Source organism: Ascaphus truei, chromosome 4 (genome assembly GCF_040206685.1).
Source record: "Ascaphus truei isolate aAscTru1 chromosome 4, aAscTru1.hap1, whole genome shotgun sequence".
NCBI classification, from domain to species: Eukaryota; Metazoa; Chordata; class Amphibia; order Anura; family Ascaphidae; genus Ascaphus; species Ascaphus truei.
The window spans coordinates 114,788,647-114,849,594 of record NC_134486.1 but is presented as its reverse complement, the minus strand read 5'-3'; the positions used below and the strand labels follow the sequence as shown (position 1 = coordinate 114,849,594).

General features: G+C 43.8%; 1 protein-coding gene across 1 annotated transcript; it reads left to right on the top strand.

The window, feature by feature from the left end:
* Positions 1-7,554: 7,554 nt before the first annotated feature.
* Positions 7,555-49,709, top strand: FBXO30 (F-box protein 30). Its single transcript, XM_075596484.1, has 3 exons — positions 7,555-7,927; positions 40,495-42,535; positions 46,709-49,709. Exons 2-3 carry the CDS (start codon positions 40,508-40,510, stop codon positions 46,910-46,912), a joined length of 2,232 nt encoding a protein of 743 aa, XP_075452599.1. The 5' UTR covers positions 7,555-7,927; positions 40,495-40,507; the 3' UTR covers positions 46,913-49,709.
* Positions 49,710-60,948: the final 11,239 nt, after the last annotated feature.

The following is a 60,948-nucleotide window of genomic DNA, read 5'->3' as shown; positions in this document are numbered from 1 at the left end:
AGCCACGAAATCTAGTGACAGAAGCAGGGCGAGAGTAAAGCGTGATGAATTCTGAGATCAGGTGCATTTCCCATAATGTCAAAGGCTTTAATAGCCCAGCAAAACGTAAGTTGGCCTTTAAAGATTACAAACGTCACAAAATTGATATAATCTTTCTCCAAGAGACCCACTTTTCCAAGGTTAGTTTCCCAAATTTCCTAGATAAGGACTTTAAAACAATTTATCTAGCATCAGCGTCAGAAAAGAAAAAGGGGTAGCCATAGCAATTCACAATAGAATATCGTTTAAGGTTGATAAGAAAGTAGCAGACGGGGAAGGTAGATTCCTTATTCTTGTAGGATCCATTCAAGATCAGCCCCTTACGCTAGTGTCAATTTACGCACCAAGCGAACAGGATGTAGAATTTTTCTCCCAGTTTTTCCGGAAATTGCATAAAGAAGCGAAGGGTACAGTGATCATGGCAGGGGACTTAAACAGGACGCTAAACCCCAACTTGGATCGATGCACAGCAGCTAATCTCCCCCTTAGACAGGACGTACTAACGATTACCCAAGGACTGAGAGACTGCCAATTAGTGGACATATGGAGAGAGCAACACCCAGAGACTAAGGACTACACTTTCTTCTCCCACCCCCATAACCGTTACAGCCGAATAGACTACTTCCTTGTGTCTAATAGACTGGTTCCAGTGGTCTCCCATACAGGGATACACGATATTTCGTGGTCAGACCACGCACCAATAGAGCTTAGGTGCTCTCTAAATTTGCTAGACAGGCCTGGAGCAGGCTGGAGACTAAATGAGCTGCTATTGAAAATACCGACAATTGAGAGAGAGATCGGAGAAAAGATAAAGGAGTATTTTAATGAGAACGAGGGTAGTGTGACATCACAAGCCACGTTGTGGGAGGCCCATAAGGCTACCCTCAGGGGATCTCTTATGTGGCTAGCAGCTAGACGCAAAAGAGAACAGGAGCGCCAGACAAAAGAGCTGCGGGAGAAATTGACATCTCTCAGAGCAACGCATAAAAATTCCAAACGCGACTCTACCCTGAATGAATTGTTAGATATCAAACATCAGTTAAACATACGACTAGCCTCCCAGGCTGAGAAGGAGTTGAGTTGGACCAAATGAAGGTTTTTCGAGAAGGCGAACAAGCCGGACACACTCTTAGCTACTAGACTTAGAAATAAAGTTCCAAATTACCACATTCAATCAATTCGCACGCAAGGGGGGGAGCTTACTTCTAATCCTAAGCGGATCGTAGAGGAATTTAAAACCTACTATGAGGCACTCTATGATGGAGGTCAGGTTATACACAATCAGAAAACGAGGGACAATCTTTGGGAATTCTTAAAAGGGGCGAAATTACCAACATTGAGCAGAGCGGAGGGAGAGGCGTTACAGAACGACTTCTCTTTAGAAGAGTTAACGGAAGTTGTAAAGTCCTTAAAGCCAGCCAAGGCGTCCGGCCCAGATGGCTTCTCAAACTTATATTATAAAAAATATTTGAAAATACTAGCCCCGCATATGCTAAAACTCTTTAATTCGGTCTTAGAAGGGGCCTCGTTCCCAGCTCAGATGCTTCGGGTGTCTATCTCCCTAATCCATAAACCTGGGAAGGACCCGGCGGACTGTAGGAGCTACCGGACCATCTCCTTAATTAATACGGACATCAAAATTTTCTCCAAGCTTATAGCGAATAGAGTGGGTACTGTCCTCCCCAGGTTGATTCATCCAGATCAGGTAGGGTTTATCGGAGGAAGGCAAGCAGCAGACAATACCAGACGAATAATCGACTTGATTGATCTGGCACAAAAACAAAACATTCCGTCAATGGTATTGAGTCTGGATGCGGAAAAAGCCTTTGATAGGATCGATTAGCACTATTTGAGGGGGACGCTAGAGGCATTTGGCTTTGAGGGACGTCTCTTGGGAGACATTATGGCACTGTACGAGGGGCCGGCGGCGAGGGTGTGACATCAGGGCTTCCCATCGGAGCAATTTCAAATCCGTAGTGGCACAAGACAGGGTTGCCCGCTGTCCCCTTTGCTGTTCGCCCTGTGGCGGCACACGTGAGAAGAAGCCCAGACATATCGGGAATTTCACTAGAAGATCAGACACACAAGGTGGCGCTGTACGCGGATGATGTGATCCTGACATTATCCAATCCCCTTACCTCCCTGCCCAATGTTTTCTCAATTCTAGGGAGATTTAACCAAATTTCCAGGTTCAAAATTAACCAGGCCAAGTCGGAAGCCCTCAACATAAATTTACCTAAACCAGTAGAAAAATGAATTGGACTAAACTTTAACTTTAAGTGGCAACCCTCTATGATCAAATACCTAGGGGTATATCTTACAAAAGAATACAAAGCATTGCATAAGGTAAATTATCCCAAGTTGTTCAAGACTCTAAGAGAGGATATCAGGAGATGGGTGGAGTGTGGCATCTCTTGGATTGGAAGAATTCACAGCGTGAAAATGAATCTCCTGCCAAGGGTGCTATACCTTTTCCAAGCCCTCCCGATTCCCCTGCTGAAAGAAGATATCCTCTCGCTACAGTCTACGATAACGAGGTTTATCTGGAACAAAAAGGGCCCGAGAATTAAAAAAGACATCTTGAGGAGGCCGACCTCGAGAGGAGGGTTTGGGGTGCCTTGCTTGCTTGCCTATTATGAAGCAGTTCAATTAAGCCAAATTGTACAGTGGCACGCAGACCCAAAATTTCGGAGGTGGGTGGCACTGGAAAAAGCATGTTGCGCACCTTTAGAGCTGCACAACCTAATTTGGATCTCCAAAAAAAAACGGTCCGGACTGCGGATACCGCTGCAGGCCACTTTAAATTCCTTGAAGACTTGGGAGGCTACCAAATTTAGATGTTCTCTCACAACCCCAAACTCCTTGATGACGCCCATTTGGGGCAACCCAGAATTTGCTCCAGGCATGGATAGATCTAACTTTGCAATGTGGATTCAGTCAGGGTATCTACGACTAAACGATCTGGAGGGCAGAAAATTCATCAAAACTTTTGACCATATCAAAGAGGAAAAAAATATCCCTAACGCTGAATTCTTCAGATACCTCCAGATCAGGGCATTCTATAATAAAGCCCCTATTAGGCCCCGCAGAACAAATTTCGAGCAGATGTGTTCAAGAGGTACGGACACGAGGGGACTAACCTCTAGAATGTACAAGGAAGTGGTCTGTCCAGGGACAGAGGACGAACCCAGACTTAGCTACATGAGACAGTGGGAAGAGGATTTAGGGGAAACATTGGAGGACGAGGACTGGGACAGGATCCTGCAGACAGCAGCCAAAAGCTCTATCTGCACCACGTTAAAGGAGAACGCATACAAAGTCCTGATGCGTTGGTACTACACCCCGACTAAACTATCGAAATTTGTCAAAGGCTATTCACCGCTCTGCCCAAAGCGGTGCGGTGAAAGAGCGGACCTGCACCACATGCTGTGGTCTTGCACGAAGGTGGCTACGATTTGGGCGGAGATTAGAGATTGGCTGCAAAGACTGTTAGGCGTGGAGGTCCCCCTGGACCCATGGCTGTTCTTATTGGGCTGGCGGACTCGGGGGTTCTCAAACGCAACACATAAATTGATCACACACTTGGCGACCGCCACCAGATGCGAGATCGCAGCATTGTGGAAGCAACCAGATATACCAATTATGCCCAAAATCAGGAATAGAATTTGGTTCGTCTGCCGGATGTAACAGTTGACAAGTTTAGTTAACGACACCGGCTCAAAGTTTCTAAAAGTTTGGTTGCCCTGGTTGGCCCAGACAGACATCCCGGGGGTTGATAGTGCCACAATCTTGCAATGATAGTCAGAAATGCGCTCTCCGGTAACCAAACGGATCCACGACCACATAGCGACAGTAACAGAGAGAGGCAGGCAAGGACTCAGGGATCCCGGGAAACCCTGAATAGATAAGTTAGATATTCCCCAGCGTAGTCAGAACCAAACATCCGTCAGGAAGACGGGACAGCTAGGCGACTGCCCCCCAACAGTCGATTAGATCGCCCCTCACTCATTCCCCCCTCTTCCCCCCCTCCTTCCCCCTCCCCGGTTACCCTGTGGTCTCGTCTCCCGGTATGTCTTGTATGTCCTGTATGTTAAACCCCGGAAGTTGTTAGAGGAAAGGGGTGGTTATATTGAAGCCAATGGGATGTGATACCATGAATGTACTGAATCACCTAATAAAATTTAAGTTATAAAAAAAAAAAAAATGAAGAACATTTAGAAATTTGGATCAGTATATACTATTGATTTCCTGCTTCAAGTGAATGGAAGTTATGACATTGTTACTTATGTGTAACCCTGCTTCTCACCATATGGGCTGAAAAGTGTAGGAATGATCTATTGACTTTTGTATTAGGCTTCTATCTACTGTTATAGCAATGCTTGTAATAAAATGTCAGTGATGTAATTTCAAACAAGTGTTAAAATCATAACATCCTTATAAATAATTCACGTGTCCATCTACTGCATTCTATATCTCCTACACACTTTTTGCTACCTTGTCATATTATACATTACATAGTTACATAGTAGATGAGGTTCAAAAAAGACATGCGTCCATCAAGTTCAACCTGTGCTAAATTTTGTCGACAGATACTTTAGCCTATATCTATACTTACAGTATATTGATCCAGGGGAAGGTAAACAAAAAACCCCATTGTCATATCATCCAATGATATCTCACAAGGGGAAAAATAAATTCCTTCTTGACTCCAAGAATTGGCAATCAGATTACTCCCTGGATCAACATCTTTCCCATGTTTACTTATTTGGTATATCCCTGTATACCTTTCCTTTCTAAAAAGATGTCCAACCTTTTTTTGAACAAATCTATTGTATCTGCTATCACAGTCTCTATGGGTAATGAATTCCACATGTTAACTGCCCTTACTATAAAGAACCCTTTCCTTTGTTGCTGGTGAAATCTTCTTTCCTCCAACCTTAAGGGATGGCCCAGAGTCCTTTGTACTGCCCTTTGGATGAATTGTTCTTTTGAAAGCTCCTTGTAAAGAAATCTAATTTAGCTAGTGTCATGGGAGACCAGGACATTACACCTTTATAACCAGGATCATTTCATTGAGCAAAACCAAAGAGTAAAACAAATTGTGATTTATTTTGTGGAAACAGACATACTCACAATGGCTTAGAAATAGCAGGAAGAAAAACACACTTTCTTGGACCTGGGGTACAAAACTAGACTCTCCTAATCGCAGGGAATCCTCACCCTGATCACAGTTGCAAAACAGGACAGAAAATATCCAATGTGAAGAAGAGAATCACCGCTCAACCCTACCATGTTAGAAGCGCTGTATCGCCATAGAAGGGGTGCAATTGGGAAAAAACAACACAGAAATACAAGGTCTGATCGAAGAAGTTCAGAATGGATCCCAAATTGTTGCACTCAACTTGTTTAAGATATTGAAACACCTATAGCCGGTGTAATAGAATATAGTATACTGGCTATAGTGGGACTAGTAGAAGACTGGTCATGGAAGCTATCTCTATAGGGAATACAACAAAAAATAATACAATTTTATTAAACATGTATCAATCTCTTAGTGTGTACATTAGTTACATTGTGAATTAAAACCCCGGTGGTGAGGGACCGGACACGCTCATCCATAAATAGCTATGAACAGCTACAGTATGCTGTTATATCACACAGTTTAGTTGTCTAGAATCACAAGATGCAGGATTGCTATTTTACTTGTTATGATATACTCCTTTGTTGTTTCAGCGACCACCCCCTTACCTCCGCTATGGTTGCGGGATGTGGTAGGTGCGGCTAGGGAGGCGAGCCGGCCGCCGGTAGCTTGCGGCGCACCCGGATTGGGGGCCGCCATTTTGGAATGGGCACGTATTTGCAGTGGTCGCGCATGCGCAGGGTGTCATCGGGAGTGGCGGCAGCCATTACAGAGTCGCGCATGCGCAGTTACTATCATGCACGCGGCCGGCAATACACATAGACTCTGCGGGGACTACAACTTCCATGAGGCCTAGGGAGACATTGACCAGGTGCCCCAGAGCAGCCAATGGGGTTCAAGGATTGCCTGCAGAGGATATAGAGACTTTTGGTGCGCTATGAGGAGTCAGAGCTGGGTGAGTGAGGGTGTAGGTGTAGGGAGCAGTAGCCCCTACACTAGGCTAGTCACCCCCATAGGCCCCAGATAACTTCTATCATTGCCCCAGCTTGTGGTTACTTCAGGGACAGGCCTTAAGTAAGGAATCTGCCCCTTTAGCTGTTTGATTAGATCAAGGAACAGCTCATTTGCTGTGCAGCCTGATCACTGGGTCTGGGATCAGACCCCCTCTGGGTAGAGACTATCTTCACGGAGGCTCACGCTACGCAGTGACTGCGGCCTGTGGACTGAGGACGGACCAGCCCTAAGGTACAGACGATACGGTGATATTATCCACGCCGGAATTCACCCTACGCATAGGCGGACCGCACGTCGGATCAGGCGGATCCCATTCTGTTATCCTGCTGTACCCGGGTGCAGGAGCCCCGGGCAGGTACCTATAGTAGTGCACTAACACTCCATGGGATAGCGCTATCTCCAACACATTTGGGGTGGGCCAGGACAAAAGGGACATCAGGAAATTGGTGCCCAGCACCCAGGTACTTTGGGGACACCTATGTTGATATGTGGGGAGGTGAACTTCTATACGTATAGTTATATGCATATTACTTTGTGTTACAGAGTACCAAGGTTATTATTTATAGTAAAATGGTTGCTAGCATATATTGTGTGCGTGCATTATTATTATTATTGTTCCTGTAAGAGGACAATCCCACCCTATTGGGAACCCTTACAGGTGGAGGTGCTGTATCCGAAGAAACAGGTAACCCCAGGCTCCCAGCGGCAGAGGTTCAGGCTTCCTGTGAGCCTATCAAGTAACGCACCACACAGAAACACAGGTGTAATTTCACACTGGGTCCCTATCTGTGATTGGGGGGGCAAAGTGGGTTACACATATATATATATATACACACACACACACACACACACACACACACACACACACACACACACACACACACACTACTGTGCTATTAGATTTGTTAACTTTTGCATTATGTACACTGTCTCATCAATGTACAATACACATTTGTATTACAAATAAATACTTATGTTTTGAATGGGCAATTACATGAAACACTGTAAGCAAAATTAAATTAAAATGTAAATTTGGTGGTTTATACCTATCACTGTCATCACTGCACTGCACTGCACTGCACTGCACTGCACTGCACTGCACTGCACTGCACTGCACTGCACTGCACTGCACTGCACTGCACTGCACTGCACTGCACTGCACTGCACTGCACTGCACTCTGTATGAGATCGTCCCAACTTGGAAGGGCTAAAATCAGATCATTCTACACGGAAAACCACGCCTTCTGTATGCCCCGCCCACTACATTTAGTACCCAGTGTTCTTCAACACAGGCCCCGCCCACAACCTGCTTTCCGAGGCGGGGCTCAAACGTTGTCTGTGACATCACATGGGCAGCGTCCTCTGCGGTAGCATAGGCCAGTCAGTTCGTCCGCCCGGCAAAGGTTGTGGTTGGTGGGGGTTGGAGGGATGGAATGCTAGTGAGGGTGGGCGCCGTTTGACGACCGTGATGACATCAGCGACGAGAACTGCTACGCCGAAGAAGAAGAAGAGTCTCACAGACAGAAGCGCGAGCTGGGACTCAGCTGGTGATAGAAAGCCAAGGAGGCTGAGTGTGGCGCGTGAGAGAGAGCTGCGCGAGCTGTAGAACACGGCGAAAGCTATAAAAGGGACAGAGAGTTCGGTGGCAGTTGGTAGTTGGAATAAGCTGCCGAGCGAGGAGGAAGAAAGCAGCGGCGGCGGCTGTGCACGGAGCAGCAGCGGCTGGAGGAGTAGGTGAGGAGTTAGGGCCGCCGCAAAGCTTCCTAATGCCTATGATGACATGCAAGGCCCTCTGTGCCTGCGGCCTGTCCAGGGAGTCCGGCGGTTGGCGTTGTGCGCTCTCATTGCCTTCTCATTGTTTATCCCTTTACTGCCAGGGTGATCTCTGTGCAACGCACTACAGCCAATAACAAGAAAAAAAGTTTCTGCAAAGTTAATTCAACCTTAAGACTGGTTGTTGTCAACATTTGGTGCTCTAAATTTGGTGTGGTTTATACCTCCTAGAGGGAGAAGTGGAACAGCAGTGACAGTTCTTAATTTTTTGGTGAGCCCAGTGCATTTTCAGAATAAAAAGCCTTTTACAGCAGCAATGAGACCCATCACGGGGTGGGGAGTGGGGGTACGGGGGAGGTGTTATACTTTTTTACATGGTGGTAATTTATGTGCAGCATCACCACCCCAAAAAATAGTTACTACAACGATAAATCCTTTAGGGAATAGTAACGCGTTTTGTGCCCCCTTGTTTTATTGATGGATCAGAAAGTTTGTTTTTATCGCCCCCACCTTCTCTGTAACCTGTTAGATATATCATCTTATGGCCATGATCCCATACAGCGCCACAATATTACTCCATGCAAACGTGTTTCTAATTAGGACTGTAGTTTTTAAAGGTCAACTGGTGAAGTAATGTTAAAAAAAAACAAACAAACAAAAAAAAAACCCCACAGCAGTTGTAATGAGCTTTGTTACAAGAAAGTGACCTTTTTGCCGCTTTAATTTCATTATTGGTACAGGTCTGGGTATCATAAACATCAAAATGTCAGTTCACACAACGCATCAGTGTAGAGATTGCGGCAGTAAAATCATGTCACTAGATTATCCAACAGGACAGATGCGCCTAACAGCCCTGTTACAGAAACTCCATCTTAGATGTGTTAAACCTTCTATTAAAATCAAACTCCTTTCATACACACCCTCCTGCTGTTACCAAATGGTTCTTGTTAGCCAAATAAAAACAGTCAACATTTTTTTTAATTGGGGTGTTTCCTAGTTTTAAATGAGTATTGTATATTCCAACATAAACTGAGAAAATGATAGACCTTACAATGTTCCTTTGCGTGAACCTCCCAAATGCTACAAAGAACTGATATAAATAAGCTTCATTCCAGCTGCATTATTCACCCCTTAGTTGGAGAGCCTACTTATTATGAGAGAGAGAGAGATCAGGGTTGTTATTTTCTGTGATATTAAGCAGCAGCACACAAGCTTGTAACCTGACTGATCCAGTAACTTGTCAAAGCCCTTGTGACTATAAAAGCTTGTGAAAGTCAATGGTTGTCATCACAGATCACATGTACGTTGTGTCCTAATAGTCTCTAATGTGTAGGGTGACGTGACCAAAAAATTTGAGAAGCTGTTTGTGTTCACAGCGATGTTTGTTTATAAAAATTTATATATTGCCTAACTATGGCGAAACGGGTACTATATAACTAATACTCTTAAACCTGCTTCAGCCTGTTGAATCCCAAATATAAATTTTAATAGACAAAAACTATCCTTTGCCTGCAAGAACCATACAGCGACACATCGCACATAATACAACTACATGTGGATATATTAATTGGTGTGATAAGTGCAGGTTTGTTGCCAAAGAAATACTTGAAACGTGGGTCTTTGTAAATGATCTAATCATCAAGTTAAAAATGTATTCAAATATGAAGACTACAAGTGGTCCAGTAAGAAAAGTGAATTGGTCTTTTAAAAATTAAGATATTTATATTTTCTATTACAAATTGAAATACAAACGCTTACAGCATCTAATAACTATCCCAATTCATTGGTACTCTAATATTCTCCACATGTTTGAATATATTATAAGACACGTTGCTGTTGCTGCTTCTGCTGCCCCAATCGGAAGCTTTTAAACCATTGAGCTGCTACTTTGCTCATCTTTAAAAGGTGTTATAAAGTTAATCAACTTCCTGTACATATAGAAGTAATACATCTTTTTAAACATTTTTAAATTCAGCCAAGTAGTACATTTGAACAACAATTACATACAGAATGGGTTTCTATGTTGGGAAATTTCTCAATAATATCTACTCATATTATATAGGCCTTTAACCCCCTTTTATTTGTATAATCTAAGATTTCGGCTGCAAAACCAGGCCAGAATGGAGCAAACAAGTGCCCCACTGACTATTTCTTTTGAAAGCAATTTTATCTTTTTGCTTTTTTTTTGTTTTTGTTCTACTTTTGCAGCCTGGAGGCATTGATGCATACGGTTGATATCGTTGCTGTATATAAACTTGGTCCACATTGTCTCTCTGCAAATCCAGAGATCTCATTAGAATTTGTGTTTTTGTTTTCCTACCTAAAGTATTTTTTAATGCGTTTGCTTCTAGTCCTTTACTAAAACCCTCGCCACCCTTTCTGTGATAATTTGTCTAGTTTACCAAATTTAAGCTAATGTTCTGCTCTTGTTCTAAACCTGCTGCTTCATAGGTAATGAAGGCAGGTAGAATTGGCAGATTAGGTGGGCCAAGTGGTTATCTGCTGTGACGGCAGACCATATTGAATACTTGGATTCCTTTCACATTTTGTATAGCCTTGTTTATCCCAGGTATTTTGTTTAACCTCTTTACTATATTATCCTCTACTATTTCTGTTTGGAGGCTATTCCATGAATTCACCACCTTGCCGTCAAAATACTTTCTCACCTTTTCACTGAGCCTCCCAGCCTCCAGTTTCAAAGTATGACCTCCTTGTTCTAGCTCTTCTGTCTTTGAAGTATGCTTTGTTCCAGTATTTGGAAATCCTTAATGTATTTGAAAGCTTCCACCTCTAGAACATACATATTTCCTATATTATTGATATTCTTCTTTGATCTACAGTAGGGCCCTACTTTACAGCGCTCCGCTTTACAGCGTTCTGCTCATACGGCGTTTCCCAATGTATACCCATATTCATTAGGTTCGGCGCTTGTTCCTTTTTTTATTTTATTTTTTTCCGGCATGATGTGCACAGCAGCCAAGTATCCGGCTGTCACTAAACTGTTTTAGTGCATGCGCAACTCCTTGTCGGATGCCATTTGTCAGCGAAACAGTCGGTTTACAGCTCTGCATCTCTGTTTTCAAAGGTACAATACAGTACAGTAGGGCCCCGCTTTACTGTGGCGGCCTGGAACAGACCCTGCTGTATGAGCGGGGCCCTACTGTACTTGAAAATGTTTCATATTCTCCCTTACTATATTCTACAACAGGCAGGCTACAAAGTTGGAGGGGCACCTTTAATTTTGATTTAGCTGCCCACTGCCACTATGTATAAACACATAATCTAGTGGGGTCTGTTTTATAAATGTGTTTGCCTAATCTGAACACATTCACGTTATGGATCACAAAAGTAATTGTGCATTTATGTAGTGATATACACGAAAAAAGAACAGAACCCAATGTCGTGCACTCGGATGCCTCTTCATATGATGTTACAAAATAATAACGCTTTATTGAAATCACCGAACTCGTGAATGAAAAACATCTTAAAATCCTGAACAGAGCGTCGACTCCATTATTATTCTTGTTGAAATCCTAGATCATTGAACAATAGATGATCCTTCTTATTCTCTGGATCTATGTATCTCAGTGCAGTATTAATATACTGTATTAGATGCCTTTTGCTTTGAAATCAGCCTAGGTAGGTGTTTGCCCTGTTTTGTGCCACTGAGTATCCAGGTGTATCGGATAGCTAACTTTTAAATATAAAACCTCCGACTAGCATAAATCTTAAGGGGTAAGGGTGAGAACCAGTGAAAATTAATGTCCTTGCGTCAGGAGAGCGACTCAAACAGGGGTAGAAAGATAGTTGTGGCGCAACACGCTCTCGTCTCTCTCCACTAACCATACTAATAGTCAGCATGTTAGACAGACATATACGATAATGACTTGGTAGTATTTATGGTTTCTAATAGCTTAAATATACCAGATGCCTTATATTTATAGCCTCAACAGTCTAGAAGGTTGGTTTTACCGCACAGATTCAATATACTGCTGGCATAGACACCGGTAGATTATGGTTTAGCCTGTCATCTGATTTATTCTCTAGCCAAACCTCTAGACTAGAGTGTGTATACAACTTCAGCTCTGCTCTCACTCTAATCATTAGAGGTATTGATCTGGGGCAGATAGCTACACTGATCAGGACTCCTAAACCTGGCAGCAGTCTATGAATACGGAGGGCTGAACTTGGGCTCATAACAATAAAGGAGATGTCTGGTTAAATGGCTATTTTTAGAATGTATTTTCAGGCTAATGTATAAGTCTGCAACCAACCTCTAGCCTTCTAAATAATGGCAACAGTGCTGGTGAACCTGATACAATTATTCCATTGACTGGGAAAGGCTCACCGGTCTCTCACTTATTGAAACAGTGTTTGAAAATATCACTAATCACTAAGATTCTATCACAAATTGTTGGTTTTTCTGTGGTTTTCACCATTCCCTGCGCTGAGATACATAGATCCAGAGAATAAGGCCGCGCTTATAGTGCCGGCGACGCGACGTCGCCCAAAAACAAATGCATTGTCGCCGCCGCGTGCGCTTTTAGTAAGCGTGACGTGGCGACACGATTTTTGGAAGCTGGGAATATTTGATTTTTCAGGGGCTGTCGCCTCATATGACAGCCCCTGAACCAATCAAAGCCCTGGTTGTCCGTGCCGCCACCGCAAGCGAAATACAACTTTCGCTGGCGGCGACGGTGACACGCGTAGACGTCGCGGTCACTATACGCGCGGCCTAAGAAGGATCATCTACTGTTTAGTGATCTAGTCTTATCTCGCAAGAAAAATAAGAGTCCGAGTTCTGTTCAGAATTGTAAGCGATTTTGTAATTCACGAGTTCATGGATTTCAATAAAGCTTTATTATTTTTGTGGCATCGGGTTCTGTTCTTCTTTCGTGTATATAACCACCATTCCCTTAGTTGCACCCCTCCCCTTTATCTATTGTCCACTGGGATCTGAGTGGGGCAGGGCACACTATAGTCTGCACATACAGATGTGTAAACAGTGATGTGTAAACTTTGGTGATCTTGGAGGGTTTTATTTCTTTTATCTTTTTTTGTGTGTGATATTGCTGTATGTTGAACAAGGCGTCTCTTCAGTGCTACAATCTTCTCGTTCACTTCTACTGTTTGGTCCCCTAACAATGAGGACTTGGGTAAAGAGGATATTGATTTAATTGAATTTCTTGGAACCTACACAGTGTCCCAGCTTCAGAAGACCATCTGTCTTTTTCAAGAAAGAGAAAAAGTAAAAAATATATACTTTGGGAATGGTTTTATTTGTTTAGTAGGGTCAGTTATATTGATAAGCTGCTTACCCTGTTATTTATTTATTTTGGTTAGAGCTGCCATTTATCCTTTGAGTGCCACAAAATGGTCACAGTCATTGGGTCTGGCACTCCAGGGGCCTCATGATGTAGTGGTTATGTCATGCTCAGAGGTTTTTTTTTCTCAGCTTGGATTGCGTCCTGTATTCCCAGTACAGGACACGATCTGCAGTGAAAGGAAATGGAAGATGGCTACTCTTTAATTTTCAGGTTAAGTGCTACCGGTGTCACGTCACACTGCACTGTGTGAGGGCACTCAGAGTTAAAGTCGAGTCCAATTCAATCCCCCCCCCCCCCTCCCTCCCAGGTATTTCTTCTCCCTCCAGGGAAACAATGAAATAACCACCACGTCTTGGGCAAATAGGAAGCCACAACACGATATTTCCTTTAATCCTATTGGACGGCCACAAAACGGCAGAAATGTCAGTAAGTTCACAGTTGAGTATCTAGGGAACCGGGGGACTTGAGCCAAAACTAGAGTGGTTTAGCTCTGGTGGACCTATTTAGAACAGTGATAAAACCAATCCTTTTTTTTTTTTTTAAAGTTGCTTTATAAGCTTACTAGCTGATATACCCGGCATTGCCTGGAGGCAGGGAGGGGATGGGGGGCGGTGAAAGGCAGGGAGGGGACGGGGGGCGGTGAAAGGCAGGGAGGGGGCGGTGAAAGGCAGGGAAGGGGCGTCAAAGGCGCGGGGGGGGCGTCAAAGGCAGGGGGGGCGTCAAAGGCATGGATTCCTCCCCCTGCATTTCCTCACCTGGCAGCATGCCGCGCTCCTCGGCCTGCTAGTGGTTCTCTCTCCCCTCGTGGCCTCCGGCGACTCCCGGTGGCAAAAAGTAGCTATTGCGCGACCGCAACTCCCTGCCGCCCTCCTCCTGCTCCTCGGGGATGTTGACCGGGTAACGGGGTGGGGGGTGAGCCGTAGAGAACGTGCTCTGGGCGGTGGGGGGGAAGTGGTTGAGCGCCGGGGAGCGGGGGTCCTTCCGGAGGCTGCCTGCCCACTGCCTGTCCCCCCGCCGGGGAGGGAGGGGAGTGGGCGCCAGGGAGGGGAGTGGGCGCCGGGGAGGGAGGTGAGTGTGATGGGGGGAAGGGAGAGAGAGAGTGTGTGTGTGTGTCCGCCCGCAGTTGGGTGACGTCAGAGCCACCAATCTGATTGGCCAGAGGCTGAGGACCAATCAGATTCACCGCAGATAGCACTAACCTTTCGATTTTATATATTATAAGATTACACATTACTGTCCTTTGAAATCATATTCTGTATATCTTTGTGGAACTGCTGCTTTAAACAAAATCTCCTTGGTTTGTCACTTAATATAAAGCAGGAATACATACAAGTACAGTGTATCTTGTTTTAGCTAGAATTAAATGCCATCCAGTAAACTTGACCTCAAGTATGGTAGCATTTAATACGTTTATGATTTTTATTTGTTTTGCATTTTTTTCCGTTTACAACAACATCATGCCACAAAAAAGGAAAAAAAAAAAACCTGATCTCAAAACGGGATCAACATTGGTAACACAAATATGAAGCCTTTCTAACTTTGCAATGTTTACTAAATCTTAATCCATTCACTGCCTAAAATGCAAGATTGAGAACGAGCAGTGGACAGTAATAGCACTCAATAGCCCAGGCTGTAGTAGTAACGTTCAACCAAATGTGGTGTTTTTTTTTTTTTTTATTATTATTATTTTTTTTTTTCTTCTTAACCTAATATCTTTTTGTATTAAGGCAGTCCAGAAGTAGTTTTATTGTCTTGTTTGGCTAATTTTGGCACCATAATCAGTTTAAAGAGATAATAGGGAAGATCCATAATGTGTTAACAACATTAGAAAGAAATTAGAAACCTACTCGGGTTTACGCTAGAAGCAAATAAGCGAAATAATGATTTGAATGTTTCTGTGGATGAAAAAAGTAAACTATACACACCAAAACAATTCAATCACATATCTACACATCAATAAAATAAAAAAAGCAGTATTGTTTACCAGAAGGTAAGGTGCAGACAGCCATGCACTCATCATAAGATTTGAAGACATCCAGAGCATATGAAGTACTATAGTAAAATGTGTATTGGATTATAACAGTCTCAAAAAGTGAATTCAACGTTTCGGTTTCCTGATGATTACTGTAGTTCGAACCAAAACTGGTTAACAACCTTTTTTTTTTTTTTTTAATTCCTTCAAATCTGAGAACGACTGACATTGAATTATTTTTTTAATGTGTACTTTTTGGAGGGAGCTCCAGTTATAATATTTTAACCCTTGGATATGCTCATTGTGGAACAATTCAACTTTGTCATCCTCTGTGCTGTGGAAGATGTACTAAAGCAGCGGTGCGCAAACTGGGGGCTGGTGGGGGCGGTAAAAATTTTTTTGGGGGGGGCGGCGTGGGTAGTTGCAGAGGTACCGCGCTCTCCCGCGGTCCAACTTGTAACAGGCAGATTTATTGGGGAGGGTCATGTGACTGCTTAGATAATCTTTAAGGGAGAATATATAGTTAGACTATAGTTTGATCAGAGGTTGACTGGGGACTGCATCTTCTGCAAACTCTTCAATACAAGGCAACAAACGGTGAGCTTATATGACCACACTATGATCCCATCCTTGTTAGCCTGCACTTTTAACCCCCCCTTGTACACCTTATTTACTGCAGCCTCTACCAACAGACTGCACACAACTAAACCCCCCCCCCCAACCCCCCAACCAATTCCCTCTGCAAACCCTGAATAGGCCCTAGCATTGCAATGCAGCAAAACATTTTGACAAGGAAAAGGCACACACCTCTGCTGTTTAGTCGGCACACACTCACTTGGCTCACAACAGCTTCATGCAACATTACCTACCTCTGTGATAATGAACCTGCTATGTATCTCAACTCCGTTTCTTGTGGCCTCATGGAAATATTACTCACTCTATCCTAGAAGGTGATATTGAACTTAACCCAGGCCCTTCCTTTTCAACTCTGTCCCATACCCCTGAGAATAACACCTTCAAATTCCAAAAAAGGTCTATCTGTCGCCCATATAAATATCCGGAGCCTACTGCCCAAACTGGATGAACTAAGGGCATGGTGCCTTATGGATAAACCCAAAGCCATTGTTCTCACAGAAACATGGCTAACCCCTAAAACCCTTGATGCAAATATTGCCATTCCGGGATACTCTATTTCTACTAAAGATAGGTCAAAGAGAGGAGGGGTGTTATTTTATATTGCAGACACCTTACAATTTACACTGTTAACTTGCCCACCAAGCCACCCTTTTTTGAAATCCTAGTTGGCAAAATCTGCCTCCCCTTTTCTAAGCCTGTACTGATTACTGGCATCTACCGACCCCCTAAAGCCTCTCTACAGTCCTTGACTGATATCACCCAGTTTCTTGGCTCCATTTCCTCTCTGAATGAAGAGTGAGCTGCTAGTTCTTGGGATTTCAACTACTGGCTCGACCCTAAAAACCACAAAATCTAGATACAACGCAAGTCACTTAACCCAACACAACTAATTTCCCAACCCACACGGACAAACCTGAAATCTCACAACCATTCCTTGCTAGCCTATATTCTCTCCTCAAATCCCATCAGAATCCAATCCTCTGGCATTCTTCCTGACATTTTCAGTGACCATGTAATGGTGTACTGTGTAAGGAAAATTAAATCACCCCAATCAAGCCCTAAAGTTCTCTTCACTTGAACATTTAGAAACTTTAACTCAACAGTTTCTGGCTGACCTTACCAACTGCCCTTGGCACAGAATCGACTTAATTCCCGACCCTGAATCTGCTCTAGACTATTTCCAATCTGAAACTCTGTGATACCCATGCTCCACTGCGCAGAATAAGAGTACGGGGGGGGGGGCACCTTCCGTGGGTTACAACTGATCTTATAGTGCTCTACCATTTCAGGGATGCCTTGTGGAAAAGCTACAAAGTAACTGGCACTGCCAAGGATCTTAATCACTACAGATGCCTGTGGAATATGTGTACAAGGCAAACCAGACATGCAAAAGCACAATACTGTATTACTCTGACAGTCTTCTCCAGAAAAACATCAAACCCAGCTAACTTCTCGACGGTTATCAACAATATATTCTAGCCTTCTTGCCATTAACCACCAAGAAATATCACTAACGAGGATATTACTCTGACAAACCCCACTGACATTGCAAATGCATTCAATGATTACTTTGTGGAGTGTGCTACTAACTTATTAGCGAAACGCAACCCAAACCACAAACATGAACCTCATCCTGAGTATCCCTATAGCCCCACCCTTTCCCAATACTTCTCACAATTTTCAATTTGACCCAGTATTTGAAGAGGAGATTACATAAGCGCTTCTCAAATTAAAACTAAGCAGCCAATGTGAACCTGATTTACTGCAATATAAGTTCCTAAGACTTGGTGCCCCAGCCATTGCCAAACCAATTGCTTCCATAGTCAACTATATCCTGTCTGCAGGCCATATCCCTAAGACCTGGAAAACTGCAAGAGTTGTACCAATCTTCAAAAGTGGGGACAAAAACACTGTCTCAAACTACAGGCCAATCTCTCTTCTCCCAATACAATCCAATTAATAGAAAACAGGATACCAGCCTCTCCTCCAGCCTGAGGTAGGCATATGGAGGGGGGTGGGGGGGAGGAGGTGATGTGAGATCCAGGGTGTCGGAAGATGATGTGAGATACGAGGGTGGAGGGGTTGTGAGATGAGAGGGGGGGATATGAGGATGATGAGGGGAGCTGGGGGGAGATGTATCGGGCGGTGGGGGTCGTTTTAAAATATATTGGGGCGGCGGGGGCCTTTTTAATGTATTGTCGGCCAGGGTTATATGTATTTAGGGGGCTGGGTTTTTTTGGAATGTATTTTGTGGGGGGATTGAGTTAGAGTGGGGTATACATTGATGGTGGGGAAAGGGAAGGGAAATAGAAGAATATCCTTTGGGGTTGCACACCTAAATTAATCCCTCAATCTATTGGTATTGGGTAGAATTCATGTACTTACAGTACATATGAGTATATTCTTACTCTATAACAAATCTGAAACCTAGTGAACTCTGGAGGCTAAGGTTAGATAGTGAGTATAAAATACCTTGATGTACAGGGTATTGATGGATCATCCAGGTATAGTTAAAATAACTTTAATACATCCAATAAAAAATACACTCAAATAGTAAAAACATATAAAAAAAGAGGGTATGGGGGTAGGTGACTTATCAGACACCCTACTAATGGTGTATGTAAGGTATATTGTGTAGTGTAATGTGCAATAATGTATACCTGCCAGACAAATGCCGTAGTTATCCCAGGGTAGTGTAAATACAGATAAATACACTATTGTAGGCAAAAGACCTTTGCTCTAAGCAACAAGTAAGCCCTATAGGATAGGTGTGGATATTGTCATAGTTGGCAGACCTGGTAAGGGTTATATGGTATACAAACAAAACCCTTGGTAGAATACAGGGTGAAATGCACATATATATTTGAAATAATGAGGAGCTGATGGGCAGACTTCCTTAGATTGCCAAGACCCTCATTGGTGTCATAAATAAGTTGTAATAGGCACTTATAATCTAGGAGTAAGTAAGTATCCCTGTCCAAAATGGTGTATGAAGCAACCTGTCTGTGTATTCTGACATAGGTAGGTGATTCTAATTGCCCCTATGATCATGCTCCCCAAAAATACATCAACTGTATAACCCAGACAGAGAGAAAATCTAGGTAATGTGTGGATACAAGTTTACAATTTGGCTATATAAAAGCTACAAACTCACTGAGCTTGAACAAAGTAGCAAGGTATTGGAGTATGAATACATCTACCTGTACAAGAGACCATACATAGCAGATGATTCTGATTGCCCCACTTGCTATTGCCTGCTACTAGATGTAATAAAAACTTGTACTACATTATAATACTGCTAAGCTATGAGAGGCAATACTCAAAGGTATGCCAGACAGCAGAGTCAGTTTGTGTGTGCTCACGCTGTAAAACTGAAACAACTGCTGCTTCCCCTCCCTCCTGCAGTCAGTACCCGACAGCTGTTTCGCCCAAAACTTTGCTTCTTCCGGGGTTGACGGAAGGTAGGGGCGAGTGAGGAAAAGAGGGAGTAAGAGAGACGGGAAATAAATACATGAGGCGGGAGGGGAGGAGAGAAATACATGGGTAGACAGTGGGAAATTGAGGGGGCCCGTGAGGTGTGAAATTTAGTTGTTTACCCCTGTCAAACCTGTGTGTCAACCAGATAGGGGTTCCCCGAGATTTTTCAAAATACTTAAAGGGTTCCTCCAAACAAAAAAGGTTGTGAATCACTGCTCTAATGCCTTTAACAGCATAATCTGTTTGTGTCTTACACACACCTTTTCATTAGTCACTTATACTGTAGATAGCCCCAGTTTTGTTTTGAAACTGCCTTTTTGCTTCTGTTTTCGTCATTGTGAAATGCTGTAGTGGTATTTTTCCAAGGTCTTGACGAGTCCCACTGAAGACCAAAAAGCCCTTAGGCCTGGGACATAGTGCCTCTCAAACGTGCTGAGGCTCAGGGAAAGCGGTGCTTTCCCTGGCCTTACACAGCGCGCCATCAGGGGGCGGGCCAGTGACGTCATGGAGCTGGTTCGCCCTCATTGGGCGAACCGCTCACGTGACCGGCCCTGCGCTCCGGCAAGCGGGGCAATTTCAAAACGCCGTCACACACGCTTCCCCAAGCGTGCTGACGCGTGCGCGAGACCCTGCTAAAGCCGCTCTCATTGCGGCTGCAGGGGCTCAGTGTCGAGCAGCAGCACGGGTCAGCGCATAAGTGCTGACCATGTCCCAGGCCTTAGTGTAGTGGAATGCTTAAATAGGTAAATGTGATGTATTTAAATAAATACTTCTGCTTTTCTGTTAACGTTTACTGTTTCTATGTTAAAGCAGTGATGCTACTTTCCAACTTTATTTCCTTTTTTTCATTTAATATGTAAAGCATGTGACAATGTACAATTCTACATTCTTACCTATGCAAACTAAGCTGGCAATCGTTTGGTGCTCCTGTTATAAATCTGTCAAAATCCTGGCTGTGTGCCTAACATAATGGCTGCTTCATTTAGTGTAACTCAGCAGCTATAAGGTATCATATTTCTAAGGTAACATTATCTATTATTATAGTTTACAGCTCAAACTCCAGGGAACATTTGGCAAAATGTAGCGGTACAAGCGCTAGACCTATGTGATAAGCAGTGCACTAAAAAAGCTGCCCGGTGTTCTACTGTGGGAACTATCTCAATAAGTGCCCAAAAACAATGTGAAAATACAAATATAGAAATGAACCTGGGGCATAAATATATACAATAATGTGAAATAAACAATTATGTACAGTCCATAAAGGATATAAGGTGACTGAAGTGAATTGAGTCCTTTCTTCCAAAAATTGATGGATACGAATAGAGAATAGACTCAGTTCTCAATGCACGCAGAAAAGTTCCTTCTCACAGCAGTTACTGCCCTGTAGATTGTGACATAAACCAGGGACACAACATTGCGCAGTATTGTTTTTCAGCAATGAAGCCCTCACATATGAAGCCCAAAAGAATGCCCACTTACTAGAGGTAGGTAGGCAGCATGCGGTGGAGAGAAACTGTATGTGGGGTCTTCCAGATCCAGCCATTTTCAGGGTAACACGAACCCCACGTGATGTCCCCAGTTCCGATGGATACTGAAAGGCCCTCCTTCTCAGTGAAAATGTTTCCTGAGTCTGTCTTAGAACTCCTGTACTTAAATCTCCAACAAGGGATATAAAGAGAAAAAGGGGATTGCGCAATATCGTAAAAAACTTTAATGACGCTTCCTAAACTAAAACAGAAATATACTCACAATAGGTCTGTGAGTTAAAATCAAAATAGAAGTGCCCGACGCGGCCCAACATCAAAACACAGTCTCTGGTAGGCCTTGCCGGTACCGCGTGTGACCCGCGTTATCCCGGCGCACCGTGATGACGTCACCGCCTCCGTGCTAGATGAGTGATCAGATGAATGACCAGACCAGCGTCTCCTTAGGCTCCTCCCTACGCGTTTCGTGTGTTTTGATGTTGGGCCGGGTCGGGCACTTCTATTTTGATTTTAACTCACAGACCTATTGTGAGTATATTTCTAAGAAAGCCTAAGAAGCAGTGTCCCAGTCATCCCGGCCGCCAGTCTTACTGAAGACAGTGACGTCACCCTAGAGCGCCGGATACAGCGAGGTACACGCGGTACCGGAACGGACTAATACTACAGAACTGATTTGTTTAAACCCTTCCTCCCTCCCCCCCACCCCCCCATAAGATGATTTCACATGTTTTGCTGCTTTAAAGTGCAGTCTCACAGGCAGTAGTTATACAGTGAAAGCGTTCTGTAGTGTAACTCCTTATGTAACTTTACATATTTCTTGCCTAATTTAGTTTGTGTGCACTTCAGAGTCAAACACCAGATGGTACATCACATATAGCTATCGATGGTGGCAAATTAACAAATATACCTAGGTGTTAAGTCTATGAAGTAGCTCTTCCCTGAGCTGGAGAAGTTGCTACACCATGTAATAGCTAGGGCGTCGTAAAGGGGCAGTCACATGTAGTGGGCATAAATAAATAAATTCATCAACTCGAATGTAACCTGTTTAAACTTTAAAGTAAAACTTGTAATTGTTTTTCTTTGGGTCCATGTAGGTACCATTAAACCAGTTAAACTTGCCACTGCCTTTGGTCCACTTAGGCCTTGCCCCCGCTGCCTACTACAGCGTCCACTGTGGCGGACGCTGCACGGACGAGAGCCCTCCCCTCAATTGCGCTGGGCCCGCTGCAAGGGGGGGGCGCAGCACTCGGACGAGAGCTGCTCCTGCTCTCAATAGAATTGAGAGCAGGACTCGCGTTGAGCGATTAGGCACGCCCCCCGGCGGTTCAGCCAATGAGGGCGAACCTGCCGGGTGACGTCATGGCCGCGCCCCCGTCACTCCCCCGCCACGCCCCCCCCCGGTCTCTCCTCCTGCAGTTAGCTGCAGACCGGGGAATCGGCTGAACGCGCCGCCAATATCGCGGGCGCGCGTTACAGCGGCGTGACTGGGGCCTTAGCCTTAGGTTCTATGTGGGCCTGACTAGATATTTTGATTGTGCAACTGATCTCTAACAATAGGATCCTCATTGTCTGGCCCTTCCAGCTTGTGACATTAGAGACAAAAGGACATATCTTGAACGTTTCAGTGAGCAGTATGTGTGTTAAGAGTGTTGCTGACAAGTAAATTGTCTGCATATAAATGGATATGGATACTTGCATAATCCTATTTTTACGAGGTGCATTTTATCACTATCCCTTTGAAAACAAAATGTGATTGTCTCATTTTATCCAGCTAGAAACCAGTGTGCAGTGCCAAGACAGTGCAAGAAATCGTTATCCTTTTAAGGATTAAAAAAAAAAATTAAAAATTAAATTCCACATTAATAGATTTTCATCCACTTTTTATTTTATTTGCGCCTATATAAGCAATGCCTTCCTGTCACGTTTGTGTTTTGAATATTCTGCATTCCAGTTCTACATTTTCAAAGATGAGCGCTCCTTAAATATTTGTAAATTCTATTAAAACATTAAAAAAAAAAATCTTCAAGATATCTGCTGTTCAGGTTAATCACGAGTTTGGCTCTAGATATTATTCCTCATTGTTTAGTCCCCTCACATTTTTTTTTTTTCTTATCAAATGTACAAACATTATTGGTCACATTGCTATCCACCACACCCAAGCAGCCTTGGTTCAAAAACAATGCATTACGTTACCAAATATGAATGTCTTGGTTTTGCATGTTCATATAGGAGGCTAAATGTCTTGCCCAAGACCAAATATTTCTTGAAAGTCGTTCTTGTTGCATTTAAAAAAAAAACATTCTGCCTCCTGAAGTTGCGTATATAATTTGCTCCTTACGCCATTAAAATAATTGCAACTTTTTAGTACAGTAAATTAAAGACATTTACTTTAGTTTCTATTTTGTAATCAAATACATATTTGAAAATAAGATTTATCTTCCTACATCTTTACCGGGAAATTATCTTTTAAGTAAAGTTAGGATATTATCGCGGATTACAAGTCCACGTGCAGTATAGATGCATTTGCATCCAAATGTTTTCCTTTGACTGAAAGGTGTACATTAGGGTTCAGTAGCTGTTGCCCTTTTCAATTTGCATTCATCACAAACATTTGACAACTATTACATTTTAAGGAGTAAATCCTTGCATACATTCAAGTGTACCCACAACAATTCCCATATTTGTGCTGTTTCTATATTATCAAAGCACCATGAACCTATACATTAAAAATAGTGACTTCTGTGAACTAAAGCATATAAAGCGGGATAAAATATTGAACACTGTTTCTGCAGTGGTGAGATTGTGTCTTTTTTTTATTTTATTTTTTTAACAAAATGTATGAATTATACAAACTGAGTAATTAAGAGTCTGGGTACGTGAAACCCTGGTTTAATCAGCTAAATTAAAGAGGGGAGTTAGGTGTTTAAATAATGAGGTCTCCAGGTGTGAGTTGGGGAGACACCACCCTATATAAAGATCGGAAACTTTGTTTGGTCTTCACCGTGTGTGTAGAAATAAGTCACAATCAAAAGAAGTCAGTGAGGACCTCGAAAGCAGTTATTGATGCACATCAGTCTAGAAAGAGTTACAAAACCATTTTTAAGGTTTCGGGGCCCCACCACTCTGTCAGACAGTCTACAAATGGAGAAAAGTCTAGACCACACTCACTCTACCCAGGAGCTGTTGTCCTACCAAAATCTCTCCAAGAATAGAACAAACTGGCAAATCATCCAGGAAGTGACAGAGCCCCACAGTAACATCCAAGGATCTGCAGGCCACTCTCACCTTGGCTAAGGTGAGTATCAGGACTTAACTATCAGAAAAACTAAACAAGAATGGCGTTCATGGAAGGATAGCCAGGAGGAAACCACTGCTCTCTAAAATGAACATTGCTGCCCATCTGAAGTTTGCTAAAGAGCACATAGATGATCCACAAGACTTTTGGAACAATGTTTTCTGGACAGACAAGTCAAACGTAGAACTTTTTAGCATCAATGAGAAACGTCATGTTTGTCAAAACAAATACTGCACTTCAACAGAAGAACCTCATACCAACCGTCCAGCATGGTGGTGGGAGTGTGACGGCTTGGGGCTGCCTTAGTACCTGGAGGGCTTGCCATCATTGACACAACCATGAATTCTGCATTGTATCAGAAGATTATAGAACAGAATGTCAGGCCAGCCGACCGTGATCTGAAGCGAAAATGGCTCATGCAGAATGACAATGATCCTAAACATACACGCAAATCTACAAAAGAATGGCTGCAGAAGAAATTCCGTGTTTTTAGAATGGCCTAGTTAAAAGTTCGGACCTAAACCCCATTGAAATGTTGTGGCAGGACCTGAAGCAAGTTATCCATGCAAGGAAGCCCTGAAATATCACTGAGTTTAATCAGTTATGCAAGGATGAATGCGCTAAAATGCCTCAAAACCATGTGAGAGACTGAAAAGTAGTTACAGGAAACCCTTGGTTGAAGTCATTGCTGCTCAAGGGGGTGCCACCAGGTACTGAATCTAAATGTTCAAATACTTTTTCACACATGTATATTGAATGTTGACTCATTAGTGGATAAATGTTGAAAAGTATCATGGTTTTTGTGTCATTTGTTCTGGTTATCTTTTATCTATTAGGACGTAGGTTAAGATCTAATAACATTTTAATGTTGAAACATGTGAAACTTATGGGATTCACAAACTTTTGTTCACAACTAAGTGCTGGATGGCAGAAGATTGAAAGCAGTGTTCAATGAAATCTAATTTCTCCTTTAACATTTCATCACAGATCATGTGCACGCTGTTTTGTAATCCTAGAACCTTGTTTTTACCTCTGGTGTATTTTCACTAAAAGCATAAGGCTTAAGATGCCTTCTGTCTTTTGCGTTTTGCATTGTCACTGTAAACTTGATACAAGATGAAATCCGAGATTAATAATAATGACGATGGCGTGTCCTTAAATCCACTCTTGAGGTCCTGTCCTAAACTGTTGAAGCAGTGTCCCAGCCAAAAATGTTTTTGAAGTGCAGCAAATCTCATTAGCAGGGCCGCCAACAGAAATCATGGGGCCCAGGACAAATGAAAGGAGCAGGCCCACCCCTCCCCAACCCACAGCGCACTTACCACAGAATTGTTTTTTTTTTTTAGTGCACAACTGTTACTTAACCCCCAAATACATATTTTAAAAAAATACACCCCCAATACAAATAAAAATCAGACTTATCTTGTGGATGGTCTCAGGTCAGGCCCGGTGGCTGCTACTGGGGGGGCCGTTGCTGCAGGAGGGACGGTGGCTGGGAAGGGGGTGCCGTTTCTACAGGGAGGGGGAGCGTTAGGCCGGTGACTGCAGGATGGCTGGGGGGTGGGGGGAGGGGTAGTGCGGACGGCGGCAAGGGTTGCCAGGTGTCGTGTCTAAAAATACTGGACACAATGCTAACATATGCGAGACCATCCCAATACATATAAAAAAAATAGCCCCTCCCCAATACATATAAAAAATATACCCCAACCCCCTCCCCCCCCCCCCAAATACATATAAAAATCAGACTTACCTTGGGGATGGTCTCAGGTCAGGCCCGGTGGCTGCGTGGGCTAGGGGGGGGGGGGGTGTAAGAGAGAACTGCCACTGGGTGCAGCCACCCTGGGTTTTTTTTTTTTTTTTTAATCTGACACGGCCACGCAGGGGGCTCGGGTGGCTGAGCCCCCTGACTCACGGGGCCCAGTACACCAACCCTGGCAGCCCCCCCCCTTTGTTGGCGGGCCTGCTCATTAGACAAGTGTTTAAAAAACAAAAAAAACTGGTACAGTTCATCCAAATTGAAAAATAGTCTAAAAATAATTGAACCTGATTAACCTGATTGCACAGTATGTGAAAGGTTCACGGTTATGACGACTTTTGAGTTGGTGAAAAGTTTTGCGATCAAAGGGGCATTTATTTTAGGTCACAATTAACCTACGTTAATTCCCTGTCACCTGTACCTCCCTGGAAACGATGACGCAATTAATGAAGCATTCCATTAAAGCTCTAATCTGGGTGTTTTTTTGTTTGTTTGTTTTTTCCCCCTTTTGGATTTTCAAGAAACTCTAGTATGAACATTGTCTCTAACATTTTTAATAGCGATGTAGGTAACATTTTCTTTTGAAAGTTTCTGGAAGTTATCTTGCGGTGTATCTAAAGTTTATTTATTTTTGGTGCTGCTAGGGAGGTGAGTAATAAGAAAAATAACACAGTTGATCATTCAGTATGTAAAAAGTATATTACTAAAGTATCATGCAGGTTTATTGACATGTCTCTACTGAAGATAGTCCAAAAAGTACATTAAAAAAGAAAAGTTGGCACCTAATATAGTAGCTCAATGCTCACAAATGAGATTACTTAATACTGTCCTCAGTGTTGTAATATTGAACTATTACATTACATTATTTGTGCTACTTTTTTTCTCCTTTTACACTTTGTTAGAAGCCTGGTCACATTGTTCACATTGCATTCTGGGCCTGTATTGCTGGCAGGGCTGGGAAAATACTTGTCTTTCACTAGCCACCCCAGAATATGTACAAATATTTTGGCTGAACCCACAAAAATGTTGTTGAATAAATAAAAATATACTTGTACAACGCAGTGAAGGTGGGTCTAGTACATAACTCAACATCAGCTTAAGGCAAGCAACACACCAGGGAAAAAAAAGCTGCGTGTGCTGTGCACGCGTATAGTAAGTGAAACTTCTTTGACTTTTGTCACAGAAATTGTATTTGTGTTGGTGATGGTTTAATTAAAAATCAAAATACAATTTCATTGTCAAAACGCAAATAAATTTGACTTAGAATGCACGTGCTCGGCACACATCCCCTGTATTAGTGCAAATAGCTAAGTGTGAATTCCTCATATGTGTGCGTGACTGAGAGTGTGCGTGACTGAGAGTGTGCGTGACTGAGAGGGCGCGTGACTGAGAGGGCGCGTGACTGAGAGGGCGCGTGACTGAGAGGGCGCGTGACTGAGAGGGCGCGTGACTGAGAGGGCGCGTGACTGAGAGGGCGCGCGACTGAGAGGGCGCGCGACTGAGAGGGCGCGCGACTGAGAGGGCGCGCGACTGAGAGGGCGCGACACAGGAGGAAAGTACGAGTATATATGAATGACAAAACAAGAAAAAACACAAAAGCGCACCAAGATGAGAGATAGATATTGTATTAGCAACAAATAATAAAATTAGTAATTTACATATAAAATTTCTTTAATAATCCCCGAATCTGGTGTCTATCACAGGAGTAGGGCATCACATAGGAAGTATGAAGGGTAATCTCAGTTCTGAGAGATCAGACCCGCGCGCTGGGGCTGTCTCTGTTCACTCTCCTGTCCTCCACGTGGAGGACAGGAGAGTGAACAGAGACAGCCCCAGCGCGCGGGTCTGATCTCTCAGAACTGAGATTACCCTTCATACTTCCTATGTGATGCCCTACTCCTGTGATAGACACCAGATTCGGGGATTATTAAAGAAATTTTATATGTAAGTTACTAATTTTATTATTTGTTGCTAATACAATATCTATCTCATCTTGGTGCGCTTTTGTGTTTTTTCTTGTTTTGCTGATATTGGTATCACCATCAGGGTTCCGGTGGAGACCACATTTGGAGGTGGGGGAGACACCTCATAAACACAGAAGCAGCAAGAGAACTGAGAGGGACCAACACTCCAAATTTAAAGAGCCAGAGCGCGGCCTGAACTTTTCATATATATGAATGACGGATGTCAACGCTGGGCCCCTCCTCCACCTTGATCGGGTGCTCGGTGTAGCAGGAAGAGCCCTCCCTGTAGTCCTCCTGTGAAGTTGTCCTGGGATTTCTCGGGCCCCCCCTCTTCACCAGGGTGGGGCGACTCCTCGTCTTCCTGCTCGGCCCCCCTCAGCTCCTAGGTCTCCTCCGCCTGCTCACCTCCCCTGCACGGGGGTCCAGGGGGAGAAGCAGGATCCCGGGACTCGGGTCGGGCAGGATCCCTGCACGTCCGCCTCCCCCCAGATATCCAGCAGGGCGCGGGGGTCTCCATGTCCGACAGACATCCCGCCGGGCAGGGGGTCGGTGACCGGCCCGGAGATGAGCTAGCAGCAGGAGGCAGGCATGTGGCGTCCGTGAGCGTCACCATGACTACCGCATGCGCGGCATGTCAGCGGGCGCGGGGAATAGTGCATGGCAGTGCACGTTTGGGGGGAATGGCGCCGCTGCCTGCCGCTTCTGCGCATGTGTGGCGTCCGTCAGCGGCGCCATCACAACTGCGCATGCGCGGCATGGCAGCTGGGACCGGCGGCCGTTAGGAGCGGCGCAGCGGGTGGCCGTGTGAGGAGAGCGGCGCCCTTTAGTCAGCGGGACACAGGGAAGCGGAGGTAGGGAAGAGGGAGGAGAGAGGCTGAGCAGCGGCTCCTCCTCCTCTCTCAGCCGGAGTACTTGCGGGGCTTCCGCCATCTTATTACACCCGCAGCACCGGAAGCTCTGCGGCAGCCATCTTGCTATACCCATGGCAGTGGCCGTGTGGGGGGTAACAGCGGCCGTTAGGAGCGGCGCCGGCGGCGATACACAGCAGGTGTGTGGGCAGCATGTCACTGCGGGTGTGTGTGGGGGAGCAGCGGCTGTTAGGAGCGGCGCCGGCGGCTATCGCCGCCGCCGCATGTCACAGTAGATGCGGGGGGGGGGAAGAAACCGTGACGTCACTTCCGTTTCACATTTGTCCCCCATCTCTCCCGTTTTACCCCATCAGAATAGGTGCCACTAAAGAAGTTTCACTTCAAAAACAATGTACTTGTACCTTTACAATTACACAGCTGGACCCATGCAAATAAGGTAGTTGCATTTTATTTATTGCCAGCCGAGCATGTAGTGCTTTTAAAAATGTAGCACCAAAAAAGAACCTCACCCCCCCCCCCACAAAAAAAATGTATCCTCTTTTTTTTTTTTTTTTTTTGAAGGATTTTTTTCGACAAGTTTGTTTTAAATGGATTTTAACGAGTAAACCAAAAAAAGAACGTTTAACACTGTCCTGTCTTAAATATCCTATGAAGTAGTCTTCCCACTGAGTAAGATTGAAGCTCATCTGACTGGAATGGTAAAGCGACTTCACTGTATAGACTGTAAAATAGGGCCTTCCCTTTCCACGAGGAACGTGCCCTCCCCTTCTCCATTTTGGTTCTCAGGGAGATGATGGTGAAGGATGAACGAAACCCAAATATAAAAAGTACATTTTGAGAAAGAGGAATCCCTGCCCCACACAGACATTTCTTTGCATTGTTTAGTAAAATAAAAATGAAGTTGGGTAAGGACTGTCGCCTGTAAAACATTAAAATGTCTTGCTGTAAACCATAAATGTTTTTCACAATCTGTTGTTTTCTGTGTGTTTAGCATGATTAGCCACTGACATGTTTCTTCCCATCGCTATGTAATGTACTTGTAACTACTCCCAGCAATTCCATCATTTTGCGCCCCTCCCCATCCCTTTTTCTCTTTCTTAAAAATTTTTTTCTTTCCTCTGGATATCCGGGGTCTCCAGATCTGGAAAAAAAAAACCCCATTGTTCAGCTCTGGGGTCCCACCATGGCCGGCAGTAGTTCCTTTTTCGTGCTGAGTTCTAAATGAATGCCCAGTAGGAAGTCGCAATGAAGGGACTTTTATGACTCGCAAGATGTAAACTGCCATTTTGTTTCCTTTGGAAGGGAAAAATCTTGTTCCCATCTTGTAAATGAATTAATATGGGAGTCGCTGGGATTGCTTTAAAGTGTCAAGAGCATAGGTTTCTGTTGCCATGAAGTTCTTGCTTACTAAACGCTCTGACCTCTCTGCTCCTGTGGCTTGACATACATGTTAAGGCAGCTGCACGAGATTGCAGGACAGGAGAGTAATTTTCAAGGCCAAAAATCAGACATGCAGGATGTGAAATGGGAGAATCATATATGTGACTGTGGCATTACAGTAGAAACCTGTTTTCTAGTTCCATTTTACTTATTTATTTGTGCAGTGTAACTGCAGAAACATTGGGGGGATGGGGGGGTTTAGTTGCATAAATGTCTCATATCGGAGTGATAGTTTTTTTTTTGTTTGTTTTTTGTTTCTGTTGCTTAAATGTGTGACCACTGGTTGCCAAAGAGCCTTGACTCTAGCTGCCATATTGTTTCCCAAATTGCTTGGTGTCCCCCAATCCACCCCTAGGCTTGCCGATCCTCAGATCGGTTAGGTCCTTGAATGTCAGGGCTGGGGGGGAGCGCCCCATCCCCCCATGAGTAGCCTACACCATGGACTTTTTGCTTATTTGTTAAGGGAGATAGTGTTCAGAGCTGAATTTTAATTGACCAGATGTGAAATGGCTCCAGAGTGCAACCGGACTTGGATAGCGATCCAATGGCCATGACTGTTCTACAGATGACACAAACGGAAGCCAAAACTTAATGTCCTCATGCGAGCCCCTGGTGTACCAGCACTTGTGATGTTTTGAGGACGCCATAAGGCCAGCAAAATGGTTTAATTGTTAGGGAGCAGGGTTTATTTTATCATGGGAATTTAAAGTTCAGGAAACATACTTTTTAATGGTTTATAGCTTCCCTAAACCATTTTAACAGCGTTAATGGCAAAGGTTTAGCTAGTCCTTTAATATTTTGGGAAATGTAGTTACATGGGGAATTTCTTAGGGGCCTCAAAGTGTTTATCAATCAAGTGTTTTCTATACCCTTATCCCACCCTTTCCTTATAAAGTAACCAATAAAGATAAGGGAAGGTGGATAGGGGGGCTCTAGCTGTATAAAACTTGCTGATCACACGGTGACATCAATCAAAGGGAGCAGCCAGGGGGGATTAAATCTCAAGTCTAACTTTAACAAATGTAAAAAAACATACGCGCGTCAGTTTTGGAAAATTAAAAAAGGTATCGATACCACATATGAGACCTAATTTCAGAGATCTGTTTTAAGTCAATTTTGGTCCTAGGAGGGATTGACCCTTTAATACGGGCAATATCTGATTGTAGAAAATGTGTTCACCGGAAGTGAATGAGGGTATTGGTCCATAATGTATTTTGCTGCAAAAGGAGAATGGCTTTTGTATGCGGTCACTGCACTTTGAAAACGTTTAGTGGACCCTATTTCATGAATATCTTTCCTAATGACTTAACCACATTGTTTGTATGCATTGTCCATTTCAAGGCTCCATAAACAGGAGTTGTAGTTTGTTGAAATCTTTCAACTGCGATACGGCTTAATTACTATGTTTTTAGGAATTTTTATAATGGAAGATGTTCCAAGTAGCCTTGCATATTTAAAAACCCCAAGTGAGCGACACAAAAAACATGGGTTATAAGGTTGCGGTTACACGTGTTACTTTTAAAAGTAGTTTTCTGAAAATCAGGATTTGAAAGGACCCTCAAAATATTTTTACATCAATATTTCTCCACAACAAAAATCTGAATTGGGATTTCACTCTGGACAGAAAGGCAAAGCAAAAAATGTTACATGTTCCTTTAGAGTTTTTGCTTGGCGAATGGTGGAAGCATAATTAGTTAGCTCCTTTGGGCTGGAGTGCCAGAGTTCCGCGGCCCATCCAGATCGGCTGCGGGTGAGGGTCTCTCTGCGGCCTAACGCAGGCGGTCAATTGGTCGCGGCGAAATGGCTGCGACGATATCCCATTCCATACCCAGTATTCTAGACCTTATGATATAGTTTGGGTGCATCTTGAGGACGAGTTGAGCACCATTGTCCTAGGGCAGCGGTGCGCAAACTGGGGGGCGCGCCCCCTCGGGGGGGCGCAAGATTATGTAGGGGGGGCGCAGGCTGCGTGTGGAGAAACCTGGGGGCGGGCGGCCAGAAGCTCCGTGCAGAGGCTGCTTCCAGTTCTCTGCTGTGTCTTGCAGAGGGGGCGGGGCCCGAAGCTCCGTGCAGAGACTGCTGCTGCTGCTGCTTCTATGCTGTGTCTGCCTGCAGAGGGGGCGGGGCCTTGCTGCGGGGCCTTCCCTGCACACAGACAAGCCCTCCTCCTCCTCCTGTCTTTTACCCGCCCGTTTTCAGCAGCACATGGGGGGACCTGAGCAGGTTTAGTTACTCTCTCCCCCTACCCACCAGGTGTGTGTGTGTGTGTGTGTGTGTGTGTGTGTAGAAATGTGTGTGTATGTAGAAATGTGTGTGTATGTAGAAATGTGTGTGTATGTAGAAATGTGTGTGTATGTAGAAATGTGTGTGTATGTAGAAATGTGTGTGTATATGTGTATGTGTGTGTGTGTGTGTATATGTAGAAATGTGTGTGTATATGTAGAAATGTGTGTGTATATGTAGAAATGTGTGTGTATATGTAGAAATGTGTGTGTATATGTAGAATTGAGTGTGTGCTGTGTTGGTTGTGATTTGAGTGGGTGTATATGTATGTGTGTGTGTATATGTATGTGTGTGTGTATATGTATGTATGTGTGTGTATATGTATGTTTGTGTGTGTATATATATGTGTGTGTGTGTGTGTATATATGTGTGTTTGTGTGTGTATATATATGGACTGTTGTGTGTGTGTTTGCGTGTGTGTGTGCCTGTTGGTTGTCTGTGTGTGTGTTGTGATTGAGTGTGTGCTGTGTTGGTTGTGATTTGAGTGGGTGTTGTGTGTATGTGTGTGTGTATATGTATGTATGTATGTGTGTGTGTGTTTGTGTGTATATATATGGACTGTTGTGTGTGTGTGTGTGTGTGTGTGTGTGTGTGTGTGTGCTGTGCCTGTTGGTTGTCTGTGTGTGTGTGTGTTGTGGTTGAGTGTTGTGTGTGTTGGTGGTGATTATGTGAGTGTTGGTTGTGACTGTGTGTGTGCTGTGTTGGTTGTGATTTGAGTGTGTGTTGTGTGTGTGTGTGTGTTGTGATTGAGTGTGTGTGTTGGTTGTGGGTGTTGTGATTGAATGCAGCGTTGCACAAACTGAGGGGGGGACGCCCCAGGCGCAAGATTATTTAGGCGGGGCGCGTGCAGAAAAAAAACCTGGTTGTGCAGGCGTAAAAGATGTGCGCGCGCGGGCGGCCAAATAGAATAGTGCAGGTGGGGCCACGTGATTCGGAGGTACGCGGAGGAGCACGCCCCAGCGCTGTGATGTCAAACGCCCCTCCCTCCGGTGTCTGCCTACAATAGCGCTGTGGTCCTGCTCTCCTCCGCTGGCAACCTGCTTCGCTGCGATCCTCTTCAAGTGTGAGGGTAGGCTGCCACTATATCAATCATACTATGAATGTACAGAAATAATAAAAAAAAGTGTAAACACTTCCCCGCACGTGCTTGCTAAATGATGCAGGACACCCTGTGCTCATGCTTGGAGAGTTGGTGATGTCACCGCTCTCAGCGGCAGCGTGGACGCAGCCTAATTTTGCAAGAGCGAGCTGTTGAAGTATGTAAGTATTTAGGCTGCGCTTATAGTGCCGGCGACGCAACGTCGCCCGAAAACAAATGCATTGGCGCCGCCGCGTGCGCTTATAGTAAGCGTGACGTGGCGACGCGATTTTTTGAAGCTGGCAATATTTGATTTTTAAGGGGCTGTCGCCTCATATGACAGCCCTGAACCAATCAATGGCCTGGTCGCCCACGCCGCCGCCGCAAAGCGAAATACAACTTTCGCTAGCGGCGACGGGTGACGTCGCGGGCACTATATGCTCGGCCTTAGACATATTTGTATTTACATTGTATACCGTTTAATAAAGGTTTTTTTTTCATGGGATTTTGATTACATCAGGCAGGGGGGCCCGAGAAATTTCATGGATAAAAAGGGGGGCTCGGCATAAAAAGTTTGCTCACCCCTGTCCTAGGGCACTCAAAGGGTTAAAAAGAGCAACAATAATTACTAGCTATTAGTTACAACTAACATTTTAATTAAACTGAAACCTTTTTACATAAAATACAATAAGAGTGTTACTTTTAGGGTGAATTTAATGTTTCTAAGGAAGCCAATCATGTTGCTCTCTTACCTGGAACTGTGCCCATTTGTACTGTGTATGTAACTTGTATTTGAATATTTAGGGGGTCAATTTTGCATAAGTTATATGACCCTCCTGGTGCATTTAGCTGATCGCAAAGTTGAAAAAGTCGGAACAAATGATGTCCATGTTGTGCTTCTCAGTTTTATGATCATGGTTACAGTAAAGTTTTAGGACCTTCCTTTTTGAAATCTCAAACATAAGTACACAATGATGCTGCAGTTTAAGGGCGAATAGTACATGATGCCTGCACGCTGGCTACACACTTCTAGCCATCTAAAGATTATGTTGGCCAAAAGCCATAATAAGAGCACTTTATTATTACTTATAGGACACTAAGATATTCTGCAGTGTATTGCAACGGTGCATTAAGACTTAAAAGCAACTCTGTGGAAGGCACTTTCCACTTGCTTATAGTTAAAGCGTACACTTGTTGTGAGGAGATGGAAGAGTTGTATGTAGTGTCATTTGGAAATATGCAGTGCTGCAGATTTATTTTGCATAGGGGAGAACCTGTGAGGGGTTAACGTTGCATTATATGTTCTGTAGGGGAGGAGTGGGAAAGATCTTCATTAGAAAATTAACCTTCTGTATAGCATAAGGGTGCTTTATTTTTATTTTTGTATATATGAAGCTTTAGAAATGTCTGGATAATGATCAGTATTGTTTGTATTCGAGCATGTTCACTTGTGTTCCCAAAATTAGATGCTACATTAAACCTTCCTCTAACATACTAAAGTATAGTTCTAATTTACCACAGTTTTCTAATTCTATTAATGCCAATTGACATTTACTGAATTATTGCATTTATGTTGCAGTGCGTGCTCCAAAAGATGTTTTTTTTTTTTTGTTTTTTTTAAACCCGGTATTGAGCAGCTGCTCAGTTAAATCAGACGTTCCCTGATCCTCCCCAAGCAATGATGTACTGTTTTGGCATTTTGTTTTTGTCTTTCTGTTCTGTAACACTTTCCCTGTAAGCTGGGCAAAGCCCTCATAAGTATTGGGAAGTCATTTGACTAGTGTACTTATAAGGCAATTGCGGAGTGCATTATAGAAACTAATGTCTTGTGTACATTGCAGTCTCGTGCATCTGTATTTGATGTTACAGTAACAATCCATGCTTTTTATTTTTAATACTGTAAACGTGGGCATCCTTTAACTAGACTGTAGTTCTGGTAACCCCTTACAGTTGGAAGATTCAACACTTTGAATGCTTCAGGACATAGTCACTATCTGGTGTCTCCATAATGTAGTGACATCCTCAGTGCATTTTATTTATTTATTTTTTCTTTAATTTGGATTTGGCTTCATCCACTCGGCACTCGGGTCACGATCAAAATGAAGGAGGATCCCTCTTCAGTTTCCTCCAAAATAGCACCAGCGGTCATGTGTCTACTGGTGAAGGCCGTCACGTGACCGCATGGTGACAAAAACACCATGACCCCTTTGGCACTGAAAGGGTTAAAGTGTAAGCCTGCGCCACCCCTTCTCCATATGCTATATTCCGCTCCTGGGACCTGCTGCTTCCTGAGATACTTATGTCTCATGGTAGTGCCAGTGCCGCCCCTCTGGAAAAAACAAAATGGAGGTTTAAATCTCTTGACCGTCGTGGCTTTCTATTGGTCCACGTCATGGAGGCGATTTAAATAAAAGGAAGTACCGGTGCCACTTTTGCCGGCAAGCGTCGCGTACCAGAGGGGAAATGCATTACATGTTAAATACACAATTAAAAATAATTATCTGACTTTGTTTTCCGCAAAAAAAAGTAAACCGCCCAGATTTAACCTGTTAAAGAAGTCTGCCATTCATTTAATTTGGTCGTTTGGGACTGCCCATTCAACTCATTGCCTTATTGGGAGGGGGAGTTTGGAGAGTTGCTTAGTCATAGCAGTTTCTCTAGAGGAGAAGACGTAATTGGATATCAATTTTGCCATGGGGTGTTTGTTGTCTGTATAAAACAGCTGCTCTTGTAACCATTTGTACTGTGCAGTTTAGGAGAGATGTTGCAGCTCATCTAGTCGGCTGCCGGTCTGTCGTCATAAACACATGGGACTAAAGGGTGATCACGCTGCGTTTTAAAATATGGGATTGTGGTAATATTTTTGGGAATTTTTTTCACAATATATTCATAAATGAGTTTCGATATGCGTTCATTTACAGACACTAAGAATGCAATACTGTACAAATACGCGACAACTCATTGGACTCTGCATTTATAGTAGCCTTGTAATTGTGTGCAGTGAGATATTTTCCACCACAAGGTTAAGTAATAGAACTTCTTACAAAACCTTATGGTAGAAAATGATAACCTCAGGCATCAAAGGAGTTCTAACACGTTTGGAAAGTTTGTGTAATTTCTATGTAATCTATTTTGGTGATGAGCCTGTTTTTTTTTTGTCTGTTCTTAAATCTACAGGTAAATAGGTGGGGGGGGGGAGTTTTTTTTGTTTTTTTTCCCCTGCTCTTTGTTTATAAAGTTTTTATGTCTTCCTTTTTTCAGAGATAAATAAAAATAGCTGACCTAAAATTAAAACATACATTTTTCACAGCATACAAAGTTTTTTCTTTTTTTCCTTTCAAAGGAATCCGGTTACACAGGTTACATTTACTTCCTTGCTTCATTGGACTGCTTTAAGATTGAAAAGCTTTCCCCCCCCCCCCCATCCCCCTTTTTTTTTGTTGAAAGCCTATTTTTACAAACACAAGATTGCTATTGCTTTTGTATTAAAAGGCTTAGTCCAATTTAAGACGGCAAATAAAATAACGTCTGTCTGTCTGTCTGTCTGTCTGTCTGTCTGTCTGTCTCTGTCTTTACACCTAGAAGAAAAAATATTAATCTGTCCTATCAATCTTGTCTTGGGTGCCTAGCTTTTTTCTTTTTTTCTCTAGGCAGCCAAATATTAATGACAAAGCCCTTTCCCGTCACAGCTGGTAGGAAAAGCTGTGACTATATTGTGACTATTACAGGCATACCCCAGTTTAAGGACACTCACGAGTAAGGACCTAATCGTCCTGAACAGCAATACCGGCTCCCTACCTGTACCGAAGCTGTGCGCAAGCGGGGAGATAATAGAGCCTGTTACAAATGCGTTATTTACATCAGTTATGCACGTATATGACGATTGCCGTACAGTACACGCATCAACAAGTGGGGGAAAAGGTAGTGCTTCACTTTAAGTACATTTTCGCTTTACATACATGCTCCGGTCCCATTGCGTACGTTAATGCGGGGTATGCCTGCATATGAGGGGGCGTTATCCACCTTAGGTCAGTTATTCTAATACTACCTCAGCTGAAAGGACGTCAGACGTGTTCCCTGACGGTTTTTTTTTTTTCATGTATACTTTTACTGAGGGCCGCGTTTATGCCGCCCTAAATGGAGTAGGTGATTTTCCTACTGTTTCCTCAGCTTACCTAAAGTACGACTGCTTTCATGTCGCTGTGGTAATGCTATTACCAGCTGCATACAGCCCTGTTTCAGTGCTGCTCGGACTGGCATCTCTATGGCAGCGCACTTTCTTCAGTTGTTTCTTAAAAAAAGCACAAAAACACATTAATTTGACAAATTTAAGAGCTCTTACAAGTTAACTGACCTAAGGTGGATAACACTCCATACCTGGTGGTTACAAGGGCTTGTCCTTCCAGGTGTCAGGAGGCGCTATCCCATTACTATTTGACTGCCAAAGGGATTTGATAAAATAGAAATATTGAATGGTACATTTTCCTCTTTTCCTCTAATGGCATTATAAATTAAATGTCAAGGAGTCCAAATGGAAGGTGTAGTGGGGATAATATTTCTCTTGTGGTATAGGCAGGTCTCATCACAAAAGAGATTGGATAAGAATTGGAGAATAAGGAGCTAAATCTAAACTGATCACAGGCCTCTTGTAATTACAATGGGCAAAAAAAATCCTGCCAATCAGTTCTAACCTTTTTTTTATTTTTATTTTTTTATTTTTTTTGGAGTTAACTGTGCAATTTTAGCATGCAACAAAGGCATCTCTTGACTACAATGACTTATTTTGCAGAAAGTCCAATACATGTACTCCATATGAAAATATAATCAGCATTGCTTTGTTTGTGAAGGGTTAGCATGTGGATAGAAAACAGTCTGTTGTACTGTATGCATTTGATGTATATTAATTAGGTGTAGGGATTGGGAAGTTTAACACTTGCGTCTGACTTACTTTTGTTAGGCCAGGTCCCCACTGGCTGCTGAGGGCCACACATCATAGCATGGCCCAATGCGCAAAGCGCGATGATGCGTACGCTGGCAGGGAAAACAAGAATTTTGTCTTTTCTTTGCCTCGATGCGATTACGTGGTCGGTGGGCAGCCAATGGAATGGCCGCCCCCTCAGTTATGGCCGCGCCCCCGCGCATCCCATCGCTCCACATAGACTGCAGATCGTGGCTTCTACCCCCTGCACGCGCCGCCAGGCACTCAGATGGCGCGCCACTGCCTAAGGCTACCCAACGTGACGCAGCCTGTGTGTTTTTGTTGCCTTGGTAATTTTATTAGACACATTGTTTTCAATTTTAAACCAATAGATTTGTCTTACCTATGAGAAATTATGTTGTCAAACATGTTTACTTTCAGCAGAGACTCTACAGTCTGAACTTCACAGCAGAATCAATTCTGCTCGGTATTTCATATTTCAGTGCTTTAATGATGAGCCTCATCTGCCTTTTGTTGTTTAGATGCCTGTCTAGAGGTATATGCTGGTATGTTTTAGGAAGCAAATTAAATGAGTTGACTATATTGATAACTTGATTAGTTCACAATACTTTTGACAAATACGGAATATCAATATAGTCATTTACTTAAGTCAGTGTAATTTTAAGACATGCTGTACTAAAAAATTATTTCAATGGTCAGTTAACGCTCTTGAAGCTATACATCTATAGTCACATTTCCATCCGTTTTAATAGGCAGACGTTTTTTTTTTTTTAAAGAAAATTAGGCTGTCTTTTTATATTCATTTAATTTTCATGGGTAAGGGCTGTCCTGGTAATGGTTAGTTTGGTTGGGGCATACATTTGATACAGCAGTGAAATAATAATTCACATTTAGTATAAAGGTTTTATACTGTCTAAACAGTTACATTCTCAGTGTTTGCAGGCCCGTCTGTAGGCGTTAAGCGGATAAGTCACCGCCCATGACCGGCAGGTCTCGGGGCAGCAAGAGTGCGAGAATAGCCGCACTGCTGTGTGTGGGTTTTTTTTTGTTATTTTTTTTAAACATGAGTTGAAGTAGGGGGTCTCCGGAGCTCAACTCCGTTAAATTAAGCTCCGGGGACCTCCTGCTTCCCGAGATACCTCCTTGGATACGCAGGTACTGGCACCCCCTATCGGTCACATGGGTCAATAGGAAGCCACATATGATGTTACAGCTTCCTATTGGCACTATTTTCCCAAACTGCAAATACTTTTGAATTGCGTCAAAACTATTGCTTATTAATTCCCCCCTCTCCCCCCCCCCCCACCCCCGTGTATTACTTTTTCTTGTTTTTCATTGATTTAAACTCTTGAGGTTCCTTCTGATTTCAGAAAAATTATTTTTCCAGCTGTTTATTTGTAAAGCATTTTTCTTGGTACAGAAGAGAAGGGGAATATATAGGGGGTAGTACAAAGTTCATAAGTCATACAATAGCTTTTGCCGTACCCCCAGGGGTGTGGTGGGCAGGTCTGGTGGGCGACTCCCACCTCTGGCTCGACAATCAGAATAGTGACATAATAATTTTTTTTTTAAATCTGTGTTAGTGTGACGTCAGGGCTTAGCCAAGTCTCGCATCGCCTCGCTTTCTGCAACCAACCATGGATCCCAGACGAGAACTTCTGAGGTTTTTTACCTCAGAAAAGCTGTTTTCTTCCATTGATAGCACATACAGAACAATTCTTTTTAAAAGAATATTGTATGGCCCTGGAATATGGTTAATCATACTTATTCTGGAATCGCATATTATGATCAGCAATAAGATGTTGTGCTGTACAATCTTTAGCTAACCATTTTGTAGTGACTTAGTAAGCTGACACACTAACACCTTTCTAATAAATTGAGGTTCTCTGCAACAAGCACTGCTACCCTTTCCAGTTTTTAGAGTAGTATTGTCTGCTAATTTATGTTAAGTGACTCGGTATAGAATTTGTATTAAATAACGTTTTTTTGTGTGTGCTTTTTATTCCAGACCTGGCCTCATCATGGATAAAGATCAACATTCACATTGTGTCAATTGTGTCAGTCGGCGTTGTATGGCCAGACCAGAGACTGGAGTTACCTGTGATTTGATAGGCTGTCCACATGTTTGTGGGGCCGTCTTTCACTCCTGCAAAGCTGATGAACATCGTATTTTGTGCCCCCTTGAAAGAGTGCCTTGCTTAAATAATGGGTTTGGATGTCCTTTTATTGTGACCCGTAACAAGCTAGCTGAGCATCTACAAATATGTCCTGCAAGTGTAGTATGTTGTACGATGGAATGGAACAGATGGCCAGTAAGTTATGCAGACCGGAAATCTTATGAAAACTTAAGTAAAGATGTTGATGAAGTAGAGCAGCTAGATATGGCCTTGGCTCTGCAAGATCAAAGAATGCTTCTGGAGTCGCTCAAAGTGGCAACAACGATGTCTAAAACAGAGAAACGTGAATCTCAAGAACAAATTGCTGTCAAAGCAGTTGAAGGTGACAAATCACTTACGAATGGTATATCAGGTGATGAAGATTCCTACAGTGCACTTTATCAAGCAACTGTAGAGACAACTAAGAGTTTAGCAGCTGCTTTAGATATCCTGAACAATGCCACAAGAGACATTGCTATGCTTAATGGAATATTACGTGATGCGAGTTGTGAGCTGAACAAAAATTTCCAGTTGGCAGAACAAAATGGTACGGAAAGTATAAATCTTAAAGATCAGGAAGTTGAAGAGGAAGATAACCTGGGAGCTGTTGGTGGAGTGGCCTGCAATTCTTTGCAGTACTTGCATCAAAATGGTTCAAGCGATTTCTATCATGGAACAAATGGCAGTTATGATGCAGTTAGTCAAGACATTAGCTTAAATAAATCGGCTATGTTGTGTAATGGATTCCATGCCGAAGGCATACCTGTTAATCTGGGCCAAAGTGAAGGTGGGTTGTATGCTTGTGAGTCAAAACAAGCTAGTATAAAAACTGGTGTTGGTATGCTTTTGGAAGTAGATTCTGAGAATCTGCTATTGAACCCTCGTGATTCCTTACAGAGTATAGCACTACAGCCAGTAGTGCCTGGCTTGATGAATGGAGTGAAGGCTGAGGACTCTGCAAGAGAGCAAATGTTAGAAAAAAAGGAAGAACCAGGATTAAGGAATATAGCGGTTTTTGGTAGGCGACCTTTTCTAGTTGACGCGTATTGGTTTAAAGCCAAAATGGAAGACAAATCTGTTGATACAGCCGACTTGGACACAAACGAAGATCCCATGGGCCTCCGTGGAATTGACCTAATTACAGCTGCTTTACTGTTTTGTTTAGGAGACTCACCTGGTGGTAGAGGGATTTCAGACAGTCGAAATGTTGACGGGTATCATGTTGACTTTGGAACACAGACATTTTCATTTCCATCTGCAATATTGGCAACAAATACAATGGTAGGTGACATTGCATCAGCTTCTGCATGTGATCATGCTAATCCTCAACTATCTAATCCAAGTCCTTTTCAGACACTTGGGCTGGATTTGGTACTGGAATGTGTTGCAAGATACCAAACCAAACAAAGATCTATGTTTACATTTGTATGTGGACAGTTATTTAGAAGAGATGAATTTTCTTCTCATTTCAAGAATGTTCATGGTGACATTCATGCAGGCCTCAATGGCTGGATGGAGCAAAGATGTCCTTTGGCGTATTATGGATGTACATATTCCCAACGTAGATTTTGTCCTTCAACACAGGGATCAAAAATAATTCATGATCGGCATTTGAGATCTTTTGGAGTTCAGCCTAATTTATCTAGTCAACTTGAATCTGCACAAAGTTCTTGGTTAGGACCATCTGTAGATCATTTTAGTAGTTTGCCTTATGAAGTTCTGCAGCACATTGCGGGCTTCCTTGATGGCTTCAGTTTGTGTCAACTTTCAAGAGTTTCTAGACTCATGAGGGATGTATGTGCCAGCTTGCTTCAGGCCCGTGGAATGGTCGTTCTGTTGTGGGAGAAGAGGCAGTATCCAAATGGAAGTTCATCATGGCAAATAAAAGAGAAGGTTAGTTCACACTTTTTTTTTTTTTCTTGTCTTTTTTAAACTGTAACGGAAAGGCGGAAGTTTTTTGTCATTTAGTTGCACACATTGAATAGTAAAGTAAACTACATGCACACAATAGTGAACATTTGTTATCCAGTTAAGATTGTGTCCTTTAAGGTGCCACTGCTTCCTGTTATTGTGTAACCTTTTTCATAGTCTGCAAACTTGATCATTCACACAATCTACCCTCCTATTTATAAAGAAAAGCAGTTAAGACCAAATAACGTGATTTTGTCATTTCTTCCTTAAATTAATGTATTCATGCCTAAAGCGAACATTTGCCAGATTTTCTTTTCATTGAGGCCTCATACTGGAGTAGCAGACCCTACAACATTTTGCACATAAAACGGCTATTTCCTCTACTTGTGCAGGATGGAGGTATTTCCGTGCGGTTTTAATTGAAGTCCCATAATGGTCATAACCACTGCATAGTGTTCCACCTTTTCGGTAATTACCGATTCGTAAGGAAATTTAAAAAAAAAGTTATCCAAGGAATTCCGTTTTTTACAGCCCTATGCGATTTGTTAGGCCTCGGTCCCGCTGCGCTCGTTGGCGCGGGCGGCAATGTAGCGAGTTCCCCACCAGCAGGGGAATCCTCGCGAGCCGGTCCCGGTCTCCACTGGCGGCACAGCTGACTACACGCTGTCGCGCGTCAGCCGCTGGAGACACCAGAGAATGGTGTTTTCTAGCTTTGACGCGTGACGTGTGTGGCTGTGAGCCAATGGGGAGGGGAGGCTTCGGGAGGAGAGGCTTCGGGGAGCGGGGAGGAGTGTGGAGTGAAAGCAGGTGAGTGCCTTTCTCTGTGTGTGTGTCTGTGTGTGTGCGTGCCTGTCTGTGTGTGTATGTGTGTGCCCGAGTGCGTGAGTGCCTGCCTCTGTCTGTGTGTGTGTGTGTGTGTGTGTGTGTGTATGAGTGCGTGAGTGCCTGCCTGTGTGTGCGCGCGTGTGTGTATGAGTGCGTGAGTGCCTGCCTGTGTGTGTGTGTGTGTGTGTGTGTATGTATGTATGAGTGCCTGCGTGTGTGTGCGTGTGTGTGCGCGCGTGTGTGTGAGTGCGTGAGTGCCTGCCTGTGTGTGTGTGTGTGTGTGTGTGTGTGTGTATGTATGTATGAGTGCCTGCGTGTGTGTGTGTGTGTGTGTTTAATACTTACCGAAGCTCCAGCTCCAGCCCGAGTCCGTGGAGGGAGGGGGGGGGGGAGAGTAGCGGGTCCCTCCGCTCAAGCCACGCCCCCCCTCCCTGTCAAACCGCCCACCTCCCGCTCCGGCTCCCGCTCCCTACAGACCGCATATCGCGGTCTGTGTATCTCAGCGCACCGCCTGTCAGCAGTGCGGGTGCGCTGACTCTGGGAGCGGGGCCTTAGCCTTATGCATGCCCTGCAGCTCTCATTGTTCTGTTCAGTTTGTTTTACACTTTTTACTATAGGAAATGGTTCAAGGTTAATATTGCACTTCAGAAAGAGAGGCTGCCCGCCTATTTGCTACCTTCTAGTATTTTTTTTAAAGTGTGTATATTCATCTATGTCTCCTGATTTTAAATGTATAGAAAATAAACCCCCACTTTTTTTTCTTTCTTTTTTTTTTTTAAATACAAAAAAAACCTGCGACAATGTGGAGCACTACCTACTGTATGCAGTTTACCACACAACACTATTTAATAAATACAGCTGGAATATATTGTTCGATGTACCTACTAAATCGGTACAGTTGGAGAGTATGTAGTAGTTTCAATCGTGTTTAGTAGGAATAAGTTTGAGGAGAGAAAGTGTCTTTTTCTGTAAACTTTATTATTTTTCAACACATCACACAAAAGGGACTAGGTAGAAGCAATCATTTTTTTTTTTTTTTTTTTCTTTCTAACTTTAAACTAGAAGTCCACATACGTGGGCCAAGGCCACAAATTAACACTACATTTTGAAGTCCCCCCAATCCTGAAACCGATCATACACCATACAGTGCTAGAGAAATTGCAGATGTGACTTGCTGATGTCACTGCTGTACACTGATGTCACTGCCTGTGGTATAAGGGTAGTGCATTGCACAGGACAAACTAATGCATATTAAAAAAATAAATCTTTTTCACTTCGTACATTTCTGATTATTTCATAAACTTACTGAAAATGAAAACGTATACATTTTTTTTTTCATAGGACACCAATAATTAAAAATTTCTTTAAGGGTGATGTATTTCTAAGGAAGCAAATTGCACTGACCATTTATTTTGGTAGCTATGTGGAATCCCCCCATAAAGGCCACAAAGTTTATCCGCAACCATTTCAAATTAATGAACGTACAAAATTTCGGGGCCGGCCTTAGGCCTCGGCCATGTTAAGCGCTTACTCACTGAAGCGTGCTGACGCTCGCTCATGCTTGCCACTGAGCCCCTACAGCCGCAATTAGTGCGGCTTTAGTAGGGGCTCGCCTACGCTTCCGCAAGCGTGCGGAAGCGTAGGTCTTAGGCAATTTTAAAAATCAAGCGCTTGCCGGAGCGCAGGGCCGGTCACGTGAGCGGTTCGCCCAATGAGGGCGGACCAGCTCCGTGACATAACTGGCCCGCCCCCTGACCGCGCGCAGGGAAAGCACCCGCATGGCCAAGGAAAGCACCCGCTTTCCCTGAGCCTAAGCGCGCCAGCGGGAAGCCTGGCCGAAGCCTTAGGCCTCGGACACGCTTACCGCTGGCATGCTGAGGCGCGCTGAGGCTCAGGGAAAGCGGGTGCTTTCCCTGGCCTTGCGGTTGCTTACCGCAAGCGCTCTCAGCAGCCGTCACGGGGCGGTCCGGGGGCGGGCGTGTCACTGGCCGGGGGCGAGCCAGTGATGTCACGGAGCTGGTTCGCCCTCATTGGGCGAACCGCTCACGTGACCGGCCTGTCTCGCCGGCAAGCAGGGGAATTTTAAATTCCCCCAAGACCTGCGCTTCCACAAGAGCGCCCCTACTAAAGCCGCTCTAATTGCGGCTGTAGGGGCTCGGTGCTGAGCGGGAGCGCGACATGCTGGCAGCTCCTCCCTCCCCCCTTGTGAAAAAGTTAAAATTACTTACCGTGAAGTGGCCCTCCTCCAACAGTGTGTCGCGTTGTTATTGGAAGGCACTGTCATTTTATGTCTGTTGCCATGGCAACAACATGCTACAAAGAAAAGTAAATACTTGGTGATAAGTGGTCCGGGTGCTCTACACTCGCCCTTCCGGTCGGTCAGAAGTTTGATCCTGGCGCAGGCCAGAGGGAGTGCGCCACGGTGGTTGCCTTGCCCGTAGGCCGGTCAATAAGTCTAAGAGCTCACCAAGGAAATAATGTTTTTTTGTACATTTCATCAATTATAATGGTGAATGGGAAGGGATACAAAAAATAATAGGGATGAGGAAAGGGACGATGAGGGGGACATGGTTAAATTCATATACATGTATCATATACATTTCTATTTGAACGCAAATTTACAATTCACTTCGTTTTTAACTAATTAATTGAGTCATTTTTGTACTTGTTGAGACTCCACCTTTTAATTGATAATCGGTCTAGAAATACAGCCAATAAGAACCTATTCCATACTAAAAGCAACGAAGACTATTGGGTCAGCACTCTATACATAACAATCGTACACTGGTAAAAAAAAAATAAAGCTTGTCACCAGCATGATTGATTTAAAGGAGCAGCTCCTTTTTTTGGAGGAATATTCAGTCCTCTATAATTTGTCCTCTTCCGGTGGCCATTTTTATATCAAAGTGCTAGTGGCAAATAGTACTATACCCTTGTTAAGAGAAATAAGCCCACTGCCGAGAACATGCAAAAGAAAATCAGGTGGAGTGCTGCTTTAAAGCCAATTACTTGGATACTTTATCTGTATTTCAGGATTATGCTCTCTTCACTCCCATTTGAGGTCTCTTTCCCATTGAGGAGTGAAGTATATTTACAAGGATTTCAGAAGGACCAACTATATAATTTAGAATCTGCTCTAATCCTCTTATCAGTTTTTAAAAACCCTCAATTAGTTGCATAGCCTTTTGTTGTCCTCTAAGGTTTAAGTTACTTTTGCTGTTTTCACGGTTTGAGTTTTACTCTTAAATCAAACCTTTCCAAATGCTGTCATTGAGAGGCCTAGTTATAGGCTTGATTCATAACTTTTTTTTTTCTCTCCACTTGTTCCAGGTTTGGCGATTCAGCACTGCTTTCTGCACTGTTAGGGAGTGGAAGTTTGCTGATATTGTGAGCATGGCTGACCATTTGAAGAAATGCAGCTACAATACTGTAGAGAAGAGAGAAGAAGCTATCCCTCTTCCTTGTATGTGTGTTACTCGGGAACTGACTAAAGATGGGCGCTCACTCCGTTCCGTCTTGAAACCTGTTCTTTGAATGCAAAGTCACTCTACTTGCACCAACACTCAAGCACCAGTTTTAACCTCTATACAGTATCATTTGTGACACTTTAATATTTAACTAAAAATCCACTCTTATCACTGTGTATATAACATAATGGTTTTGGAAGTGATGTTTATTTTTTTATATATTAAAGAGAAAATACATTTTAGTTGTAAGTACTGTAGTAAGAAAAGCCTTAAAGTTTGTGGGGAAATTAATTTTGCTGGACACAAGTTTCATATGGCTTCTTCTAAAAATAAAATAAACTACTAAAATTCCCTATGGGATCTTCATCTTTTAGCACGGTTTGCTGATTCACCAGTGCCGTTATCCTGACAAATGTACAAAAACATTCTAAAACCAATATTAACCTTTTCAAGTTTCTTGACCCTGACCAAAAAGGTGACTGTATTTGTGTGTTTTTTTCCCAGATGTTAAAGGTTGGTCAGCTTGGAGTATGTAATTCAGCAAGATAAACAGGTTGCAAAGCTTCTAGTCTTCTGGAGTCTTTCACGTTTAATCACCCCCATGCTAGATCGGTCTTCCACCCAATAAACGCAGAAACCCATCTGCCACTGGAGGAGTTGGTCTCTTTGTGATCGTGCCATTTGTCATCTAATACAGAATATGCACTTAAATTATATCAGGAAATCCATTAAATGAAAGTAATCACTCAGCATTAGCACTTTATTTTTATTTTTGTTTTGAAGCTCCGGATGTTTTCAAGACTGCATTAGGGATGAAGTGTATCCGTTTCATTTATGCAGCATGTAGGAGAAAGGAGACTTCAATACATTTGTTCTGCTTTTGGGGAAGTGTTTTGCTGCATGTCTAGGCCATGGGCCTTTTTTCAATAAAGAGCAATAGATCAGCTTCGGGGATACGGCACAGAAAGCTGCACTAGCTTGAATAAGGCTTTACATGCAGTAGCGCCACATCGACGCTTCTATTTATTGAATAAGGCTGAGTAAAATTGAATGCACTGCCTTAATATTTATTGGCAAAGGAACTCATTAAAGAAAAATGGTAGTTGGGTTATACCGTATATATCGATTCAAGTCTACAGACTTGACATGCAGCTAAAAAAAAAAAGTTATTTTACATTTTTTTTTTTTTTTTTCAAAGCATAGTTTTCTGTTTCACTGAAGGTTATATAAAAGTACAAAATTTTTGAGAAGGATTTTTAAAATATATATATTTTTTTTTTAGTTTATATTTATCTTTGTAAGATGAGAAAGCAAAACACAATGAACAATTCTATTTGGGATTGAGATATTGTGTTCCTAAACCAGAAATGATTGTCTTCCTATCTGGAGCTCCTCTTGGTGCCTTTCAGGCAAACTGCAGTTTTTTCTGTGTTTTTGATTTGCAAGCACACTACCTTCAATGGTTTGTGTGCAGCAATTCAAGCTGACAGACATGTTACATGGGACTTATTAACCTGTAAGCTTCTAGCGTTGCAATTCTTAGCAGGTCCTTCCAGCAAGGATGAGGTTAAAGCAAAAACCATTAAGTTCACAAAATATTTTCTGATACTGTTACAGATGCTTTTTCACTAGGTTGTTTTTTTTTTTTTTTTGAAAGACGTTTACAAGCATGTTTAAAGTTTACGTTGTGATGAGCATAAATGTACCATAATCAATATTATTACTGTAATTATCTGCACCACCCAGCTGTGTTGTCCGTTTTAATTACAAATTCTAAAATGTTATCTTTAAATGCTTTTTCAAAGACTGATGAAGCACTTTTCATATGCAGTATTTAAGAGTAATTTACAGATGGTTTGGAAGTCACAACTCTTGCTGGCAAGACAGTCAGTGCTTTGCATAGGCAACATCTGATCATGCACATTGCAACTGAAATATGTTAACTGTTGAAGCTTCACAACTATATTTAAATGATCTCTAGCCCAACCTTGATGATATGCTTTGTTCACCTTTCTGCTGACAGGGTGTCCAGTAATGCATTGCTTGTTTCTCTGGCAGCATTATGGTGGAAAGGGCAGTCCCAAGTAACTAGTGAAATCTAGAATCTATATACAATTTTTTTGGTATTCTGCACGTGTATTTGTATGAAATCATGCAATACATTTTTGTTTTGGTAAGATCTTAACACAGAAACTTTATCTGGGGCCTTTTAAATATGGCTAAAATGATACAGGCCTAATATCTGCAACATTGACACTTTAGCTGCATTTATTCGTCAAATAGGTAGGAATTTCTAAATAGCGCTCGGCAAGAGCACCCGCTATTGTAAATGTCTTTGTTAGAGCTTCACAGTTTGTCTTTTAAGCAGAGCTAATAAATGTATCTAAAATAATGAAACCATCATTTAAAATAGCACATTCATGTTAAATTGCTGAAGGCTTTCAGTTTGTTGACTTCAATATATGTTGCTACTTGGGACTACCGCATTAAGCAAGTATTCAAGCCTTGTTAAAAATAAGTGCTAATAATTCATACACCATGGGTAAGATCTGCATCAATCCTTAAAATTTATATTTACATTACATTTTCTAACCTTGCCTAATGGCTTTATCTGTAGTCAAATGATAAATACATAGTCATTATGCATGGGGCCAATGTTATTACCAATTACATAATAAAGCCTCTTTTTTTTTATTAACTACTTTGGTTGGAAATGATCATACATATTTACAGTGATTCCGTTAATGTCACCATTGTTAAAAATGTTTTATTTTCAATTATACATTAAATAAGTTATGGTGTGTAAAAAAAAAAAGTGACAGACACTGAAATGTACAGTAAATAAAAATATCACTTGAGCACATTCACATCTCGCAGGTCTGGCTATGCTGTTCTTTAACTCGGGCTGTGTGTAAAAAGCTGCGTATTGGGGGGGTGGGTGGGTGGGTGGGTGGTGGAGAGGGGATAAGAAGCAAACGGTTACACTGTGCACTCATTTGCTTGTCATTTCCCAGAATCCCTATGCTAAGAAATAATGGTGAAAATCAGGGTTCACGGTTGCGGACCTGTCAGACACGTACGTGAATGTGCTCAAGTGATTTTGTTTTTTACATTTTCAAATATAAAATATTTTCATTGTCTAATAAAACGCTAATAAAATGTTTTCCCATAGATTTGATCATTTGCCTTATTTCTATACACCAATATGCATTTGTATGTTCTTTTTATTAAATATTCATATATATAGGAAAGCTGTATTTTAAAAGAACCAGAATGTTCATTTGGGCTTCATTTTAATGAGGTATATTTGATTCTCCTTTTATTTTTGGTTTTTGTGTTTTCCCTCCCAACTCAAATTTTGTGTTTTTTTTAATTTTTTTTTCTTCATGGCAGGGAAAAATAAAGATTTGGGAAGGGATACAAAAGAGGGGATATGGAAGAGGGATGGGAGTAGAGTTCAATGTATTATGGCAGAGGTGCGCAAACTGGTGAGCATGACATTTTTTGTGGTGTGCGGGTGGTTGCAGAGGTCACGCGCTCTTCCCCGAGGCATTTAAATTAAATGCCGTAGGTCCGCGCGAGGCCTCTGCAACATCTTCTTATTGAGGTTCAGTCGGCTTCGGGACGCATGACCATGACCATGACCATGACCATGGCACGCGGCATCGGGTGAGGTGGTGGGGGCCGCAGGAACGGAAGGAGCAAGGCAGGGGGGGGGGGGGGCGCAGCAAAATAAGTTTGCCTGCCCCTAATATCGCATTAACATCTTGAAAGCAGAAAAATACAAAATTCAGACTGACACATTAACTGTAGCATCTTCGTACAACATATATTTAACATAACTGCAGGGGATGTGGGCAGAGTTACATTTAATGGAGGGTGAAATTAAATCCTTGTTTTATTGCGCCTGTTTCAGCTCGGTCTTCCGGTTCTCTAAGTCACTACGTAAGTGACACTGTGTTCATCACTGTCCCAAATCAAAGGCGATTGAGAACAGATCACTCTGTAGGTTGGCATTAGCTTCCATCTCCTGTTTCAATCGTTTACAGAGCAGATCACAGGTATGCCTGGCATCTTGCAGTGCATCTTCAGGGCTGGTCAAGGGATCTTCAATCACTGGTTCCGGCTCCGCTTCCCTGGTATGGTCGGTTGAAGGTTCCTCACTGTTGGCACTGGACAGACATTTCTTTGGGTTGCACGACTTCTGCCTTGGGCCCTCTGGATATTCTGTCATCCGCGTGACGAATCCTCCATTTTCTAGAGGCTGCAGCGCATCTCGGACCCCCTTTTTCTCCGCGGGATCTGCGGACGTGTCTGTTCCTTCCACGGTAAGTGAAGAACCGCTTTTCTTTTTACACCTTTTTTGTTTTGGACTACGTCCCTTCAGGGATACTGGGGTCTACGTCTTTATTTGAAGCTTCACTGTATCCGCCAGGCTTTTCTTGCAGTTGCGTTAGCTGACAGGAGTATTCGGGGTCAGAGACCTGTTTGTTTGTTCGGTGTGTACCGAGTTTAGGCACCTTCACCATTCTTGGGGTGTTTTGTGGGTGTGACTCGGTTCGGGTTCCCCATAAGAGAGATCTTCATCCGTATCCGCATAGGACCGGAAGGGCCACTCTTCCGTGGGGTAGGGTTCATTACAGTAACGCCACATCTTGTCCTCCATTTTGGAGCGATCAGGTGTGTATTTCTTCCTGACCTCAGGAGGCGCTATTGCAGCTGTTTTCTCTATTCGCTAGAACCCCAACTGGTAGTTCTACAGGTGGGCAGACTTTGCTTGCAAAGTTCGTAGTTATCATAGACATCTCTAGACCAGTGATTCCCAACTTTTTTTTTTTGTTTGGAGGAACCCCTACATATTGGGTTCATTTCACACCTCACAAGCCCCCTCTATTTCCCACCCTCTACCCATGTATTTCTCTCCCCTCTATCTCACTCTCTCCCCCCTCCCGCCTCACATGTATTTCTCCCCTGCGTCTCACTCTTACTCCCTCTTTTTTCCTCTCACTCCCTTCCCACTATCTCCTCTCACTCGCCCCTACCTTCCGTCAATTACCCCACTCTCACTCAATCCCCCCCCAAAATACATACCAAAAAACGCCACCCCCTAAATACATATAACCCCACCCCGCAATACATAATAAAAATATCCCACCCCTGCCAATACATATTAAAAAGGCCCCCGCCACCCCAATACATATTTTAAAAATCGGGCCGCACGGGTAAAATCGTCCCCGTATCACCTCCAGCACCCATCATCCTCGTATCTCCCCCAGCACCCCTCATCATCCTCATATACCCACCCCCTGCATCTCGCATCCCCCCCTCTGCACCCTGAATCACACATCATCCCCCTCCTGCATCTCACATCAATGCCCCCCCTTTATCTTGGACCACCACAGATCACCGTATTTTTTTCCTCCACCCTCACCGGAGCACACAAGCAGCAGCAGCCACCACAGAAAGTCAAGATCTCCCTCTCAACTCATGCCTCCCTCAGGTGGCAGCAGGAGGCTTGAGGTGGTGAAAACTGCACACCCTCTATAGCAGCAGGCACCGGAAGTGCCAGACTGCTAGAGCGTGCTTCTAGGGAGGAGGAGGGAGGGGGGAGACAGTTCTTTGCTGCAAACACTGCCTAACATTTGATTGGAGTAAAATTACACATTGCTTCAAATGTTCATAATTCTTTCTTTGTCACTGCATTCTCCATATTGACTGGAGAAGGCAGGCGGCTTTATTCTGGCAGCACAGCTGATGAGTTTTTGTTCCTCTGTAGGTGTAAGGGTTCCGGTCCTGGGTTTGGCTGGAACTCACCCTTACATGGCTATAGAGCAGGGGTGGGCAACCTATTTTTCAATGTAGCCACAGGTGTGGCGAATTAGAAGTGAAAATAGCCACACCATGTAAAAATGCAGGTAGGTTGCGCATGCGAAAATTTTAAGCACACACTGTTTGAACAAGTTTATAAATTCTCCGACCGCAACCCCCCCCCCCTCATCCTCTCACTCCCCTTATCCCCCTCCTCCACTTACCCCCCCTCTTCATCCTCCTCTCACGCCACCACCACTACTCTCATCATCATCACCACCTCACCCCTTCATCATCTAATTTAACCCCCCCATCACCCCCCCACTCCCTTTCAGTAGTCCCCCTCATCAAGCACCCCCCCCCCTGTCCTATGCGTAGGGCGCATAGGAGGGTGGGTAGAGCTGTGGAGGTGGGAGGGGGTAGGGGGTAACGCGGCAGTAGCAGTGGGGGGCAGGGTGGGTGCCAGTGTGGGCAGGCTTGGTGCAGCTGTGGAGAGGGGGTGGTCAGGGCAGCACGAGAAGGGAGGGTCAGGGCAGCCTGGGAGGGAGAGGTTTGGGAGCATGAAGGCAGCATGAGCGGGGATCTGGGCAGCAGGAGAGGGCATCGGTGGGGGTACCTGGACATCTGGTGGGTATCCTTAGCCTGGTGGTGGAAGCTTTGCTGGGGGTTGCGCCCCAGGTCTATGGCTCATGGTGGAGTGGGTCAGTGCAGCCGAAGTCACTCTCAACCCCCTGACAGTGGCTGGAGCCGGCTGGCTTCTCCCTCCCTGCACAGCTGAGGAGCAGGCAACAGAGTGAGGCTGGGGAACTTCCTGTCAGTGCTGCTGCAGCTTCACCTGTCCCTGTGGCTGCTGGTGCAGTAAGAAGCAGGGGGGGGGGGGGTTGAGAGGAGGAGAGAGCTTCCTCTCTGTGCGGCTGCTTCTCTGGGGAGGGGGGAGAGGGGAGGGGGGGAGCGCGCTCCTTCCCTACAGGGGATGAGGGGGATGCACAGCAAGTCCCAGCGGCTCTATTCACCACAGTTTCACTGCCAATTCGCCACAAGTGGCGAATGGCAACAGGGTTGCCCACCCTGGGCCTAGGTAATACACTGAGGTCATGTGGAATATCCTTGTTCAAATATTCAGGGGTCTGTGACAGGGTAGATTCCCTATCTAGTGATAGCCATGTTAATTAGCCTGTTCTCAGCTGGCTCATTAAAGCCTAGCCAGGTCAGTCTATCCTCTGTGTGTGAACCAGGAGCGCACACATTTCTGATTCAGGGAGGTACGCACATTAGAATGCTGCAGAGACCCCTCTGAACTTAGATTGTCCCCTCTTACCATAACCAGGAGGAAGCTGGGAGCCAAAAAGTTAAACTTACCTACCACTGACTTTGTTCTTGTTGGTAAGGGGCTTAGCCCTCTAACCTATAATTAGGGACTAACCAATGTAATGGTCAGCAATCCAGAGTAGAACTAGGCTTTTTGTTTGTTGGGCTAATTATCCTGAAAGTAAGCTGGGTCACTTTTGTTAGCCTAAATTCAGATCACCCACATGTCTTTGCAGCCTTATTGCAACCGTTTGCAAACCAGAAAATAAATCTTCAAACAGTATTTATTATGCCAGACAAAGAAATAAAGAGACACTCATGGTATAGTATGTCAAATATATTAAAAGGATGGAGATTAACTTTACACTCATAATTTTAACGATAAAAAAGGCTTGAACTCATATCAGATATGCAATGAGTAAGCCAGATACGGGAAAGTCCCTCCCCATGTAACGATATTTCTGGGTTCCTGCTGGACTGGTGGCATCTAGTGGCACTTCCTGGTCTCTGCGTCCATCTCCGAAATAAATAGAAAAAAACAACAACAAAAAACACTTCAGGGATGGTTCAAAAATTGTGAGGATTGGGCTTCGGCCCCACCCCCGTGATGCGTCCTGTGACGAGACGGGTGATGCATGTTGCGCTGCTCGGTTGGGGCACAACGCTCGCACCATGTGCAGGCTCTGCCATCGTGGCATGCCCCGCGACGAGACACATGATGCACACTGCCCTACCAAGCCGGGGGAACACCGCACGCACCGTGCTCAGGCTCTGCCCCGTGACATCATGGGTGATGCCCAACGTACACAAGCTACGTGCAGGCACCGACGTCTCTGAGAAGTCTGGCTCTCTAATTATTCATCACCTGCTCTTCTCAACACCCCTGCCTATCGGTGGATTGAATATGTCTGAGGGGGCAGTCCTCATTCATTACTCTGCAGCCTTGTATTAACCAGCTATTGGCTACCTGGTCCTTAAATGCTCAGCCAACCCTGCTGCTGGTTGGCTGAGCATAAACTTCTGTATATGTAACAAAGTGCTTGTCCCAAGCACACTTGCTGTTGCCTTGTTAACCCTAGCCTTGCCTTCCTTGCTCCTGTTTGACTTTGGCTTATATCTGGACCTCTGCCTTCTCTGATCCCTAACCTCGGCTCATATTTGGACTTCTACCTTCTCTATTCCTGGACTCCAGCTCCGCACTCCTATCCTAGACCACAGCAAGTACCATGACCACCATGACATGTCCTACCCTGACCCAGCTACATGACCTTCACTCTGCACTCCGGACTTGGTTGCAGGTCGGTGGTTATTAACATCCCCACCTCAACCTCGCGGTTTGGTCCTGTTTGTAGTGAGCACCCGTTACAGTATGCTCAGCCCCACAAATATGGGCCTCGCTGAGGTGGGTCGAGTCTCGAATCTGCATTCTGACATGTTCAACAAGTTGGAGAAATATCTTGATCAGAACAGTCAGTGAATAGAGCGATTCCAAAGGACAGTGCAAACTCTGACCGATCAGGCACAACATATCCCGACGGATTCTCGCCCTTCAGCGGTGTCGTCCTCCACTGTCACACCCATAAACGCAGCCTCCAAACCCCGACTTTCTACGCCCAACCACTACATCAGCAAACCGCTCGGCTATTGCGGGTTCTTAAACCAATGTGATATCCAGTTCGAATTGATGCCATCTCGTTTTCTTTCCCAGCGGTCTAAGGTGGCCTATATCATATCGCTGCTAGTGGATGACGCCTTGGCATGGGATTCACCCATCTGGAAACAAAGGCCGGACCTCACGGGAGACATACTCCGCTTCACCACAGAATTCCACAGAGTGTTTGACACACCCGGAAGCAAGGTAACTGCTGCTTCCTCTCTGTTTCATATATCCCAAGGCAGCCGCTGCGTGGCCCGGTATGCGCTCGAATTTCAGACCTTAGCGGCTGAGACCGACTGGAATGATAAGGCATTGGCGGCGGCCTTCTGACAAGGTCTCTGAGAATCTTAAAGATGAACTCGGTGCACAGGAGCGCCCCACAAAGTTTGAGGAGCTCATCGGACTATGCATTTGAGTGGTCTTAAGGCTACAGGAGAGAAGAGCAGAGAGAAATCGACGCAAACCAGGTACGTAGTCTTCCCGCACTCTACACAGGGCCCCCTAAACCTCCGCTTCTGGATCCAGAGAAACCCATGCAGCTCGCAGGTAAATTGTCGTTCGGAGAGAAACATCGCAGACGTGACGCTGGACTATGCCTGTATTGCAGAAATGCTGGGCACCAGGTACTCGCCTGCCCGTACAAGTCGGGAAAACGCCAAATCCCAGTAAGAGCCAGGAGAACTTTACTGGGAATATTATCTGATTTTTTTCACCAAACACCAACCAGGCTTTTGGTACCTGTCACCCTAACCGGTGACACTTTCAAGGCCACCACTCAGGCCTTTCTGGACAACGAGAAAGTTTCCACGTGGAGGAAAAAAGCGGAGCACAGCAAACGCCAAAATAGTCTGGGGCTAAGCCAAGCTAGTGATAAAATTAATCTTTATTAGTTGTAAACAACATGGAAGCATAGGGATATACCTCCAACGCGTTTCATGCTACAATAGCGCTTCATCAAAGAGTATCCTATCATGGACATAGATGTTACAGTTTAGATACCTTGATACAACCAGATACAATGTAGCGTGGTTAGTGGGAAATGATTGCCAGCCATCCGCGTTCAATACGCGGTCTCTAGTGACCTCTTGTGAGTAGAATGATGAATCACATGCCAGGGAAATTAAATTAAAGTAAAATAACCATAGATATAATATACTAAATGTTATTATGGTCATATATAAAACGAAACAAACAAATAACAAAAAGAAACCTATTGTATGGGATTTGAGCAAGCAAAAATGTATAAATACATATTAATAAGATCAATAATCATAATATAAAAAACAACCACAATTTAAGATGATTAATAAAGAGCATATAATAACCAATGGTCAGTGTAAATATTATAATCTAATATTTGGTACATATAAACAATACTGAATGTATTTCTATACAGGAAATCCTTAAGCCTAAATTAGATTCAATAATCTATGTACATATAGTTAAGAAAAATAAAAGAGCGGCGCCAAACTAATTTCCCAATGTAAATGAAATATATCAAAATAAAACAATACTTTTAGTCCCGCAGCTAGAGTCCAAGGAGGTTATTCAAACTCCTCCACAAAAGAACGTTTAAGAAGAAATGGAGTCCTCCAGCGCGTGGTTTTATATCTTCATCTCCAGTGTATATATGTGAGAAAAGAAGAAAAAAAAGAAAAACACATATCACAAACAAGTGGTGTAATATAGGTAGGTATCACTTTAAATGGAAAAAAAAGGGGCTGAGGCTAAAAAACTTTACACTTGCCTGTGCTTAGTTCCCACTAGGTGTACTCCTCTAAATTACCTTCAGTGGTGTCTATAAAAATAGAAAGGAGAGGGACATGGCATAATAACGTTTTATTCACAGTAAAAATAAATAAAGATAAAAGGTGCACTCACAAACGGCCAAACACAGGCTTTGTGGATTGGCTTTCCAGCATATCAGCTCTGGTGCAGTCTCTCCACGTTCCCATCTCCTGGGATATCAGTGTGGTTGCCGTCCCAGCTTCCATTTGCCAGCTTCCTCTCACGGTATGCAGAGGCTCCTCCAGGCTTGCGCACAGCCTGGTCCAGTCTCCGTTGTCTCATCCCTCGTTCAGGACTCGGTCTGCGCATGCGTGGATGTCTTTGCTGGCTCGTAGAGCTGGTTGGGCAGAGTACTGTCTCCTTGAGGTACGGTGGCTCAGAGGGTCCAAAAAATATCAAACGTGTTTCTCCGGTTGGCTTCCTCAGTGATGTGATGCGTCAGGGGTAATACAGCATATTTATAACGATTCTTAGTCCGGACTTGATTACTTCCAGCTGTTAGTTCAGTTCTTTATTCAGCTGTTTGCATATGATTCCTGCGATTTCAATGGATGGACCCAATGCTCAACATAATAGTAATGATAATTATTGCTATAAATAGCATAGCCACAAAGCAGGGTTACGTCTATATATACAGAATACAACAACTATGTTCTGTCTCTGGTTTTAAATATAAAGGAATATAGTAATTTTTTAAAAGATCAATCGTGCCATAAAGTGTCAGAGACATTAGTAAAAATTGAAAATTAAAAGGGAGATTTTCTTCTATATTGTATCTATTTAACCATAAATATAAGAGCCAATGAACCAATAAGGTAAAAATGGATCAAAAAGTCCGACCATTGGGACATAGAATACATGTTAAAATAATAAATATTAAAAGTCTATCTTCAATAGTATTAAGATAAGATATAATCCAAAATATGTAAAATTGGTTCTAATTTTGGTATGACTCATAAAAGAGGATCATTAGAACCAATTTTACATATTTTGGATTATATCTTATCTTAATAATCCATATTATATCTTTTTGATCCATTTTTACCTTATTGGTACAAACTCTGAAGTGTAACGCGTAGCTCACCACAAACGAAGAGCGACTGCAGTGCTGAGGTAGGGAATTGAGAAACACCAACCCACAGCCACGTGGGCACCTAGGATTTAGATTAGTCTTGCAAGCTGGGTCAGGAGTACGGAAGGTAGAGTAGTCATTATACTTGCCAGGTCTGGATTGGAGTAGCGGATCGTTGGGGTACTTTGCCAAGGTCTGGATTGGAGAGTAGCGGATCGTTGGGGTACTTTGCCAAGGTCAGGGTTGTAAAGATCAGGATGGTCGTATGTAAGCCGAATCAGAGTTGTAGAGATGCGGTGTCCAGTGAACGGAGCAGGGAGATCGGGAACATGGCAGGCAAGGCACAAGTCAGGAAACAGCAAGATAAAGGAAGAATGCAGCAAGGCACGGCGTCACACACTAGGTTATGCTCAGCAATGAGTGTCTGGGCTGAGCAGATATTTAAGGAGCCTCCCTCCAATGGGAAGTGGGGCGGGACAAGATTGAACACGTGGATAGGCTGCTGGGTCGCGCAGGTGCGCCCTATTGTGCAGCCCGATTAGGTCTGGGGGTGGAGCTTGGTATCGTGCACATCACTGACGTCAGGAGGTGGTGATCCGATCGTGCACCACTCATGCACCGCGCATGCCCGTCATCCGAACGGGGATGGAGCTTGGAGGCGGGTCCAGGGGAAACCTGTCTTACGCGCGTCACTGACGTCAAGGGGTGGTGACTTGATCACGCGCCACTCGCGCACCGCGCATGTCTGTCTTCGGAGCGGGGGCAGAGACTTGGGACAGATCTGGAGAGGCAGACTGATCGCGCGTCGCGCACGTGTAGTGGAACCGCCGTGGGACCGCAATTTTGAGTGTGAGATGTAGAAGGCTGAGGAGGTGAGTTCCAGCCATCAGGATGGCGAATCCTCACATGGAGTCACTTAAGGACAAAGATAAAGAGATTACAAAACTAAAAGAGACACTTGGGTTACAGGAGTCCATGGGAAAAAATTGCGATAGAATTGAATTACAGGATATACTCAAGAAACAGAGGTCTCACGGATTAATTAAACTTGCAGAAAAGCCTAAATGTGGAAGAGCTTGAAAGACTGAGAAATGAGATTACACTGGAGAGAGAAAGAGTTTGAAAAAATAGTTCGGTCCACAATTAAAATGCATGAGTCTAAAAAGGTGAAGCTTGAGAAAAGGTCACAAACCTAAAACAGATACTGGGGTCACAGGAGTCCATGGAAAAGATGGTGGTAGAGGTAAAACAGTGTGAGGCTCTGTCAACCAGTAAAGTACAGATGTCTCCACTACAGGAGACGATATTGGCCTTTCCCATTCATCTGTATCCCACAGAGACATGCCCATGAAGAAGACAAGGCTACAGTGAGAGCTGGGGACACTGCTCAACTGCAAAACGATATTACAAAGTTTGAACCGCCTGAACAAGTACTAGCTACACCGTCAGCTGCCCAGCAGGCAACAAACAAAAGTATGAGTGCAGAATCAAAACCAGAAGAATCCTTATCTGATGAAGCTGAAAAGATAGGACGGTCTCTGGAAAGGGATGTAGAATTTGCTGCTCCTGTGTTGAGTATATTGAGCAATATAGAAGAGGAGGTGGCAAAATACAATTCTGCAGACCTAGAAAGCACGGTAATTGCACCAAAGAGAAAAACCAAAGTGACTGGTTGGAATAAAAATGTGCTTGGGACAAGAAGCCTCACCAAGGAGAACCAAGCCCATGGATCCGGACGGAAGGTGGACCCAGATTGGAAGTCGAGAAAAAAGAAAAGGAGTCAAAGGCTCCCCCATGAGGCCGAGATGTTTTTCCGAGAAGGGGGGGGGGACATTTAAATGGCCGAGTGTGTGCATGGCTACACTTTGACGGGGGAGATATGTAAGGGAGTGAAGAGGTTAACTCCCTTTTCAAGCTGCACGGGTGTCGGATTCCATACCTGAACTTGGAGGTGTTGACAATAAACTCCTGATTGAGCAGTTATAAAGGCAGGAAGTTGCCAAAGCCAGAGAGCTAGTTTTTTCCTCAGGAGGGTAGAGAGATTTCTCCCAGCCAGCAGAGAGCCTGGCTGTTATGGACACTAGGACTGAAGGAAACAGGCCTGTGGGGTCTAGCTGGGAATCACACCCAGGATAAAGATAGCTCCCCAGAACCAGCGTGAGTGAAGGAGTGAAAGAGCGACATGGAGACCCTGTGAAGGAATCCCTGCGACATACCAGATACGATCTAAAACTATACTGCTATGCCTAAAGACTATTTTGTTTGCACACATTATGACATGTTTTGGGGCTGACAATAAGTTTAGCTGATAGCCGTTAGCTAGGGATCTGCTTGTGTAGTTAGTTTCCCTAATGGGAATAGTATTTTGGTTTATGATTTGTTTTGCTTAAAGGGACAGTGTATCCAATGTTTTAGTTGTCTTTTGGTTAATAAACCAATCCTGTTAAGCTGAACCCTCTGTCTGTACGTC

What these genes read in the sequence shown, in the direction of transcription:
- FBXO30 (XM_075596484.1), top strand. Translation starts at nt 40,508, where the DNA reads ATGGATAAAGATCAACATTCACATTGTGTCAATTGTGTCAGTCGGCGT. An exon ending in CATGGCAAATAAAAGAGAAG is followed by an intron (nt 42,536 to 46,708) that starts GTTAGTTCACAC and finishes CACTTGTTCCAG; the next exon opens with GTTTGGCGATTCAGCACTGC.